Raw genomic sequence first — 72089 nt, forward strand, 5'->3', positions numbered from 1 at the left:
TTGGGAGAATGTGATCTTTAACAGCATCAATTATGATTTTCTTAGCCTTGTTGTGTCTTTTCCAGGTTGTTTTCTCTGACAAGTCTTTGGGCATCTTAGTATCTTCTTCTATGTATGCATCTAGTTCGAGTTCTTGAATAATTATTGTTATTTGAATTCTCCATGAGACGAAGTTGAATGCGTCTTCGAGTCTATCCTCCACTCTAACAATGTTCACCATGATTGATTTTCCTTTGATTCTGAATGCAAGTCTGAATTTTTTTTTAGAAAAGAGGTGTCACTATTTTATTATGTCTCTACCAACGTGGCTCTGATACCATGTTAAGAAATTTAGATCAGAGATAGAGAATACAATAGTCTAGTAATATGTAGTGAGGATAGACTTTAATAAGATCATTGCAATGAATATGTTTTACCTCCGATGTGTATATATATATATATAACTCTTAACTATTATTTTTTTATGACAATATCGACAGCTTGTTGGTTCGTGAAACTGCCACAGTTATTGGTTTCGGTTCACAGCAAGTGTCGATGCCTATAAATAAAAGGATGGAGAGTCGTGTCCACGTAGGGGCATGACTTCTACGTGGCTTATGTCACGTAGAGTCATGACCCTTCATTCAATGTCGTTATATATTACTTGCTTCAATCTGAATTGAGCTATATCCTTAACATTTTTGCTACAAATTATTTCTAAGAGCTATGGGGCTAGTTGTCAACTCCAATATGGTATCAAAGCACCAAATTTGTGGCTTCTTGTTTGTATTCTAATGATTTTGGCCTTGAGGAGAAACATTGGCTCACCCTAGAGAAATAGATATCATTGTTTAATTCTAAGCAACCAAAAACATAAAGTTTACCAACCAGTTTGTCAAATTTTGGGAAAAAGAAAAAAAGAAAAAAAAAGAGAGATAAAAATTGGCCATAACATTTGTTCAGTGTATTTTGGAGAAACAAATTATGTTTTTTGATCAACCATGAAAAACCATTCGGGAATCTATTGGATTTTGCAAATAACGAGCATATCTACAAAAAATGGTGTCAAAATAGCATAGTATGGCTATTTTTCCTTTAGGTTGAAGCTTATTTTTTTATCAAATTGCATGGTATGCTTTTTGGATTGAAAAATCTTTATAGGTTTCGTTAGGAGCATAATTTTTTTGGGGTATTCGTTAATTTGCACATGCAATGAGTAGATTTTGCAAAAACCAAATCAAAAAGGTCGTGTCTATTGGCTATTAGCTACCTAAATTTACCCTATTTTTCAAAAACTCGTAACTTGAGCATACAATATTGAAATCAAGCAAATGAGATATTGTTAGAAATCCACTTTTGATAACTTTCCAATGGTGCAAGTCTCATCATCAATGTTGGTTCCTGCTATTCTCAATCAAAGTTAGATCTTCATTTTTTGTTTCTAAGCTCATATATTTTCACCAGTATCTCATTTTTTTTGTGATTCTTGTAGTATTGGAAAGACGATTTAGAACTCTTAAGATCCATTCATGCACTTTTTAGAATATGATCTAAATAAATTTTATTCAATTTTTTTTTGTTTTCACATACTAGTCAATTACTAGGACATGTTGGCACCTGGATTGGATTTATTTGCATAAGAAGTCATCATTAGATCTACTTTACATGCACCAAGATTATTTGAGTCTAATTATTTCATTTTAAGGAATTATCATGGGTTTTTTGTTCATCCTGGCAAAGGGTATTTATTAGCTTGGCAAAATGGTATCCTAACACATCTCAAGTAGCTAAATATTATGCCTTATTTGTATGGTTTCACACTTGAACTAGCCGCACTAGGTGGTGGATCAGTTTGGTGTATTAGTATTGACCTTGTTGTAGAATCAATTTGTTCTAATGTGGATCCTCGTAGTGTGCTATATTAGACATTGGTTGTCCCCACACACTTTGGACTCAACTTTGGGAGACCATGGAGACCCTCATATCCCTCCATTCCTAGAAGATTTTGCAACATATTGTCTTATTCCCCTTGCATGTACAAATCATACCATTTGATGACTATACTTTAGAGGAGCTTAAGCATAGCAAAGGTCTTGCATGTTTTGATGGATCATAGACTTATCTTCATGTTCCCACTCCTCACATTGAGACCCAATATTAATATTTTCTTGTTCTCGATTAGTTTGGTTCCGGTGCATGCATGAACCTCATTGATTCAATGCAACAAGACATTCATCTTCTTCCAAACATAGCTACTTTGGATTCATTATCTTATCGATATATCATCCTTGTTTGTGGAGTCTCAGATTGGAGATTCGGAGGATTATCTTGAGGACATTCATCTCCTCCTTGTTGACAGCCACATCATTGTTGTTAGCCCACCATCTTCATCACCTTCAGACATAGGTACTTGGGATTCATATCTTGGAGACATATCATCCTTGTTTGTGGAGTATCAAATTACATATTTGGAGGTTTACAATGAGGGTATTCATCTCCTCTTTGTTGATAGCCACATCAGTGTATTGCTCTACATTAGTCTTCACGGATTTCAGTATTGAGATCACATCATTCCAACATGAGGACATTTGAGCATTTTTCAAAGGCACACATAATTTAGATTTAGATTTAGATTTCTGATTTTTGTAGTTTATAGGAATGGACTATCATATCACCAATGGATCTATTTCTTCGTAAGAGAAGAAATATTGTTTCCAACTCGTGGGTCATGTTCTATCTTCAAGCATTCATCCTTGGCATATGAGTTACTTCTTTATCGAGAGGATTCATATCCTCATTTTATCTCTCCTATAGGGGACATCTAGTGTTTGTGACAAAAGCAATCCTTGGTGGGTCACATAAAATTGTTCTATCCTTCTCTCACTAATGCAATTATTTCATTTTGTCTTTTGGAGAGGAGATTTTTTCCATGTGATTTTCTTCCTTTTATTCAATTATGAGAGTGCGATTTTGTTATAAATGGGTACCTAATCAAGTTTTGCAAATAGGACATGTCCATGTATCCATCATTGCATTCATCACTAGGGTTTTAGCTTTTCCCTAAGTTAATATTAAGGGGAGGTGTTGGAGTAATTAGAATATCTCCTTATTAATTAATTAATCAATCACTAATTACTTAGATCCCTTATAAATTTATTGTACTTAAGCTAAACTTAGGAGTGTTTTTCTATTATTAGATTTAGCTAATTATAGGTCGTCTCATATGAATTATAACAATTGTCATGCTCTAATTTAATCCTCTCCTAGGGTTTTATCCTTATGTTTTGATAAGTATTCATTATATTAATTGTAATCTATCAAATTTCATAATAGGTTCTCTTCAAATGTGATGGGCATTTTGGTTGCAAGTGATTTTTTGGAGTTGTGGGATTAGCTATCAACTCATTCAAAGTATATACAAATAGCAAATAGGTCTAGATGGGTGTAAACATTGTCCTTGGGTGTTAAATTTACTCCATATAATCATCATAGCCATATAATAAATAACAATTCAAACCTCTACACTAGTCAGACACACCATCCAAAAGATCACAAATAGCATGAGTTGATCACAAGTAGTAAGAGCATTTAACGAGAAGATACAAAATCTCACATCAGCCCAAAGTCAAAACAAAACATTAATGGAAAAAGAGGCACGACAAGAAAAGAAGAGTCAAAACACTCCAAACATGGAATTCTAACCCATTAATGCAATGCACCAACCACAAAATGTATACACCTCAATGATATCATTTAAGAATGGAGTTGTATAACCCATGACCTTGATGGGATATGCCATCCTTGCTAGCATGCTCAACTACCTACAACAATAAACCACTATCATGAGAGATCAAAAATCCATCAAGAGGATGATATCGAGCACTTATTGCCAACATAAAGGGCCAAAGGCTAATGTGCAAGCATGAAGAAGAAATCCTAAATCATCAAGGCACAACCTATACATAAATATATAGGCATGAGGAGAAGCCTATACACCACACCAATCAAGGGGGTCATCCATACAACACAAGGAGCTACTTGCAAATTGATATAGCCTATCAATAGACTCTTCCAACCTATTACTGCACTCTACAACCACGACGTATTTGCATTTTAGAATACATAGGCATGGTCATATGGTTAAATAGATTTAACTTGAACCAAAATCCATGGCTTGCTAAATATTAAATTTTCTATCAATAACCAGGGCTAAGAAGCGCAGGCCTCAGGAGCACAATAAGAGCTCAACACAAAGGAAATCAAGCCCCAAGTGACATTAGCAAATGGACATGTGGCATAGAACGATTTTAGCGCATGTTTAACACTCTGCTATGTTACATCACTCCTAGCCCAATTTCCATCAGTTTGCCTATCCTAGACTGAATCGCAGGCGTAATCTCATCCCCTATTGCACTTCTCAGATTCTCACTTTCTAAAACCAACAATACCTAGATTTAACTATTACCTATCAAGATGGGTGCCAAATTTTTTAATTATGTGACTAGAGTTTGTATCTATAAAAACATCGTCCTAGAACATTATCATAAGAAACAATGGTGAAATAGAGCTAGCAAAAATATCAAACATTTATCCCTTTGCAATAATGAGTCAAAAAGTATCAACTGTTTTTACCACTCAGAAGATATGATAAAGCTAATCCCTCCACCCACGTATGTAAAAGATGTAATGCCAGCAAAAATATTGTCCTCGTCTTGCATTTAACTAGTACATAACAGATTGCAATTAAGCATCAAAACTGTGAACTAGAATTTTTTCAATCATACGAGATTGCCCCACAACCATTCACCATACACCTCAAGTCATATTCGGGATACGTCCATTGAAACAGGTCATTTCCTAGGACTTGCTATTTTTCTTCCCAGAGGTTGATCTGTAGGGCAACTACTACCATTGTGGCTCGAATGGGAACAAACAATCCGCATATTTGAAGCCCTAACTTTGGTTATGCATCGATGTAAAGCGCCCCCCCCCCCCAATTCACAAGATATTCCATGTCTAATAATAGTCGTTATAAAGGTATTTATTAAGTATATTCTCTTATATACTTGCAAATAGATCGAAGTCATAGACGCCTGTCGAACTTTCAGTGCCAAAATTTAGTCTCACTTGCCATACAAAAGGAAGGATAGAAAATATGATAAACATCTCAACACAATTAAGAGGTCAATGATTCAATAAGCGCTATTATGCAATGCATCCCCCGCCTGTTTTCTGTTGAAAAACGTATAAAGAAACAATAATCCGCTCCTGAAGCATATCAAATATTTTTTCCCTATACCCCATAATATGCATTACAGCAATTTTATATTAACTTTTAATTAATAAAATAATTACATTAGGAATCTCTTCATTATGCCAAGGTTTATATTCTTATCTTCATAATGATCAAGGAATATCTTCTTGAAGAAGCTCTGTTATGTTTGATGATCATCTTTGAGAAGTTTCAGTTCTGTGGCCATAGAATTATTAGTTATGTCTAATAAAGTTAGAACAAACATGATCGGCTCTATCAATATAAATAAACCTGCATGATAAAATGGATAAAGCACAAAACTCTCCACCATATATGGTTTTCAAGAAAAGAAATTGTTTAAGTAGGCCATTAAATTGTTAAATTCTACATTGTGATTGTGGTTAAGCAAAAGGGTGCAAGATAAAAAGATCAATGGAAGTTACATGGTAAAGGCAATTCAGGAATCATATCTTCATTGTGGCAGTTCCAACCATTTGATTTCTATAATACATCAAGGTCTTGTACCGTTGATTGAAGTGTTCAAACGTAAATACACTCGGAGGTTTAGAAATATTTCAACATGGTAATAGTTGATGACTGTAAGCTATGAAGATACAACACAGGAAAAACGAATTTAGAATTATAAAGACAGCACAGAGATTAAATTGAATTGCAACTAAAATATTTAAAAGTTTAAAAAGTAAATGCCACAACAACACATAAAGCATAACGAGAGCTGTATGCTTTGTCTGATAGCATTCATGTACTCTTTCTTTGCTGCTGTAAGTTATGATTATAACCAGTGGAACATACATAAACACAGTGACAATTCGAAACTTGAATACAATCATTGAGCGTAATCTCTGCATGAATATTCCTGAGTATATATTTAAATCTTTCAATTTCGGAAGCATTGTTACAGGGAAATATAGTTAGTTGGAAAACACTTTAGCATGGCAATTTGTATCACAGATGGTTTCAGCCGACAGAAAACAATAGCACATAGTTTTTATTTAATGAATACCTGTTTTAGTATTTTATTTTACAGTAAACATGAGGAAAAGATCAATATTAATATGTATATATTGTTAAATTTGAACCAGAATAAATAGATAGCAGAAAACTAAACTTATGAACAACACAAACACAAGAACTTATCCTGGCAAAACCCTCCAACTGAGGGTGAAAAACCCAGCCCACTCAAAAATGAACTTTATTATATCTCTGAAAATGAATACAACTGTTGATAGTTTCAGATTACTATCAATCACAATAAGATAAATTTGATTCTTCACAAATCAATCATGACAATGAAGTCAAATGCTACATCTCATATACATTCTATAAACCTTCATAAGTCTGAAAATTCTGAACACGGAAAACATATAATATTAATGAACGAACAGACTACATACACAATGTTCTCAACTTGCTACAAGACAAACGAGAGAAGCCAGCAACATATAACTATCCATCTGCCAAAGAAGAAGAAGCACGAAAATGGAAGAGCGATGAATATAAAGAATCGGAATCGCAAGTGAAGAGACTCCATGAAGGAAGAGGAAAAGACACCAACAGCCACATCTTCACCGACAGCCACATAGACATGAAAAGTCACCGACAGCCACATGAAAAGAAAACGGAAGCTAATCAACCGATGCAAGGTAGATAAAGGTAACTGAATCCACTAGATAAATAGGGAACGTTGCATCTTTGATCTCTAACGCAGATATACCTTCAACATATATCCCAAAGATCTCCAAATGAGCCAATAACATGATGTCAATTTTATATGAAAACATGGCACATATTGTTTATAAACCAACAATTTGGAGAATTCTTTTTTCAATTGTACAAAATAGCCAACATATATACCCTAGTAGGTCAAACTTTGATATAGGAAGCCAAAATTTGAACTTCTTCAACAGTATCAAAAGCTCCAATAACACTCTGTTTTCTTACATTCAATAAGTGCAAAGTGAATAGAAAGCATAAACTCAACAAGTTAGTCAAGTGTGTGAACCCAGGTGTAAGTGGACTGGTCACTGACCTATGCCCAAAAGAAAATCGTAAAGTGGCATAAGGTATAATATAGCAATGTTGGTGCAACCGTGAACAGAACTAATAAAATTATTAGATTTTTATAGTCTAGGAAGACTGACAAAGGATTAAGTTAAAAAATTTACTCTTTAAGTACATGGACTGTCTCAAAGACAATTATAGTAAGCAATCCACCAGATAGTAGTCAGTGTAGGTCTTGCCTAAGAAGAATGTTTAATTCCCAAAGTAATGGCCCACACCCCACCTTCATAATGACGACTCTGGATTGTAGCTTTGTTTCATGCTAACAAAACCTAAACAGATGAAGACCTTGTCATTTTCAAAATATTGTTATGAAGGTTTAACATGCTCAGTATGTGAAGCGGACTCATCCTTCTCTGCAATAATAACATTTTGTGTTCCATCATCATCTTTTGACAAAACCACTTGCTCTTCAAACCTAGCTTTACAATCATCCACAATGGCATCAACCTTGTTGCCAACCTCTGCATTAGTCTGTGCTGAAATGCATTGTTCCAAATCTGAAACCTCTACCTGTTTGTGGGGATCTTCAACCTTGTTGCCAAAACCTTGTTCCATATTATCCGAAACCTCTACCTGTGTATTAAGATCTTCAAGTGACAAATCCACAACTAACTTTGAAAGAGGATTCTGCAACTTCACGGGTCCAATAACATCTTTGCTGATATCATTTGGAGGAGGTATTGATGATTCCACCATTTCTTTCTCTTTTTCAATTCGTTCAACATCTTCATCCTTTATAAGTGCATTCTGACTGTCTGAATGAGCTACCAGGTCAGTATTATGTTGATTTGTTTCAACATTCTCATCCAACAAAACATCATTCTGAACTTCTGGCTGAGCTACCAGGCCAGTAATGTGTCGGTTTGCTTGTTCAACATTCTCATCCATTGGAACATCATGCTGACCATCTGACTGAATTACCATGTTTGTATTCTGTTGGCTTGATTGTTAAACATTGTCATATGTGAAAACAGTATTCGAACTCTCTGTCTGAGCTACCATATCAGTACTATGTTGATTTTCATGTTGAGCATCCACATCATCTGCAACAGAAATCTGACCATCCAATGTGACCATCAGGTCACTCTGATGCTGAACAACTTGTTCAATATGTTCACTACATAAAACAGGAGTCTGCTCATCTGAATCAACCACCTACTTGGCCTTATCATGTGGGACTTGATCAATGTTTTCATCCTCTAAAATAGAGTAAAGCCCATCCAACTTTAGTGCATAATCAGTCCTCATATTGGTAGCCTTTTCAGAAAATTCTGCATTATCTTTGTTTTGACCAGAAGTGCTAACCTTCTCAATACCATCCTGGACAAGTGACAAAGAATGATGATCATCAAGAGCCTCACTACTCTCTGACATAGCAATATCATTGCCTTCAGATGAAACTACCCAGGCTTCTGTGACAACCTTCTCAGTTTCTAATCCCCCCATATCAACCTGGCATGAAGCCAACTGTGCTGACTCAGGATTGCTGCCACCCACAACCTTCTCAGTTTCTAATCCACCCATATCAACCTGGTGAGGGACCCACTGTGCCAGATCGGAGTTACTGTCATTCACAACGTTCTCAGTTTCTAATCTACCTATATCAACCTGGCGAGAAGCCAATTGTGCCAGCTCAGGGTTGCTGCCATCCCCTTTGCTAGTATCATTTTGTTCAGCTGTCCTTTTATTGTGTTCCTGTATAGATTTCTGCATGTTATCCTGTTCCACAAGCAGATTTTCATATCGAATCTGTAGTTTTCTTTCAAGGTCTTTTTGCTGACTGACTGCTTCTCGTAAACTTTCATTTCTGTTAGAAGCTGCCAATTCCTCTTGCTTGTGTAATGCCCGGAAACATTCCAGTTCAGTCCCAGAAGTATCTGCCTGTTTGAAGGCTGCCTCTATTTGTGTCCACAATTTACCAGCCCTCACCTGCCCACACAAACAACAAAAGGTAAAAACAATAGTATTGCCAAATAATGTATCACTAAAATTAGGTTGAAAGTAATGTTAATTTCATGTACAAAAAGGCTAAGCTGAAAAAGTTCTAGCCTCCAACACTATTGCATCCTTTACAAGGAATGCATACTAAACTGCCCAAGATGAGCCTAATATTATAAACCACGATGGAGCAGAAAAATATCCTACTCTCAAGTCTCATATGCTAAAACGATTTTTAAGTGTCTCAGTTCTTTTGAGATATGAAAGAAAGTATAAATGGCATTTGTATGTTACGGTTTTCTCTTCCACTTACTATGTCATCCATCTATAATTATAATAATTCCATCCCAAGGAAACATGTTTTTCTTGAAAACTCGAGCTAAGTACACAACTAAACCTTATGCTTCTCAAATGCATGGTGCTAAAGACATAACCTTTCTACAGAAATTCTACAGAAAGCCTCAAGGTCACAATCTATGATAGGTATTCAGCAAGGTTTTGAAAGAAAGAAAGAAAGAAATAATATTGATGTCCACAGATGACCAAAATTAGGCCAATGGGACTAGAGGTGACAACAATTAACAATAGAAAATTCTAGGAAGAAACACAAACAGATACACAAATATTTGTCTCGGCAAAAGATCATGTATACTTGATAGCCTTGAGTCAACATTTTCAACTTCGTCTCAAGACGAACAGCTTTTCTTGTCCCACTTTCCATATGATTCCGCACATTTTCAAATTCATGTTGTAGTGCTGTAAGTTTATCTGTAACACTGGCCACACTTGCAAGACCATAGCTGTTACGACCAGGGAAGAACATCATATCTTCCAGACAAGCATCATGGGCTTCAGCAAAATCATCCACTGAAGCTTCTCCATGCCCCATTCCCACTCTTAAGATTGAGACTTCATCTTCAATTAACTGGGCTACCTGGATGTAAAACAATAAAACCAAGCAGTTATGTCAGCATAAATTAAAAAAATCAATTACATGACAAAGCTGATAAACTTAAAAAAAATCAAGATTCACAATTCACACAAAATATTTGGATCGAAATTTACTAAGGTTTACAGGTGACTGACGAAATTCACAACAGCTGTAACATTGTTCTCATTATGCATTAATTTCTGCATTAAAACAAGCTAGAAAAAACAAATACTGCCAAAGCAAATTAACAGAAGGATTAGAATATAGCTTTCTATGACAATCCACAAAAGAATCATTTACTGGCAGATATTAGTAGATCACATGCATTAACAAAGTTAAAACTGTTGAAGGCAACCAAATCTGGAAGGTATACCTCTATTAGTTCTCCCTCATCAAAATCATCTATTTGAGGAATAGGAACTTGTGGCCTTCCAATTGAAGTATTCTTGCTGCCTTTCTTTTTCTCCTTTGTAAGGTCATCTTCAAATGGATACTTCGCAATGTCATGCTCCAGTAAAGACATTAGTTCTTTTCTGATCAATTCATCAGCTTGCTCCATTAAGTTTGCTGGTGCAAGAGAACCATTATCATCATCTATTCTTTTCAAAGAATTCCTAATTAAATCCACAGCAGCAACAGGAGGTCTTGGAAGGCCTCTCTGCAAAACCTTTGATCTTTTTCTAAGCAATGCTACCTGTCTTGCAGCTGCTTCTGCTTTCTCTCTAGCTAATTTATCAGACATGTCTTCTTCCATTTGTTCTGCCACTTCAACATCATCTGTTGGAGGGTCAGGGGCAACTATCTGATATTCATTCTGCGGTGCAGGAAGTTCACTTAAACCAGCTCGCAAGTTCCTTCTTATCTCTGCTTGCCTTCGACTTTCAGCCTTGGAGCTGTCAGGAGTTTCCATACCTTCATTTATATGAAGCTCATCTCTAATAGGAGTCCCTTTAGGAGTCATGCCAAATGTAGATATCTCTCTTGATGGAGTCATTCCAATTCGAGGAGTTAAACCAATTGCTCCAGGAGTGTGCAAAGGTGTTGCAATAGGATTCGGAGTCTGAACCTCCTTTTTCTTGGGAGTGACTCCCGAGAAATCTGAAGGATGCAACTCTGGATTTTCTCCCCCAAAAAGTGGAGTTTGTGCCTCTCTTAAACGTGCTTGATTTTCAGCCTCCATCATAATGGCATCTCCTTTCCCACCTGGAGTTCTTTGTGGCGTTCTTAAAGGTGTCATGCCCAGCCGTGGAGTCTGACTATAGTTTGCAAGGAGGTCACGGGCAGCACCACTACCGCCTGCAAGTTCATCTTCCCCCAAAACAAGGTCACTTGCATAACCCATTTTTGCTATTTCTTCAAGCTCTCGATCTGAAATTTGTGGAGCTGGAAGCATGAGTTTTGATCTCTTCCTAACTGCTTCTGGATCATTGAGCTTGTTAACCTGCATTACAGCTGAGGGTGTATCATGCCTCTGTACAATTTTATTGCGTGCAATATCTTGTTTCCTTAACTGAGCTTCTATATCAACCCGTCTCTTTCCTTCTAGCTCTTCTATTGTAGTTGGAAACTGAGGCTGCTCGACCTGTCTTTCCTCATCAACAACATCAAAAAATCCCGGAGGAGGCTTCTTCTCAAATGGAATCTCTGCATTATAATCAATTCCTTTTCTCTTTCTTTTCCTCTGCTTGCCTTCAATGCCTGCTGCCTTCAATTCCCTCCGTTTCTGAAGAGAGGCAAGCCTTCTTGCCTCCTCAAGTTGCTTTTCTCGTGCTTTTCTCTTTGCTTTTTTACCTCGAGTGTTGGCTAAGCGAGCTCGTGCTTCAGATAACATCTCTTTTTCATCTTCATCCATATCAACTGGATCAGGCCTTGCAGGTTTGGATTCTGGATTAGGATCTATTTCACCAGGCCTTAGCTTCCGAGGATCATCAGCAGGTTCATAGTTTTCATCCTTCACACAGGCCGCATCCAAAAGTTTCTCATAACGTTCCAGGCACTGAGATGGAGTTCGCCCAACAATTGGTGCAATTGTCCTCCACTGTGTTGGCATAAGTTTTGCAAGGTGAAGTAGCTTCTCATCCTCTTCTCTTGTCCATTCTGTCTGCAATCAAACAGACAAAAATCTTCAAAATGAATAATTGATATTTCTAGCTTACCTTCTATAAGATCTTTGATACTTACTTTAAAAATAAAGATCACATAGTTCATCTTTATTTTACAGTAGCATGTTTACAAAACATAAATATGATGGCAGAATACAAATAGCTTAATTCGGGGAGGAAAATCTGCACCAAATTTGATTTTTTGCAAAATCCTCTTTAGATGTTTTAAGCCTATAAATAAAGGTTCCCTACAAAAACTTCAAGAAACAAGCATGTGCCATAGATTGAAATCTTCAAGTAAACTAACTCTGTATCTTAAACACACATACACATTAAATGCCAAGAGACATAAACCTTGAAGGAACAAAAAGATTCATATTCAATTTCATTATGTTACTAAAATATCCCTGTCCTTGCAAAGAGTTTTCAGCCCAAGGCCCATGCTCCCATATAAGGTAACAAGATGATTCTATGGGTTTGATATAAAAACCTTCCAACAAAAAGAACAACATTTAAACAACCAAATAGGCTACACATTAAAATTACCAGATTGTGCAATTTCTTTTGTATATCCTCAATTGAATATCCCATTTGTAACTGGCTATGGGAACATTATACTTCAGATTATTTTATCAAGAAGCATTATCTATTAATCTACATTAAAAATACAATTGCAAATTATAAAAAGAAAAGGCAGATGGCATCACAACCACAAACAAGACTACTTTTGCACAAGGTATTGAGATTCAAATATTGTCAGAAGAATTTATCATTGATGTCAAACAAAGAAAAAGATAGATGTAGAAATACAAAAGATTTACATAGTCCTCCCATTCACTGATTAAGACATACATAATAGTTTAACTATTTACAATCTGTATAGTAAGTATGGCATCTTCGTTTTCTGAGTTGGTATGTTCTGGAGATAGAAAAAAAAACCTGTTGGAAATGCATGGTATGCAGACACAACCTTGGCACTTGACGGATGTAATTCTTTAGACTTATGTTAATGGTGTTTTGTATAATATGTTTGGTCGGCATGATATGCAAGTTCTGAAGACGAAAAGTTCTACAATATGTGCACACAGAGTAACATTCAATATTGTCTTCCTCTAGTTTTGTCTACATGTAGCAAACAATTCTTTGTTTACATTGATTGGATATTTCAAACAAGAGACGAGCATAATTAAGAATATTTCAAAGGTTATTTGTAAAACATATAACTTAACCTTTGTTCTTTTTTAGTGTTTACATATACTTTGGCATTTGTATCTTGGTGATTACAAACTGATGATTATCATAGCCTTTGAAGATCGGTGGTGATTAGTAAGGACAGTTTGTAACTTCTTCAAACTAATTTGTAAACTGTATGGATGTTATACAAGTCAGTCAAAGATAGGTGTTGGAATTGCTTATCTATAGTTGTCATTGATGTCAAATCCGATGGTCCGGATTGCTCCGGATATGGTAAAGAACAGTATGCATGATGTATTGAAGTGGAAGTTAGGTATGTATGTTGTGTTGCAGACAGTGGAAGATAGGTATGTCATAGATGACAGACTCCTATTGCTATTGATGTTGCTATTGATGTATTGTTCTGGAATTATGTATTGACAGTATGAGAATATGTGTATCAGGATGTGTGAGTTGTGGTGTTGGTCATAGCATTTGACTCTTTGCGCCTGAAGTCGTTCTCCAGATGTTTGTTCGAGTATTCAATGATGAGCAGATTCCTGTGCTCCGATTCCCTCGGGTTCTTTTGATTTCTGGTGATACTCATTTGATGATCCGTCAGTCACATCTTGAATCTTACAATGTTGACTTGGGTCGTGATTATTGCCTCCAGTTCTTAACTATGGTCTATCTTGGTTCATTTCTCTCCGGATGTTCTACTTTGTGCTCCGGTGATTGCCGCATTTAGTTAGCGTGTTGTTTTTGGCTTTTCGAGGATATGTTTTTGAAGTCGGCCTAATGTATATTTCTAATTAACACACATATATATGTAGGTTCTCTTGATTGTAATCATCATCGAAGTAGCAAGTGAATGAGAGAGTATAAAAAGGATATATTGCGAAGGAGAAGGATAGCATGAGAGAAGGATAAAGTTGTAAGCATCCGAGTTGATTCAATGTGGGCAGATTGGTGCGGTCAAATAGTGAAGCGGTTTGCAGAGGTTCTTAACCGAATTTGTTGAAAGTAGTCAGTGTATTGTCAGAACTTTAACTGGAACTGATTCCACACATGTAGATGCAATTTTCTCAGTTCACTTCTTTTTGGCAGTGAGCCTTTCCGATAATAAGTCGTTGTATCTAAGTTGTAAGCTCTTCGAGTAGTGAGCCCTCCGGCAGTGAGCCAATCTTGTGATTCCATATAACTAGTTATATTTTCTTGAGAGTTAACCCTCTCCGTGGTTTTTCTCATTTGGGTTTTCCATGTATAAAAATCTGGTGTATCTTGTGTGGCTATGTTATGTTCTACCTTTCATTTCAAGATTAACATGAGATTAAGTTAAGTTTCAAAACATCGGGATATTATGAGTTTCAGTTTTATAAATTAGAGGAATACTGAATCGCCACCCCCCCCCACCTCTCAGTATTTCGGTTTGTTCAATAGTTGGTATCAGAACCTAGTCCCTTGCTGCTTATCTTAATCGCTTGAGGGAGATCTTGATTTGAACACATGGCTCCTATGGAAATAGATGGAGAATATAAGTTGGATGAAGAATTGTAGATAGCCCTTGAAGATCTTAAAAGCATGGAATCTGAAAATGAAGAATGTATGAAGAAACTGGGAGAACAAATACAGAAGTTCAAAGCAAGACATCGAGAGGTTAACAAGGAATTGAAGCAAGCGAATGAGACTATTGTGAACTTAAAATTGCAGATAGAAGAGAGCAGGAAAGTGGAAGAAAGCTTGAAGAGCGCAATTAATCTAAAGGTTGAAGAAACTGGAAAGTTAGAACAAGAATTACAGAAGGTGAAATAAGAAGCAAGAGTTAGTGAAAGCAATGTGTTATTAGATCAACGGTTGCCAATGCAAAAATCTCACAAGGACAAGGAAGGATTAGGATTTACCGGTGATTGTTTGAAAAACAAAGGTAAATGGAAAGAAAAGATGGAGACTGAAAAGAAGATTGAAGCTAGAAAAAAAAAGTCCAGAATTCCGGACCTGCTGCAAACAGACCTCCAGTTCAGCAACCTAATGCTCAAAGGTATTCATCATTTTAATGGCTATTGTTTTCAATGCAATTATTTTGGACACAAAGCTATAGAATGCAGAAGAAATGTAAATCAAAATATTCAATGTTTTGGATGTGGAAATTTTGAACATAAGGCTAATAACTGCAATAATCAAGTTATGAGCAGAAGCTATAGACCGTTTGTGAATGGAACGAATGGATTTCATGTGAATATGCCCTTTCAAGTTTATTGTCGCATATGCTATAAATTTGGTCATAAAGCTAATCAGTGCAGATCTAGAATGAATTCAGAAAATTCGGGACAGAGGAATGTAAAGTGCTACAGTTGCAACAAGTATGGACACTTTGCGAACAAATGCAAGAATGTGAATGCTCCGGTGAAATCAAATGAAGTTAAGAAGAAGAATGCCATGGTCTGGAAAAGGAAAGAATCAACTGAATCTGCTGCACCTGAATCCAGTATTGGTGCTTCTTCCTCCGGAAATTGATCCAGTAGTTTCAGCTTAGGGGGAGTTTTCATAGACAAATCTATCAATACCCCCTTGAGTGAAAAAGATGCATTATGATTATAGTGTTGGTGTTGTTGTGTGCTCCAGTGGATTGCGTATGTTGTATTGCAAAAATCAAATGACGTCACTTTGATAAGATAGCTTTTGGTGGCGAAATCCTAGGCACACCGAACAAGTTAAATATCTAATTTTTGGGTCAATTTGTGCATTATGCGTTGAAGAGTTTAAGAAGCAGAGCATCTGAAAAGCAGGAGATTAAGAGCTCAATTCGCACATAAGGTATTTTTCATATCTTTTCCTATGGATTCTAAGAAGTCGACTGTTCGAAAAAATGAGGATATTCGTCTCGATGAATATAATCATGAGAAAATTAGGAAATTGGGAAATTATTTGTCGAGTGAAGGTATGCAAGAAATCAGAAATTTAGAACATAAAGGTTTAAACTTATGAAACGAATTCCCATAGTTTGAAAATGAAGACATAATAAAGTTTCTCTTGAATTGCATTGAGGATGATCATATGATTTTAGACAAACCCTATCAGATTTCAAAATAAGCTATTTTTGTTATTTCCGGTTTATGTGATAATGGACCCCTTTTGGTGAAGAAATCAATCAAGAACAAAGAAGTTGAAACCCTAACTGGCGTCACGGGTGATCAACGGGCACTAATAATTGACACCATCATTGATACTATCATAAGGTATGTGGCATATGGAATCTCTTATAAAATCTATTTCAAAACAGAGAAGGTTCTTGTGATAACCCCTACGGTATCAAGTGATGTAAATTCATTAAATAATATTAATATACTAAAGAGGAAATAAATCATTAAATATTGATTAACTAAATAAGGTTAATATAAATAAATGATTAAAATGTTAATGTATTTAATATATAAAATAATAAAGAAAAATATTATTAAAAAAATGATTAAAATGTTAATGTATTTAGTATATAAAATAATAAAGAAAAAGTATTATTAAGTAAATGATTAAAATGTCAATGTATTTAATATATAAAATAATAAGGAAAGTATTATTAAATTAAAATATTAATACAAAGTGATATAAACTAAAACTACGAACTAAGCATAAACGACTTCCCTCCCCCCCGCACGAAGTGGTGCGACAGTAGTCGCAGCCTAGGCTGCGACCACCGTCACATCCCTTCGCGCGGAAGGGACCTGTAAAGGGATGCAACCCTTCCCCTCCACGGGGTATAAGGGAAGAACCTCAGCGCAAGGAATGGGGGAAAAAAGAAGAAAGGGAGACGGGAGGATAGCAAGCGGACTACGGTCTAGGAGCTTCAACAAAAGACTGCAGACTACGACAGGTAAGTGATGTCTGCGGTTCACAGAGGATATATATGTGTGTGGACGTGTGTGCCACACACACACATATATAGTAATGAATATTTTAATACATGTTAATGAATAGTTCTAGATATATGTTAATGAATATTTGTGAATATATGTTAATGAATAGTCATAAAAATATGTTAATGAATATTTGTGAATATATGGTAATGAATAGTTCTGAATATATGTTAATGAATATTTTTTATATGTTAATGAATTTTCCTAAGAACATGTTAATGAATATTTTCTGAATATATGTTACCGAATACATGTTAATATAGGAATATGTAAATGTAGATTATGGAATGAAAATGATAATGAATTGTAGAATGTAATATGAATGATGTGGCTATATGATGGAGGCTATTGGGAAGAAATTCCCTTAGTCTAATGCAAGGGTTGTGATAATCCCTAGTAGGCAGTATATACTGAGTATCTATATGCATATATGTTATGGCTTGGTTGACAAAGTTCATCCAAGAAGAGACGGATCTGGCCAGTCCTCTTTGGTAGACTTGGATGATGAGATGCATCATCCAAGGCAAGGAATTGATCATATATGATGGTCTTCCTTGATATGGCTTGGGTGTAAGAAATTAAATCCAAGACAGGAATCGAATTAACCTTCGATTTCCTAGTATGGCTTGAGTGTAAGAAACTACATCCAAGACAGGAATCGAATTAACCTTCGATTCCCTGATATGGCTTGGAACCAAGATGGGTTCCAAGAAGGCGAGTTTCACAGCCGCCTAAGGACATGTCTCAATACTGCACTCGTATCCTTTTTATTAAATAAGAATTGAGATTAGTGTTAATTAAGTAATTGAAGTTTAATTGCAAATTAGATTAGTTATATACATATAGTTATATATATATATATATATATATATATATATATATATATATATTTGTTGTATTCTAACAATCTGTTTTGCAGGGCAATGATCTCTAACTAGTAGGCACATTATAGTTCTACTTCGGCTATTGTTGTATACATTGCACATCATATGGTAAAAGAAGACAAGAACTTTGATTTATGCGAATTGTTGAGAATACAGTTGGCAAAAAATATCAAAAATGCCAAAAGATCAAGGTTATCCTTTCCGGTTTGGTTCCTTGATTATATGTTTGATGTTTTACTTCACAAAGTCATTACCCTTGAAAGAAAATATTGCATGGAAATCGAATATTTTTGTTAGGAAACAAATTTTCAGATATTTAGCCTATTTGGAAAACAAAGATCTGGTATATGAAGAATACTTCATAGATTTTCAGAAGAAGTTGCTCTCTCGTCCGATTCCCAGTTCTATCTGTACTCCTGAGGGAAGCTCCTCCGGAAGTAAGAGTTGTGTTCCTTGGGTAAGACATTTGACATCTTCAATGATCTTGATGGTACACGAAGAAGAAAGATAAACTCCTTGCAAACAACTCTTATATTTTATCAAAGACAGAAAGAAGATGTGGTAAGTATTTTCTTAAAGATGAGAAATTGTTGAAGCTCGGTTACAACATCTCTCTGGTATTCTCATTGAAGTTGAGAAGTGTGAACAGAACATCTCTGTTCCCGGTTCGTTATCAGATGCAGTCAATATAATTGTGCAGAATGATAGTTTGAGTCTGAGTATCCATTTGGCGATGAATTTGTGGAAGACCTTTCTTCCTGAGTTGGAAGGAAAAATATAAGAGAATATTTCAAAAGCGCAAGGTACTTTTTGCAGAACAGTTTCTTTTTGTTTATCCACATTTCTCCTTGATGTCAAAGGGGGAGAAATTTAGAGAATTTTGGAGAACTTTGAGAAGTTTAAGAAGATTGTGCTTGAAAAGACAGGAAGTATATAGTTTTTCTTTCTAAGGGGGAGAAGTGTACTCCGGTTCCCTCCAGTTCTTTTGATTTCTGGTGATACTTGTTTGATGATCCGTCAGTCACATCTTGAATCTTGCAATGTTGACTTGGATCGTGATTATTGCCTCCAGTTCTTAACTATGGTCTATCTTGGTTCATTTCTCTCTAGATGTTCTACTTTGTGCTTCAGTGATTGTGGCATTCAGTTAGCATGTTGTTTTTTACTTTTTGAGGATATGTTTATTTCATGCTTGGCCGACATTAAAAGTTGATGTTTTAATCAGATGATTGCAATGTGTATCTTGGCCATTGAAATGTTCCTTTGGAAAAATGTTTTTGAAGCCAACCTGATGTATATTTCTAATTAACACATACATATGTAGGTTCTCTTGTTTGTAATCATCATTGAAGTAGCAAGTGAATGAGAGAGTATGAGAAGGATATAATGCGAAGGAGAAGGAAAGCATGAGCGAAGGATAAAGTTGTAAGCATTAGAGTTGATTCAATGTTAGCAGATTGGTGCAATCAAATAGTGAAGTGGTTTGCGGAGGTTCTTAACTGGATCTGCTGCAAGTAGTCAATGTATTGTTAGAACTTCAACTAGAACTAATTCCATGCATGTGTAGATGCAATTTTCTTAGTTCAGTTCTTTTGGCAGTGAACCTTTCTTACAATAAGCTGTTGTATTTGAGCAGTGAGCCAGTTTTGTAATTCCATATAACTAGTTATATTTTCTCTTGAGTTAACCCTCTTCGTGGTTTTTCCCATTTGAGTTTTCCACGTATAAAAATTTGGTGTATCTTGTGTGGTTGTGTTATGTTCTATATTTTTCATTTCAAGATTAACATGAGATTAAGTTAAGTTTTAGAACATTAGAATATTATGAGTTTCAGTTTTATAAATTAGAGGAATACTGATTCACCCCCCCCCCCTCTCTGTACTCCGGTTTGTTCAACAATAGGATGTTTTGAAGAAGAAAAAAAAAAGAATATATATGAAGTGAGATTGCTGAAAAAGTCTAATAGAGATACAAGCCCAATAAGAGAGAGAATATGATAATTCTGAAAAATACGTGAAAAGCAAAGACATCTTCAATGGTCAAAAACTATTTTTGAACTTTGGCTGTTATATCATATCACTGAGAATAACAAGTGAAGTGTGAAGAATATTTGCAGTGACATGCGATATGAGTGCGGCTGTGTGATTTTGAAATATACAAATGTTGTGAGGGTTATGAAGATACAAGTGCGAGTTTGAAGATAAGAAGATATTCTTCAAATGCCAGTAAGTAGAAGTTTGATCTAAGAAGACAAAAGATATTTTTCAGATGGCAGCAATCGGAACATGGGTAACATCATATTGGGTTGTTTGTTTATTTTGCTATCATGTTTGATTTGTAAATTCATTTTAAGGAACTTCTGAGAAACATTTTAGTATTATTCTGAATTATCCCTAGTTGCAAACACGGGCTGTGAAGTGTATACAAAAGCAATGACATTGGTTTTGAAATTTTTTAACTCTAAGTTAATTTTGATTTGTCTTGGCTCTGCTTCTTAAGTTCAGCAGTTAGATTATGAGTCCCTTCCTTTTCGATGTTGGATCTGCCATGAGTATGGACACCTTCAGTGCCAGTGTCTTAGGGTTAACAAGTCTGTTGGGGTCTCTTCTCCTCCTTCCTCAGTTCCAATGGCAGATAAGGGGGATAAAGGTAAGGATCCTATGTCAGAAGGTGGGCCTGATAAGGATGGTTTTATACCCGTTACGCCAGGGGTTAAAGGGAGAGGTCAGAGGCGGTCCTTTAAGGATAGGCAAACTGAAGAGGGTTTCAACTGTTTTGAGGCCTTGGATAATCTAACTTTGAAGGAGGGGATTCCTGTAGAGGTTTCTTCTGGGGCCACTACTATGGGTATTGATATAGTGTCGGAGCAGGTGACTGTTGTTAATGATACGCCTAAGGTGCATATGCATGGGGATGTTGGAAATTCTGGTGACCATGCAGGTCTGCAAGATGATATTGTTTTGGCGGATTTGGCTAAGGAGGTGTTGACTTTTACTAAAGGTAGGGGGTCTTCTCAAGCTCCGGGTATGCAACAACGCCCCCTTAAGAAAGGTCCTTTTGAAAATTCCTCTAAAGTTGGCCGCAAGAAGGATCTAGAGAAGATTAAATTTACTGGGGATTTGTTGGTGGAATCTGGGTTGGTTAAGCCCATTGATGTTCACTTCTTTCCTCCTCCTCCATGATTATTCTTTCCTGGGATGTAAGGGGGTTGAATAGCACCTCCCATCAAAAGGCTATTCATGATTTGGTTGTTGTTCATTCTCCAGACATCTTTGGTATTCTAAAGACTAAGCTTTCAGTTGACTTTATGCTTCAGTATGCTCCTCGTATCCAGTTTTCAGGTCAATGTCAATGTATTGGTTCTTTGGTGGTTTGGCTCTTTTTTGGGATCCACATAAGGTTGTTCCTCTCTGGTGGATCTCTAGTCATTCTTCTATCTCCATGGTTGCAAAAGCTTTGGAAATTGGTGAGACAATTTTGTTCACTAATGTTTATGCTCTGATTGATATCCGTGGTAAAATTCAGCTTTGGGCTCATTTAAGGTATGTTCAATCATGTGCTTCATATCTTCCTCAGGTCATATCTTCCTCGGGTCGTAGCTGGTGATTTCAATTTTATGTGTAGTTTGGAGAAGAAAAGAGTGGGGTTGCCTAGGCTAGGTCTTGCTTTTGATCTTTTTCAGGTTAATCTGGATTCTCTTGCTTTAGTTGATGTTAAACCTTCTAATGGGATTTTCACTTGGAATAATAGATGGAATGGGCAAGATGCGATCTCTGGAAGGTTGGATAGATTTCTTGTCTCCAATTTTTGGGTGGGGGGTAGCTTAGTTACTTGTTATGAAATTCTCGACTGGAGGGGTTCTGATCATTGGCCTATTAAGTTTTATGCTTTTTCTTTTACAATTCCAAAGAATCCTCCTTTTAAATTTCAACTTATGTGGCTTCAAGATTCCTCCCTACATGATCTTGTAGCCCATTGGTGGAGAGATGGGGGCCCTGCTAATGGTACAGCTATGTACTCTTTTGTTAAGAAGCTTCAATATGTTAAGTATCACCTTAAGCGATGGAATGGGTTGTGTTTTGGCAACCTTCAAGCCAAGAAAAGGGAAGCTTGGGCATGCCTAGATATGATTACTCGCCAAATTCGGGATTTTGGTTTCTCAAAGGCTCTTGGAAAAGCTGAATCCCAGGCTATGAGAAATGTGGAGTGGGAGCTTCGTGAGGAGATTTTTTGGAAACAGAAGGCCCAAATTGATTGGCTTCAGATCTACTTTCTTCCATCATTCTATGCAGCCTCGTCGTAATAAGAGTTATATTTCTTCTCTGGTTAATTCTAAGGGTCTTTCAATTTCTTCTCTGTCGGCTTTGTCTAGAGAAGCTTGTCAGTTTTACTCTACTCTTTTTGTTGAAGATTCACCTCCAGCTAAGGATGATGAGAATATGATCCTTGCTTGCATTCCCTCATTGATTACCAATGTGATGAATGATTCTCTCATTCGTCCGATTACTATGCCTGAATTAGAAGAAGTTGTGTTCGGGATGAACAAGGGTAAAGCTCCAGGTCTTGATGGTTTCCCCGTTGAATTTTTTCACGAATTTTGGGATATTATTAATCTAGATTTGTTGAAGGTTGTTCGGGAATCTCTTCACAGTGGATGCTTCGAGCCTTGAATGCTACTTTTTTGGTTCTCATTCCTAAAAAGGAAGGTGTTGATAAGCTTGAATTCTTTAGACCTATTGCTCTTTGTAACGTGGTGTACAAAATTATTACTAAATTGATTGTAGAGAGGCTCAAAACTTGTCTTCTAGTTCTTATTTTTGAGCAAGGGGGTTTTGTAGCTAGCAGAAAAATTTTGGATGGGGTGGTGGTGGCCTCTGGATTCATTCATTTTATGGCGACTTCTAAGGAAAAATCCATGTTCATCAAGCTAGACATGGCCAAAGCTTATGACAGAGTTAAGTGGCGTTTTCTTGAGAAGATTCTTTTAGCCTTTGGTTTTTGTCCCGATTGGGTGAGTTGGACTATGAGTTGTGTTACTTCTTTTTCGGTTATTGTGAATGGAGAACCTTCAGAGCTTTTTGGCGCCACTAGGGGCCTCCAACAAGGAGACCCTCTATCTCCTTATTTGTTTATTATTATGGCTAAAGGGTTGGGCCGATTCCTTAAGTTTTGGGTTTCTCAGGGCTTGCTTCATGGTTGGCAATGGGGCAATAGTTTGCCAAAGCTTTCTCATCTCCAGTTTGTGGATGACACTTCTCTTATGGGGATGGCTCGTATTTGGGAAGCTGAATCATTTAGGCAGGCTTTGGATACCTACCTTCCTACTTCGGGTCAGAAGGTGAATGAGCAGAAGTCTTCTATTTTCTTTTTTAATACTACTTCGGCTATTCAAAGGCGTACTACTCCATCTATTCAAAGGCGGATTGTGACTATTTTGAGGTTTCAGATTGGGTCTCTTCCCTTTGTCTACCTGGGTATTCCTCTTGCTGTTGGTAGACAACCCAAGTCTTCCTAGCAGATCTTGCTTGATAAGTTGCGTAAGGTCACTCATTGGACTCATCGTTGGTTATCTATTGCTGCTAGAGTGACTCTTCTTAAGTTTGTTATCCAAGCTCTTCCTACTTACAGTGTTTTGTTCAAGCTGCCCCTATGTATTTCTTTAAGGAATTTGATGCTCTCTCACTGCAATTTCTTTAGAGTGGTAACTTGTCGGCTGCTAAGTGGAGCCTTGTTAAGTGGGAAACTATATGTAGACCAAAGAAAAAGGGCGGTCTCGAATTACGTTCTACCATTTTGAATGGGCAAGTTCTTGCAGTAAGCTATATTAGCGTCGGTGTACCAAACAACATCAGCTTTGGGCATGTATTCTCACCCATAAGTATCTTCTAGGTGTTACTTCTTTTGATGTTCCTCGCTTTCCTGTGGAAGGAAGGGGTTTTATGATATAGCATACTCTAAAAGTGGGGGCTCAATTGGTTAAGAGACAGCTTTTTTGGATCTACCACTCAGGGTCACAGGCTCTTTATTGGTTTGATTCTTGGGACGGTCACCCTTCTATTCTTTCTTCATATCCTCACCTCCAATCCCTTTGTGATATTTTTAATGTGGATAGCGTCGGTTATATCCTTCTGGGCCAGCTTAGACAACTAAATTGTCTAATTGGCCTATCGGCCTTAGACAATTTAGTATTATTGATTTGCCTATAATCGTTAATATGCTGATCCATTGTTGAATCGAGTTTGTTATCTTGCAACCGATTGGATATTAAGGTTGTCAATAAGCATATACGACTTGCTTATAATTATTAATATGTCATTTGTGTATGACATATATCTCCGCCACCCTTGCATTAGCCGTGTTCATTATGATGTAAACAAACCCCTAACTAAAGGACGTGATGGTTTATAGAAGCCAACTTGTGTAGGAGGCGTATTGATTGGTAACGTCTCTAATTGGATATAAAGATTGGTTTCCCTCACAAACATCGAATCAATCAATTCTTGTATCTAGCAAATCGATGATCTGGTTAGAAGATCCATCACTTATTCTACAACAGTTCTTGTGGTGTCTTCCATACCTTGCATTGGCATCAACAGTTCGTGCATTATCTTGTGCTAGCAAATCGACTTCATCTCCTACCCGTACATTCTCAATTAGTGTGAGATCAATCCGCTTCCATCTGCAGTTCAAATATTGTGTTTATCATCAATCATTCGGGCATCATTATTTTCAGTTTATGGATTGGTATTTAATTCATCTAAAGGGGCATATCGATCACATATCTTTGTGTAGAGATCGATTACGTATTGTGTGCTCGGGGGAGACAATAGCAGTATATCGTCTATGGTTGGGAGGGCAACAATGATCTGAATCATTGCCCATGGTTAATCGAGCACACCCTATGATTACTATGCATGGTCATCTTCTTGTGATCCTAGTATTGTAAGAAAAACAACAGAACATTATAAGGTAGCTCAAAATTGTGGATTGGTTGTTAGTTTTAGATGGAAGCACTCTTCTGAATGGCCGCCAGGAGGGTCAGAGGTGGATAGGCGAGAGCTAGCTCAGATTCTTGCTGCTCGTGACTGCAATGCCTTGGTGGGACATGATATTTTGGCTCGAGCTGGCAGTGATTTGTTTGGGAAGTACTCTATTTCTACAAGATATGGGCAGCTTGGTAGGCAGATGTTTGGAGACACTGAGGTCTAATGGTGGAAACATGTTTGGTACATTTTTTTGTGGCCCAAGTGCAACTTCTTCATGTGGTTGGTGGTTCAAATTCGGTGTCTTACTTGGGATAAATTGTGCATGGTTTTCAAGGCCCCTCAATGTGTGTGTTGTGCTGTAATAGCAAAGAGAGTGTTTCTGATCTCTTTTTCCAACATTCTTTCTCTAGGGAGATTTGGCACTTTTGGTGGGGTGTGTGGAACAAGGCCTATTGGCATGTCTCTTCTTTGGTAGAGTTCTTTGATCGTGGGGCAAGGCCCCTGTTACGACCTCTTTTCTTCGAGTTGCTTGGACTCTTGGCCCCTCCTTTATTACCTGGAATATCTAGTTGAAGAGGAATCGTAGGATTTTTCAAGATGTGATGTTGGTGGCTTCTTGCTTGTGGTGGAAAATTCTTCATTCATTGAGAGAAACTATTTCGACAAAATGTGATTTGACGGAATCAGTGGCTCCTCGAGATGTTGGTCATCTTCCTCCTCCACAAGGACAGGTCATGAGAAATAGATGTTGACATCCTCTTCAGAAGATAAATAGGGAGGGGCGTTGGTCTCCTCCTCCTCAGGGAGTTTTGAAACTCAACACAGATGGTTCTTCTCGAGGAAACCCTGGTCATGTTGGCATTGGTGGAGTTGGTTGAGATAGTTTTGGGACTCTTCAGTTTATCTTTTCTATTAATGAGAGTTTTCATACTAACAATTTAATGGAAGCTATTGCCATTTTATACGTTGTGGAACGTGGCTGTCAGCTTGGGTGGAGAAGGATCATTTGTGACTCTGATTCCCCGATGGTGGTGAATTTGTTGAATAGGCAGACTTTAGAAGATGTTAGTTGGCATTTAGCTTTGGTTGTTAAACAGATTCTTAATTTGTGTGTTTCTTTGGATTCTGTCACTTTCAATCATATTCCTAGAAAATGGAACGGAGTAGTGGATTGTTTGGCCAAATGGGCCTCTGATCACATGCAAAATTGGAACATTGTGGATAGGGGTCAATTACCCCTGTATTTGTCTCTAAAGTTGGACCACTTAGTGGAGCTTGACAGGGCTGTGTGAAGCCCTTGCTTTGTTCTTTTTATGGTTTGAATAAATTTTTACCCCTCTTAGTTAAAAAATAAATTAATTTGTGGAAGGAATATATGGTGCATCACACAAGAGCAGAGAGGAAAGATATGTGCAATCAGATTTGATGAAGGCTTTGTCATCCATTAAGGAAGAAATATTTTAATAAACAAAATGCGTATTCATTTGGAAGTTGGTGCTTCCTAAAGGAGAGGAAGCACTAAGTTAGCGCTTAGCAATGGGGGTTGGTGCCTACAAATTGCACGGATTGGCGTATCTAGTAGATTGGTGGCTAAAAACTTGTAAAGAGAATTTTGTATAAGAAATATTTTGCCATAGTTTTCTCTTGTAAGGGTTTCCATGTAAATCGTGTGTTCTTGTGTTGCATAATTGTTAGATCTTATGTGAATGATGCTTTGCAATTGATATTATTGTGGTTGCTAGTTTGAAAAAGTAAAAATTGCCTTATATAGATTCACCTCACTAGCCACAAAGAAACAGTAATCAATACAAATATAATAAATAAAAGCATTATTTCTTTCCTTCCATAATTGAAAAAGAAATTCTGCACAAAATATTTCACCAAATTGATTGTGGATTTCACAAACAAGAAAGCAGAATCAAAGACCAAAACCATTTTTCCAAATAAAAAAATACATTGTGAATAATTGGAAGAGAGTTTAAATCCATTTCCAAGCACACTACGCATAAAGGGAAAAACAAAAGACACTTCAAGAGCTCAAGTTGACAACAAACAAAGCAAAGAGGATGAGAAATCCCTCATTTGATAGAGATTAGTAGACCACAAAAGTTAACTTTCCTAGGCTCAATTGTGGCTTTCCAGATTTGGGAAAGAGTCAAGTCCAGTTACACTTTATATTATTAAATTAAATGCTTTACATTAAAATATTATTTAGTTAATGTGAAAAAAAGTTAAAATATTTAATTTTTTTCCTAATAATATTAAACCTCTTCAGAGGCCAAAAAAATACATTCGTGTACCACTGCATAAGCGACTTTTAATAAAGCTAGGTTCTTTTTTTACCATATGATTATGGTATGTTCCATTTTCTTATCTAATAATATAATTCCTCTTAAATGGCCAAAAAATCAGTCTTCGGCCATTGTCAAATACCTCTCAACATAAAAAAGAACATGTATGGATGGTAAGCCCACTTATGTCTACAAAAATATATCTGATATAGCTCCTTTTCACCAAAAACAATATGCATTACTTTATCTAGCTTGGCATAGGAAGATTTGCTTCTGAAAGACAAGATCTTGATGGAAATGGATGCAAGTATTGCTATTACTGTACAAGTTTGCTCTTTCTAAAAGGGGTACTGTTGATGTGTTTTTTATGACACTTCGAACACAAAATAAAATACTAAGTATTCTATCTGTCTCGAACAAGGAAACCTTATATGCTAAAAAATGTGATCAAGGCAACCCCAAGGTTTACAATGTGAACAATCAACTTTAATGTTGGATAGACTCAGTGATTTGATGTGACAATGCTGATAATCACAAAGGGGCTTCCACTTCTGAATCATAGCTAGAACTCTTCAAAACTTACTCAAACAAAGAAATATTAAAAGGGAAAGGGATAGAGAATCTAACCTAATTTAGACCTATGAACAATGATGATAATGAATGATGCCAAGATACACAAACTCCTTAAATCAAACTTTGCTTTGCCTTGATAACAACCACACAAAACCTATGCGATCCCCAAAGGTAGTAAATGATTTTCATCTTGCAAACATCCATTCAAATACCCAACGCTAGCACTAGCACAATCCAAACGAACATCCACAATCAAACTATTGCAACAATGAGGTTCAAACTAACCATGCACTGCAAGTTGTAATCAACAAATTAAAAATGGTATAAAAACCAAGGGATTCATCACATATCATCCCATTTCTCCATCAAAACCAATGAACTTCAACTAAATTTGGGAAGTAGAAAGAAACCATGCAAAATGTAGAAACAAGACGCAAAGATCCACCATATCTTCAATGAAACTTATGTATTAATTTCAACATAGCCTTGGCAAGAATTTCTTCTCCTCCTACTTGTCGATGTGTATTTTGTACACGACCAAACACAGAATAAAATACCCAGAGGTATCTTATCCTCTCTTGAGTAAAGTTACCGAATGCTGAAGATATCACAAAGAAGGATCAATCAGTGAAACTTCAAGGTTCTTTTACGTAGGTTCTCTACTCATGGATAAGCACCAGTGGTCGTTGTGTTTACTGTTTTTTCAAGGGGCCTTACGTACTTTCAGAGAAAGCTTGTTCATGTGACTACTTTTCAAATGAGGGAACAGGATTTTCCTAACGCTAACTGGTTTCAAAAAAGATCAAAAGATAAAGGTTTCAAAGAGGCGAGACTAAATTAATCCTAAGAATGACTCAGTGATGATTGGTCTTGACAGGACTCTACCAATTTCAGTATTGCCAAGAGGTTACAACTCCACTGGAATTGGTGCGATCTTCTAAGGGGATTCAATGATTTTTCAAATCACTAAAGGGGATAGATACTATCAGTAAGATACATATCAATACCTCCAACAATGATCGAACTCTTAAACAATCTCGATGTTTCCAGTTGACCACACAAGGCGTTCTTACAATCAATAAGGAGCTAGTGGTTTGGAATGTGAGTCTTATCAAGGATCAAGCACAACATTTGTCCTTCAAACTTAAAACTTAAATGCTATCTCTACTAAGAGTGATTCAAGAAGATAAACAACCATGAAAATAGCCACAAGGATTGCAATAAAACACCATAACTTCAATATTTTATTGATCTCAAAGCCAAATAAAACAACAATTGTTCAAATTTCTCTCTTCACACCTTATTTCTCTGTTGTTGACAATATTAAACTTATTTCTCTCGAACTTTTCTAACTTTCTTCTCACTAACCCCTTTCCCAACTTGCCAATATTGGTTTGATCTTCACAAGGCCTAAAAGGTCAAATTCGCTCAAAAACCCAGCCAGGGACAGGACCTATCCAGAATTTCGCTCTGGACCCTTTGGAAGGGTCAGGAGCGAAATTCTTATTTTAGCTCAAAATTCACACTTTTGATGGTCAAACATCTTTCCAAGGTATTCCAAATAGTTTTTCTCACCCTAGTCCAGGCCTGACTTAGCACAAAATTTGGACAAAAGGATGGTTTTAGTGCTTTTCGCTCTGGACCCTTTGGAAGGGTCAGGAGCGAATTTCTTCCTCTAGCCCAAAATCATCATTTTTGGAGACCAAAATCCATTCAAGGGCAATCTCAAGGGCTTCTATCATCTTTGTCCAGGCATGTCTTGGTCTAAATGGGAAAGGAATAGGTGGATTTTAGAATTTTGCTCTGGACCCTTTGGAAGGGTCAGGAGCGAAATTCTTGATTTGGCTCAATTCCTTCAATTTCAATGTTTCCTAGCAACTTGAAGTTACTCCTAAAGACTTCTTCCATCCCAATTCACTTTAGTTTGCAATTGTCTTGTCACAAATTTGGAAAAAAGGTGGTTTTGGTGAAATTTCGCCCTAGACCCTCTAGAAGGGTCAAGAGCGAATTTCTTAATTTAGGCTTATTCCTCCATCATTTCAAGTTGAATTCACCTCAAAAGGCTAGAAAACACTTCTCCTCTCACATCCAACCCAAGTTTGACTTGACTTTGCAAGGGAAAATAGGTGGTTGAAGAATTTTCGCCCTAGACCCTTTGGAAGGGTCAGGAGCAATTTTCATCATTTGGCTCAATTCCTTCAATCTTGATAATCATTGGCAATTTGGAGTCATTCCTAAGGCCTTCTTTAATCATGATCCACACTAGATTTGGCATGAAACTAAGGGAAAAGATAGGTTTTGCACAATTTCGCCCTGGACCCTCTGGAAGGGTCAGGAGTGAATTTCCTTTTCTAGACCAAAATCATCATTCTTTCAATCCCAATCTTCTTTGCAAGGTAAAATCTCCTCTCTCTTCACCTTAAGAACAAGGTCTAAGCTCAAGCAAGGTTAAAAATATAGGCTTGTAAGGAATTTCGCTCTGGACCCTTTGGAAGGGTCAGGAGCGAAATTTCCTTCCTTGGCTAAAACACTCATTCCTCAACTCTTTCAAACATTCCCAAAGGCCACAACATGTTCATTCTCCCTTTCAACATGCCTTGGACATCAAAATTTGGTCAAACTAGGGAGGAAATGAGCCTTAGGACGATTTTTGCTTTGGACCCTTTGGAAGGGTCAGGAGCGAAAATCTTAGTTTAGGCTTGATCACTCACTTTTCAAACTTCAAACCACCTCAAGAGGCAAACTTAGATCATTTTTCACCTAAGGAACAAAGATTGATGCCAAAATCAAGTAGCAAATGAGGTTTATAGTGAATTTTGCTCTGGACCCTTTGGAAGGGTTAGGAGCGAAATTCTCTTTTAGGCTAAAATCTTGATCTTCAAAATCATCCAACTCCCTCTCAAGGCAGGAACATACTAATTCCTCCTTCATCATGCCAACGTCTAGCCAAAACAAGGAAGAAAACAAGAGATATAAGGATTTTCTCTCTGGACCCTTTGGAAGGGTCAGGAGCGAAAATCATGTTTTGACCTTGATTCTTGATTTTTCAAACTCTAATCTTCCTTGGGAGGCAAACATAGACTACTTTCCTTTCATTTCCACCTTGGTCCTGACTTTGGCTAAAAGAAAAATGAGTGTTTTCAAGAATTTCCCTCTGGATCCTTTGGAAGGGTCAGGAGCGAAATTCCTAATCTTGGCCAAAATCCTTCACATTTTCACATCCCATCACCTCAAAACTAGAACGTTGGTCTAAACAAGGGAGAAAATGAGGTTTTCAAGAATTTCGCTCTGGACCCTTTGGAAGGATCGGGAGCGAAATTCCTACTTTAGGCTAATTTCCATCATTTTGTCACCTCAAATCTCCTCTCAAAGACAAATGCACATCAAAACCTTCCCATCACGCCCTAGAAGTCAACAAACTTGGTCATGTCAAAGAGCAAAGTGGAGAAAAATGAATTTCGCTCTGGACCCTTTGGAAGGGTCAAGAGCGAAAATCATCCTTGGGCTCAAATCCTGACTTCATTTTCACATTTCCTCATTCAAACAAGCGTTTTTACCTTCATTCAAGCCTAGGAATGCGTTAGTTCTAGGTTTTGGTCAAAGTAGAATATCTTATGGAGAATTTCGCTCTGGACTCTTTGGAAGGGTCAGGAGCGAAATTTGACATTTTGGTCTCTCCGTCAGGATCATTTTATGGAATATTATACTTTAAGTTATATTCCATACATACTGTCAGGATGTTTGAGAGTGGTTTCGGACCTCCAGGAGTTATATTGCAAAATCTAGTTTTTGGAGGATTCTTTAGTTTTCCAGACTTAGTCAAATTTCAGGATCAGGACATTCCAGACTTAGCCAAATTTCAGGATCAGGACATTCCAGACTTAGCCAAATTTCAGGATCAGGACATTCCAGACTTCATCACTCACCAACTTGACCTAGCTCAGACCTTCAAGAATGATACTCACTCACCAAGCAAGACACAATTAGCAACAAGAGCAAAACCAAGCCCTAAGGAAGACTTTCAAAGAAACCCTAATTCTGGGGCCCCAAAGACTCACCTCGGCTCAAGCAGAGCCTGCCATCCTAGTGATCCCCCTGGCGACACTTGAAAAGCAAAGGCTAACATATGAAACTCTAGAAACCCAGAAAAACAAACCCTATAAAGCAAAAAGCAGGGGTCCCCATTTGCAATGGGGCGATGTGTGAATACGTCACAACACTACTCTAATCTATTTTGCTATACTACTTCTAATTAACTTATATTATTAACCCTTACAAATGAAAAGGCAAAGCCTTTTATAGACATCCCAATTACAATTCAAGGGCCAAGACTAATTTGAAATCAATGGCCAACATTTAACAATAAAACCCCAATTAGGGTTAGTTACAACTAACTCCTCTTTGACCAATGAGAAAATTACAACATTTTGGACATGTCCTTCCCTTGAATTTAGACCAATGAGAAAATTACAACATTTTGGACGTGTCCTTCCCTTGAATTTAGACCAATGAGAAAATTACAACATTTTGGACGTGTCCTTCCCTTGAATTTAGACCAATGAGAAAATTACAACATTTTGGACGTGTCCTTCCCTTGAATTTAGACCAATGAGAAAATTACAACATTTTGGACGTGTCCTTCCCTTGAATTTAGACCAATGAGAAAATTACAACATTTTGGACGTGTCCTTCCCTTGAATTTAGACCAATGAGAAAATTACAACATTTTGGACGTGTCCTTCCCTTGAATTTAGACCAATGAGAAAATTACAACATTTTGGACGTGTCCTTCCCTTGAATTTAGACCAATGAGAAAATTACAACATTTTGGACATGTCCTTCCCTTGAATTTAGACCAATGAGAAAATTACAACATTTTGGACATGTCCTTCCCTTGAATTTAGACCAATGAGAAAATTACAACATTTTGGACATTGAACAATATTTGATGTAGTGCCACATGTCACTTGCTCCTCCTTTGATGGGTTAGGTTCAATGCACCTAGTCATATTGACTTGGCATCACTGAATTGGTCAATGGTGATTGGGCGCCACCTCAACTTGCACGCATCCCTAGCAATATCTCTTGATGCTCAGCATCATCCAATTGCTTGATGTGATGGTTCATATTCCCAAATTGCATCATCTTGATGATCAAGTTTCTAACTTTGATTAACTCTTCTTAAACTATCTTTCCTACTTGATCATTTTTGCATTTCACTTTTCCATCTTCACATTCGGGAATTTTTCACTCTTTGATCTTGAAATTCCATTGCTTTCTCGAGAGTTGAGTTTTTAAAGTAGATAGCATAACTACTTTTGTTTATGTTTTGCGTATTCATAACTCACAACCAGAAAATGCATTTCACAACCCCTCCAATTCGTAATTCACAACTTTTTGCAATCTCCATTCACAACTCAAAACTTACATGAGTTTACTTTTTACCGTCCACAACCATCATATGCAGTTGATTTTTTAAACACACAAGTAGTTGTGAGTTATGAGTTGTTCTTGACTTTTGGACGAGTTGTGGGTTTTGATTTTAAAATTCATTTTTCACAAACCTTTTTGTTTTGACTCTTCAAAATCACAATTCATGACCGTTCACACTTGGTTTTCAAAACTCACAACTGAGTTGTGGATTACAAATTTAGTTCGTGAGCTCTTTATATTCAATTTTGAAACAAATAACATCTAGAGTTCAATTTCCACAACTTATAACCCATAATCCTTCTATCTCGTGTTGTGCAATTAATTTCAAGAAGTGAATTTATTATTTATTTAATTTTAATTTTAATTTTATTAAATATCACTTCTTCTCGCCCACCCCTTCATTAAAGATTTCAACATAACTTTTGACCAAGATGGAGTTAAGACCTGACATTTTAACCAAGCATCTAAATGAGGAAGGAGATCATAACCTATGAATCTTTAGTCATGACAAGGCACTAAAAATGAGATTTTAAAACTTTCTAAAAATGAGCTCACAAAAATGTAAGCATTAAAATCTCTTAAACGGTAAGTCGGGTTGGTGTGAAAAAATGGCAATATGGTCTGAAATGATATTGAAAGTATCCCTATAATGCGGTTTGCTTTGGCGTTACATATTTTTAAAGATTTTAAGATTTTTGCTTTGACCAACATATGACGAGATGGTGTCAAAGATGATGGTTTGGACTAAAAACCACGTAGTCAGAAATTTTGTCTAATACACATTTTGGGTAAGCCTGAGATTGAACTTTGATGTGAGAATTCAAAATATTGAAAAAAAAATGAAATGTAAATTTGGGTAACACATTGTTAAGGAGAGTAGCATGAATCAATTTATAACAGTGCATGAATCATGTTTATCATTGTTAAGAAGAGTGTATTGTGTCTTCAAGAGTATCGAATGGCTGCCTTCAGCACTCTTCAAGTGTGTAGGGACAATGATTTTAGATAATAGCGAGCAAGGGTTAGAACCATGTTAAAACCTTAGGACCAATTCATTACTTTTAAGGATATATTAAACCTTATCCAAATTCTTGACACCTCAAGGTCCTATAAACTTAGAAAGTAGTCTTAATCTACGTAAGGACCTTGTGATATAGCACCAAACAAAGACAGTGTAAAGGGAAGCCATCATGAGAGCGATAGTGTTGTGTTGTAAACACATGCCCCATTACAAATGGGAACCCCTCTTTTTGCTTGCTAGGCTAATCGTTTTGCCTTGGTTTTGCTGAGCTTGGCAGTAGTTTTAGTCTCCTAGCAGTTGAGCGAAGGTAGTAGCGCTTGTCAATCCAGGAGAGAAATTTGATCAATCCTTGAAATGAATTAGAGTGAAAAAATTTATCCTTAGAAGGGTATGATCACCTCAAGAATTCAAGTTCAAAATCCATCAGTGAGCTTCAAGATTGGGAATTGAGGGCGAAATTGTGAGAGACTTCAAAAATGTTGTCAAGAAATGTTGTCAAGGAAAACTTGAGATGATAAAATCCAAGGATGTAATATCAAGACAAGTAAAATTCCTTGTCAAGGTCGGATTTCTGACCTCGACAGTCAAGGAAAATAAGGAAAATTCTAAGAACTATTTTAAAACCCTTAAATAAAGTTGCAATTTTCATGGAAAATTCATGGTTGAAATTTGGATTCCACACAAAATCTATGTATGAGTTGAGTTTCCCCTTCAAAATCTTGAGATGTGGAAATCTAAAATTTAAATGTGAAATCCAAAGTTCAAAGATGGATTATCCCTCTCAAGATCGAATTTCCCTTGGAATTTTATGGAGTCCTTGATCATCATGGAAACGCCCTCTTGTCCTTGCACAAGTGGGATATGTACTCAATAGTCCCCTATCAAACTTGTATTTGCGATCGCTTGTCCTTGCACAACCCTCATTTGCACATACTTGTCCTTGCACAACCTTGATTCGGGCCCAAGTGTCCTTGAACAGCTCTAATACGTGCCCACTAGTCCTTGTCTTAGTGAGAATCCCGCCAAGGAAGAGTATAAGTGCTTACCTTGCATTTATACCCTTTAATACAAGATAAAATCCATGATTTTAGAAGGCTGACTTGGATTGCAAAACATGAAATTCCCTCCAAAATATTAAGGATGAAGGTCAACTTGACAAGAATAGAGGGTTTGTAATTTCAAAAGCATGAATTAAACCTGGCCGACCTGACTTGAAGAAGAAGCAATTCGCAATGTGAAAAATAACAAAAGAATGGTGTAAATTTAGCCAACCTCCTTTGCAAATACCCTTTGAGAACCTATATAAGCATGATTCAAGGAGGTCATTTCATATCAATCTCAATGCAAATCAAAATGAATCATAGCAAAAGCAGAAGCCAGCGAATTCCAGCACAGTTAAGGATTGAATTCCATCAAATGAAGGCGAATTTTGCAAGGATATCAAATTCAAGCTAGGTGTTGGAGAACCAGGAGGGAAATGTTGCTGTTGTGAGAAGAAAGGAAGTGGTTTTTGAAGAGAAATACATACAATTTATAAGCAGATCTGAGTGGATTCCCTCACTAACTCAAACATTGTCCAGATCTAAACCCCATTTCCAGAATTTCCAAGTCTGAAAATGACATTTCCAAATCATTGAAGGTGAAATCAGAACTCAATAAGGTCTGATTTTCTTGATATTTGATGCAAAAAGTGGAAACAAAGAGTTTGAAGAATGATTGACATGAAAGTTCTTTTAGAGTTCTTCAACATGAATTGAGAATGTGAGATACAAATCATTTTCCTATCAACTTCTTGCATTTCATTTACTTAGGGTTTTATTCACAATCATAATCCAAGGTGTTTTCTCTCTAATTTTTCAGGATTGATGATGGAAACGAGTGGGATGATCGAGAAGGATGAAGAAGACTCAACAAGAATGTGAGATAAGACCAACACTTCAAGAAAATGACAAGGAAGAACATTACAAATTGGAGGATACAACTACAACTAGAAGATCAAGGTCAAAGACATCAAGGAGGATGGCGAAGATGAAGATGAGATGCGAAAAAAATAATGAAGGCAGATGTGAAAAAAATAATCAAGGCAGTTTGAAGTTATAGAAGAGTTAATCAAAGTTAGAATGATAAAGATGATGATGTTGAGTATCAACAATTATTGCTATGAAGGATGAAAGTTTACAACAAATGCAAGTTGAGGTGGCACCTACTCATCTCAACCAATCAAACAATGACAAGTCAGCATGTCTGGATTCATTGAACATGACTCATCAACAAGTTGGCATGTGGAATTATATTTAATGAGATATTGCAACTCATTTTTCTCATTGGCCCTTTCCCTAAAAGGACGTACATTCAAATCTTGTAATTTTCTCATTGGAGGATATTAAATGTATGAGGTGGTAGTTATAACAAACTCCACTTTAGGGTTTCTTTAAATTATCTTGGCTGTTGATTTAGAATCAATCTGGGCCCTTCAGTTTGTAATTCAAAATCAATATAAGGCTTGGCCTTTTCATTTGTAAAGGTTAATAGTCATGATAGCAATAGTTAGAAGCGGTAGAAGTAGTAGGAGGAGATCAAAAATTGTTGCAAAGACTATGCTAGAATAAATACATAATTTTCATTGAAGATATGGTGGATCTGAGTGTTGTTTCAACATTTTGCATGGCTTCTACTACTCGATATTTAGTTAAAGTTCATTGATTATGATGGAGAAATGCAATGATATTTGATGAATTCCTTGGTTCATACTATTTGTAATTTGTCGATGGCAAGTTGTGGTGTATGATTAGTCTGAACCTTATTTTGGCAATAGTTCAATTGTGGATATTCATTTGAATTGCACCAGCATTGGGTATTTGGATGGGTGTTTGCAATATGAAAACCTTTCACCACCTTAGAAGATTGCACTCCTTCTATGGCATCGTGAGCTATCTTGGTTAAGTAGAAAGTAGTTCCATAAGGAATTTGTCTATCTAAACACCATCCATTATCATCATTGTCCTTAGGCTTCGATAAGATTTCTCTAGCCTTATCCCTTTTGTTTTTTATTTAAAGTTCAAATCAGTTTAGTATTCCAATTCCAGTGAAAAGCGTAAGTCTCTTTGTGTAAACAGCAAAATCACATCATTCGTTGAATCTATCCATTGCAAAGTCGCACTATAAACCTTGAGGCTGCCTTAATTGATCACAATGTTTAGCATTCGAGGTTTCCTTCAAGAGAGGACAGAGTACTTAGTATTTTATTCTATGTTGGCAAGAGTCACAAAACACACATCAACAGATAGTAAACTTCAAATGACAATGGTATCAAAAGAGAGATCATAGTGTTCTATGAAGAGTATGTCTTTGTAGGAGTTGATAGGTGACTCCTCAACACCCCCAAGAACCCTTGTGAGACCAAAATAGCTTCCACAAGAGAGAAAATGGCAAGAATAGATTGTTGAGTATTGATGAAAGAATGGATATGAAAATGTACATTAGAGGTTTTGCTTGTCAAGGCAAAGGGAGAGATAGGATTAAATAAGATTATGACGTGTCTTAATCTTATGATATGAGACAACTAACTAAACAAATATTAAATGATCTAGATAGCTAGAATTAAATAAAGATAAGATATAATAAGATCTTATCTAGACAACTAATACTTCTAGAATGACACCTAGGACCTAAGTAGACTAAAGTCATGTGAATATGTCCCCACTAGAAACTAGCTAGGTACAAGACTTTACTAGTTACAAAACCTTATTCACACCAACAATATTACAGTGTTCTATAAAGACCCATGGAAATGATAGTCATCAAGTTCTTATCTATAAAATGCCATTCCTAGTCTATTGAGATTACAATTTAAAGAGCTCATGATCACAAATGATTGTCATGTCAAGTAAAACCCAAGTCAATGACCTACAAGAAGATAGTCATCTAATATATAGTCATCTAATATGGACAGTGATGATGATATTTTTTATGACCCATATTTGATCAATGATGGCCGATTGTTGACACTAGACATTATTATTTTTTAACTTTAAAGTTTAATATACATCATGACATTCAAGTTTGACTAATATTTGACTTATAATATGGTGGTGTATTTTGAACTTTATTTCTGCTGCAAATATGTATATATTTCTGATTTTATATGTTTTTGTATTGACGAACCCAAAACGAACCCAGCCCCCAAAAATATTTTGCTACAACCTACAAACCAAACCATGGAACCCGGACTGGTAACTTTGGAAATTTGTTATATACTCTTAAAGAATTTTAGAAAAAGCCTCATACTTGTTGTTGTGTAGCTAGGTCGGATCCCTTCTAGGGCCGACCTAGTGCACAAAATGCCAAGTGGCCTGTCAGCCTTGGCATTTGGATATCTCAGTTGTATGAGTCTAATTTGGGGCAGGCCCTATTTGGACGAACCACTCGTCTGTAACTTGTGATTAAATTAAATGTAACTTGCAACTAAGGGAGACTCATATGTAACTTGTAATATATATAGGTCTGACCCTATCCTTGGCACCAAAAGTATATGGCCGACTTGAGGTCTATTAGGAGGTATTGATTCATATATATGCAAGGTCATGATTGCATCAATAGATGTGAATTCAATAACATGAAGGACATGTTGTGTGCTTGGGGGTGACGATAAGAGCTTATCGTCTATGGTTGGGAAGGCAATAGATCTTGATGTTTGCCTCTGGTTAACGAGCACTACCATAGAATCAACATGGTATCAGAGCGGGTTCCTTCTATAGATCCTAACCGCTTGAAGGTAGATCCTGTGCTTTTGAGGGAGTTCAATAAAAGTAATTTGCAGACTGAGAAATCTAAGTGCAGGCAAAAGTCGATTACCGAGCCTCTCAACTCAGACGTCAGCATCGCATATGCTCTATGGCGAGTAATGATCGTTGAGGTGTTGATGATCGCCTTAGATCTTTCGTTAGTGCTCAATGACAGATTCGGTTTGATGCCCTGGCGTTGAAAGTCGCCAAGCCTAGTATCGAAATGCTGAGGGGAAGTGGAGCCTCGCGTGCCGGTGGACAACACAATTCATGTCTTCGATCTGGAGGACTATTCATGGAGCGTGGTGGTGAATCATGTATGCTTCATTTGCATTAGATAGTCTCTTTGAAATGCTTTCAAGGCGGACCAAGAAGCATAAGAGATTGCATTCAAGGAAGGAAGATTGCTTGCATTTCTTCGCAGAGGAAGAATCAGCATTCAGAGGGAGTCTGACATATCCTCAGAAGTAACTGTGGACAAAGGGGTCAAAAAGTTGAGAGGGAGCTTGACGCTTCAACTTCAGAGGAAGCATGATGCTTCAGCTTCAGAGGAAGCATGACATTTCAGCTTCAGAGGGAGCTTGACATTTCAGCTTCAGAGGAAGCATGACATTTCAGCTTCAGAGGGAGCTTGACATTTCAGCTTCAAAGGAAGCTTGGCATTCCAACTTCAGAGGGAGCCACGTCTTCATGAAGATTTTGTTAATGAGTTCTTCTCTGTGAGGGAGAAGTTCGAGGTGCAATCCCTTGTTAATGAGTTCTTCTCTATGAGGGAGAAGTTCGAGGTGCGATCCCTTGTTAATGCATTCTTCTCTGGGAGAAGTTTGAGGTGAAAGCCCTCGTTCCACCCTCTGCGAGTAGGTATGGTGGATCCACCCTCTGCGAGTAGGCATGGTGGAGATGCATTCTTCTCTGGGAGAAGTCTAAGGTTAGAGCCCTCATTCCACCCTCTACGAGTAGGCATGGTGGAGATGCATTCTTCTCTGGGAGAAGTCTAAGGTTAGAGCCCTCGTTCCACCATCTACGAGTAGGCATGGTGGAGCCACCCTCTACGAGTAGGCATGGTGGCAATGCACCCTTCTCTGGGAGAAGGTTGAGGTGAAAGCCCTCTTCCACCCTCTGCGAGTAGGCATGGTGAGCCCACCCTCTGCGAGTAGGTATCGTGGGTATCATGGAAGAAATTCCATGATGTGCTTGTTCACCCTCTGGGAGTAGCTATGGTGAACATATTATTCATGGGAGTAGCCATGGTGGTAGTCACTATGTGACTTGGTTATTCAGTAGGAATCCTCCCTAACTAAGAGGGAGTGTCGTTGTGTAGCTAGGTCAGATCCCTTCTAGGGCCGACCTAGTGCACAAAATGCCAAGTGGCCTGTCAGCCTTGGCATTTGGATATCTCAATTGTATGAGTCTAATTTGGGGCAGGCCCTATTTGGGCGAACCACTTGTGTGTAACTTGTGATTAAGTTAAATGTAACTTGCAACTAAGGGAGACTCATATGTAACTTGTAATATATATAGATTTGACCCTATCCTTGGCGCCAAAAGTATATGGCCGACTTGAGGTCTATTAGGAGGTATTGATTCATATATATGCAAGGTCATGACTACATCAATAGATATGAATTCAATAACATGAAGGACATGTAGTGTGCTCAGGGGTGACGATAAGAGCTTATCGTCTATGATTGGGAAGGCAACAGATCTGATGTTTGCCTGTGGTTAACGAGCACTACCGTAAAATCAACAATACTAAGAGGAAGACACAAGGATTTCGAAAAAGAAACTATCTTTAATATGGCTTTCAAATAAGACCTAAATCATTTGTAAAATAAAATATAGTCACTCTTGATAAATCAAGGCCTAATCTAGAGTTCTTCCTATAGTGTGCTAGTTAAGTGGTGGTGGTGTTGTTGGGACCACCAAGGTTCAAACCCCCACTGGGCCATTGTGATTTGGTTTGTGCCTTTGCTGATCCAATGTGCTTGCGGGTTTGAGCCTTAGCATTGTTATATGGGGATGAGGTCCCATGTTTGTGACCTCACCTATTCAAAGCTCCGAGTCTTAAGCGTTTTACGTGGAGCCAGCGGGCATGTTGTGCCAACATCACCGGTCACATTAAAAAGCTTATCATGCACTTATTTTAAAAAATAAAAAATAGAGGCCTAATCTAAAAAATAGTACCTTTTTAGAAGGCATGTATACATGACTTCTAAAAAACACCCTTTTTGATTTTATAACTTGTAGTTTTCATTCATAAATTATTGTAGTGAGTTCTCAATTCTATATTATTATTTAACTTTGTACATTTAGCGTAAATTAGGAAATACAACATACATATATATATATATATATATATATATATATATATATATATATACATGCATACATATGCATATACACATATATACACATGTACATACACAGACACATACACACATGGAGTAATCCGACCTATTAGTATTATTCTTATTCTAAATACATAAAATATTAGAAGGTTTGAAATTGTACTCTCTTTTTCAACCTCTCAAAATTTTAGAGGTTTTTTTAACTTAAAAACTGAAATTGGGAAAACCCAATGTATTACAGAAAAAGATGCCCCTTTGAAAGTACATTAGTATCATCATTAAAAAAGGATATACAATTAATTTGTGTCTTCTTAAAGCCAAAAGATGCTTTATTAACAATAAAACTTGGTCACTTAAAGCATATTTGTTACATCCCACTTGTGCCCTAGATATTTAGATGTTATATTATGCATCGATACTTGTTCAGTATTGTGGAATGATGTTTTGCAAAACATATGTTGATGATTTAGTTTTGATCAATATGAAATATGAGATGTTTTCTTTTTCTATCAATAAATGTAATGACAAAGATATGTTAGGATTTTAGACTAACTACTTGAATTTGACCTAGTGTGTGCAGGAGATCGTCGTCCTCCGAGAAGGGAGGGGAAGTATCATGAGGACGAGAGGTAACAAAAGAAGGATGTAATGCCATTTGTAATCCTATCTATAAGTTGAGACACGTTGAGTTGAGTTAACCTTGTTATCGTCAACCAGTGTGAGCCAGGTAACCCTATTTGGTCATTATAGATGATTAGGGTTTTGTCAAATTTGTCATGGATTAATTGTAACAATTTCTACCAATGCCTTTATTTTAACGTTTATTGCTCACAATGATGTTGGAACTTTTAATTGTTTATTATTATTAAAATAAAAACTCATCAACGCAATCTAGGCATATGTATGTATGTATACATATACAAGTAAATATATGTATGTACTCAAGATATTGAGAGATACATACATATGCATACTTATATAGTATACATAGTTTATTTTAAATCCTTATTACTAACCTTGGTATGGCATAAGAACGAAAGCCATATTTTCAGGTGCCTTGTTCTTGTATAAGATTAATACGTTTACCAAGCATCGCTTATCATATATATTTACCAATGGGTTGGTAAGGAATTCAACACACTTAAACTAAGCAATGTTCTAACCTTTGTTTGAAATGAGTACCACCATAGTGGCTGGGCGGAATTCGTGGCATACTTGTCAAATTCATATAAAATAAATTCTAATTGAAATTGGAATTGGCCGAAATTGGCCAAACCGTTTGTTTACAGAGATAAAGATGTCATTTAGAATCCGTAAGGCATGATTATCATCTTTTTCTTTTACGGGAAGAGTATTGTTCAGAAAGAAAAATATAAGTTCAAGCTCATTTAGGGAAAATAGATAGCATTAGCTAGTAATTTTACTTGCAACGTAAGCTGGAGATTATTTGTAGAACGGCGCATTGCTTAGTCAAATTCGTGGTAGCTGTGAAGGAAATTGAGGGTGTTGTTTTTGCTGGAAAGAAAGCTACAGCAAGTCAAACCTTTCTCTACTTAACCAGGTCATGTAGCATGTAAACTGAAATGGCTTTGTAGCATTCTTTACCTTGCTTTTTAATTATAAAGAGAGAACTTTTCAATTTCTGGAATCAAGCTAGAATTAAAGTCTTTGTTTGAGATGAAGCTTTCTTTAAAAAAAAAATAGAAGAGAAACTCTAATTAGAGAAGGATGGTAATGTGTGTTAATTTCTTATAACCCAGCTACAGATTAATTGCACAATAAATTCATAGAATTGAAACTCTATCTGATTTATAACAATCAATACTCTGGGTTAATTAACAACAAATAATAGGGGAAGCAAAAAAATAAATAAATAACAGAAGCCAATCACAAAAAGACAATAATACAGATATACCCAGGAAACCCCAGTGTGGGGAAAATCCTGCAAGCTTTGGATCTTCTATTCAGCCTAACAGCAAACTTTCTCTTCAAAAATACAATATAAGTTTGCTACAACAATCTTACATATATAGAGCCCAGCTGCTTTACTTAGCTTGCAAGAAAAGAATCTTTCTTTGCTTTCTTTGGCTTTAAATCATATATAAAATCACTCTTGGTTTTACTCAACCTCACAAACTTAGAAATATTCTTTTAAAGAAAAAAAAAATGTTTCTAAATATCCAACTCAAGTTGCTTTAAAGCAACTCCACTCCACCTTCTAAGCTAAACAAAAATCAACACTCCCTCTTAGCGAGGGAGGTGTTCTGCACAACACCCAGCTTATCCCTGAATAATACAAACTTATTCTTTATCAAAAACTTCGTCAGGATGTCTGCTATTTGTTTGTCTGTAGGAATGTACTGGAGTTTCACTATCCCCTTCTCCACACAATCTCTGATGAAGTGGTACTTTATCTCAACGTGCTTTGACTTGTCATGAAACACTGGATTCTCAGAGAGTTTAATACAACTCTGATTATCACAATAAATGACTGTAGGATCTAGCTCCTAATCAAAGAGCCCAGCTAGAAGTTTTCGAAGCCAAATAGCCTCACATGTAGCCATACTGGCTGCCATATACTCGGCCTCTGCAGAACTCAGTGCAACTGACTTTTGTTTCTTGTTGTACCAAGAGACTACTCCTGATCCCAAACTAAAACTGCACCCTGAAGTGCTCTTCCTGTCAGTTGTATTGCCTGCCCAATCTGCATCAGTAAACCCCTCGAGCTTCACTCCATCCTGTTGAACATACTTCAACCCATAATCAACTGTACCTCGAAGATACCTCAAAACATGCTTTGTAGCTATCCAGTGCACACGTTTAGGTTCCACCATAAACTGACTAAGTGAGTCCACTGCAAAACAAATGTCTGGCCTAGTGTTGACCAAATACATGAGAGAGCCTATCAACTGTCTGTATAAAGGTGGGTCCACTGCCTCTGATTTTGAAGCATCAAACTTCTTCCAATTGGTCACAAGTGGCGTGGACATTGGCTTATAGTCCTCCATCCTGAATCGCTTCAGGATATCAATTGTATACTTCCCCTATCCAAGGAAGATCTCTCCCTCTTTTTGCCACAACTCCAATCCCAGAAAGTAGTGCATCAACCCAAGTCTTTCATCTCAAACTCCCTTGCAAGAGAGATCCCTCTTGCAATGTGCTATGAGTTCTTCTGACCCTGTAAGAAACAAGTCATCAACATATAATACCAATATGAGAAGCTTGCCCTTCACCTGAACATAGTACAGGTTTGAATCAACCTCACTCTTGGTGAAGCCCACACTCTACAAGTAACCATCAATACAAGCATACCACGCTCTGAGAGCCTGCTTGAGCCCATACAGTGCTCTCTTCAACCTGCACACATGAGAATCCTTCCCGTGCCTTCAAAAACCTCTGGTTGTTCACGCAGGCCGAGTGCACCCTGGTGCATGTTCGGGGCGCCTTGGGTGCACGCTCGATGTTGCCCCGGTGCACTAGGGCGCTCGGTTTGCCCCAAGTGCGCACCTCGCGCATGCCTTGGCCAGGGTGGGCACCCAAAGTAGGAATCAAGCACCAAAAACGAGTTTTGGGATGCAAAATGGGACCCAAGGACCACAAATGCATTCCAAGACCCATGATGGGTCCACGAGAAAAAAAATGGGTTCCGAGACGCAATAAGCAAATATTGTTTTTTAGGAGAAGAAACATGCTTTGATGCCCAGAACGAGAATCGACCCTGAAAGGGCCACAAGCCAAAAAGTGGGATGCGAGATGAAAAAATGGGACCCAGGGACCAAAATTGGGTTCCCAAGTCGAAGATAGGGCAACCGGACAAGAAACGGCCTCTGAGGCTCGAAATGAGTCCCGACGACTAAAACTAGACAAAGAGCACCCACCGAGCACCCAAATCGACACCCATAGGATGTCGACCCACCCGGGCTTCCACCTAGCACACCTTGGCAGCCACCCACCCTGGCACCCAACCTCACACCCAACTTAGCACCTTTGAACCCACATTGGCACTCGCCCTGACCCTGGCACCTTGGAACCCACATTGGCACTCACCTTTGCACTCACCCAGGGACCCACCCTGGCTCCCACCCAAACACCCACCTTGGCTCCTTGGCACCCACCCTGACACCCACCTTGGATCCTTGGCACCCACCCCGACACCCACCTTGGATCCTTGGCACGCAACTTGGCTCCTTGCCACCCACCTTGGCTCCTTGGCTTCCACCTTGACACCCAACTTGGCTCCTTGCCACCCACCGTGGCACCCACCTTGGCTCCTTAACACCCACCTTGATGCCCAACCCAATGTAAATCTCTTCCTCAATACCTCCATTGAGGAAAGTCGTTTTCACATCCATTTGGTGAATCCTCCAACCCATCTACGCTGCTACAAAAATGATAGCCCTTATGGATGAGTACCTAGCTACTAGAGCAAAGGTCTCATCATAGTCGATCCCCTCCTTCTGAGAAAACCATTAGCCACAAATCAAGCTTTGAACTTTTCCACACTACCATCTACAGCATGCTTAATCTTGTACAACCATCTCGACCCTACCACTGACTTGTTTTCAAGTCGTGGCACTACCTCCCACACGCTATTCTTCACGATAGAAGATTACTCTTCCACCATGGCATCCCTCCAAACCTGATGCTTGGATGCCTCCTGAAAGCTGGAAGGCTCCACCTCAATCAGTTTACTCATAAGTGCCATATAATCAGAAAAATGTTAGAGAACCTTTCTCTGTCTGACTAGATCTTTAGGATCGCCAACATACTCCTGAGCCTCTCTCAGTGTTTGCTCAGCCGCCCTATTTCTCCTCCTCCCTATGATAGGAATCTGAGGCTGAGGAATCATCTGTTCCTCCCCTTGATTAACTTGCTTGACCTGCATGCTCTGCTCTCTAGCTTGTGTTATTGAAGTCTGAGGAATATGTGTAGCCTCAACCTTAGGTGCTTGCTCCTCCTCCTGAACTTCTACCAAACTACCAGACTTTTGAAGAGCCCTTCCCTCCTCGAACTTCACATCTCTGCGAACAACTGTTTTCCTGAGGGCAGGAATGTAAATCCGATAGGCCTTAGAAGTTTCACTGTATCCCACAAGGATACCCTTCTCTGCAGTTGGTTCCAACTTGGTTCTCTTCTCCACGGAAATATGAGAATACACAAGGCATCCAAAGATGCGAATGTGCCCCAAATCTGGTTTCTTCCCGGTGAACACCTCTTCTAGAGTCAATTTGCCCAACACTTTGTGTGGACTCCTATTCTGCAAATACACAGTTGTATTGCAAGCTTCTGCCCATAAAAACCAAGGCAGATCCTGATCATGAAGCATGGCCTTCGTTGCCCCAACTATAGCCCTATTTTTCCATTCAGCAACCCCATTTTGCTGAGGGTTGTACAAAACTGTCAACTCTTTCTTGATACCTTCCTAAGCACAAAAATCTTTTAAGGCATTCGAGGTATACTTGCCTCCATTATCAGACCTCACTATCTTGATCTTTGTCCCTGTTTGGTTCTCCATGAGAGCCTTAAACTCTTTGAATCTATTGAAGACTTCATCTTTATTCTTCATGAAATATATCCACGTCTTCCTAGAGAAATCATCAATGAAGGTAACATAATACTCATACCCACTCAAGGATCCTATTGACATGGGGCCACATACATCTGAGTGTATGAGATCCAAAATCCCTTTAGATCTAGTATCACTGCTTGGAAAATTGGTCTTGGCATATTTCCCAAGAGCACAACCCTTGCACACCTCATGCTTTTCGCCCTTCATCTCAGGCAGCCCAGTCACCATTTCTTTGAGCACATTAAGTACTTCATGGTGAAGATGCACCATCCTCCTATGCCACAATTCTCCAAGCCCTCTGTTGTTACTCACCAACGCATGTGCTGGCTCAAAGTGTAATCGAAAAAAGCTACCATGCCTGACTCCAATCACTTTTGCTACCTAGGAATACTTAGGACGAATATAGACTTTGCCCTCTTCAAAGGTCACGATGTAACCCTTGTCCTCTAAAATAGAAACAGAGATTAAATTCTTTGTCATGCCAAGAACATACAACACGTCCTCCACAAAAAAAGGTTTGCCAAACTCCCTCTAAAACTTGATTGTGCCAACACCAGTTGCATGGTACTTGGCATTGTCTCCAAGCTCAATACAAAAATCAAACTTCTCCTCCAACTTGGTGAAATATTCTTTGACTCCCGTCATGTGGCAGGAAGCCCCACTATCAATATACCAAACATTGTTGGCAATTGAACTTGAGAGACAAGCAATGAGTGAAAACTCATTGTCAAACCGTGTTGCGAACTCTTCCACCTCTGCAGTAGCTGCAACTTACTTCTTTTGCTTGTCCTTGTTTTTCTTATTCGGGCATTGACTAGCATAGTGACCCATCTGATGCCAACAAAAACACTTTATCTTGCTTAGATCTTTCTTCTTCCCATCCTTGGAAGAAGATCCTTCAGTTTGCCCTTTACTGAATTTTTGTTTACAATTGCTTGCAAGAGCAAGACTTTCTTCATCCTCAATCTTCTTTGTCTGGCCTCCTCGATGACCACTTTCACAGATCTCCTCCTAGACAAAATCATCCCAAAGCCTTGCCCAGTCGAGTAGGCGATCTCGACCAACAATGCATTTGACAAACACATCCTAGTGCTTTGAAAATCCATTCAACGCTATCTGCACGAGCTCATCTTCAACAATAGTTTCTCCAACAGCCGCCAACTCATCCCTAACCTGTGTCAATCTGGACAAGCAAGAGGTCACACTCTCGCCCTTGGACATCTTGGAGTTATGCAATTTGTCTTTGAGCATCATCTTACGACTCTGATAGTCGCTCTGATAGAATTTTGTGAGCGTATCCCACATTTCCTTGGCAGTGTCTTTCCCAGATAGATGAGGAATCAAATGATCTTTCACCCCATCAAGGATAATCCTCTGAGCTTTGGCCTCCTTGATTTCATGTGAATCTAGGGCAATAGGATCATTTGTTGGTGGAGTCACTTCTGTACTAGTATAGATCCATAACATGTTCTCCTTGAGAACAGATGTAATTTGAACCTTCCATTGTAAGAAGTTAGAAGCACCCTCACGCTTGTCTTCATATCGAACACTAGTTGTCATCGCAACAAAAGAAACTGGAGACGAAAATCTGAAATTTTTTTTTTGAAATCTGTGTCAAATCTTGGCTTTGTATTCAGAGTTTAGAGCTCTAATACCATGTTAATTTCTTATAACCCAGCTACAGATTAATTGCACAATAAATTCACAGAATAGAAACTCTATCTGATTTATAACAATCAATACTCTGGGTTAATTAACAACAAAGATTAGCGGAAGCAAAAAAATCACTCTTGGTTTTACTCAACCTCACAAACTTAGAAATATTCTTTTAAAGAAAAAAAAAACTCTACTCCACCTTCTAAGCTAAACAAAAATCAACAATGTGTTGTGATTACTCATTACACAGTCACTGTAGCTTCATGTAGTAGAACAACGAAAATAATCTGAACATTACCCTATTAGTTTCAGGTTCTTATGAATTGCAGAGACATTACAAAAGAGACAATTGAATTAGTTTGATGAAGTCAATTACGTTTTTCAGAATTAAGTTGAGTTTTCAGTATTAGAACTTGGAAATTAGTTCTACAAATTAAATATCTCAGGCCTTGAGGAATGCCTCAAAATGTATTGCTCTTCCATCTAATTATTTAGTGAAAGATTTGAGAAGCTCACAGTAAACACTAAGAGGAGGGGGAGGGGGGGGTGAATCAATGTTTAGGATTTTTAATATTTCAGCAAACTCAAAAATCATTGAACACAAAGAATGAAAAAGAAAGCATGACACAGTGCAAGAACACATGATTTTTTCTCATGGAAAACCCTTTCGGGTAAAAAACTATGGTATGAATTATTCTTTCAACTTTCAACAAAGAGCACCAACTCAGAGATACAAGATGTGAGCACCAACTCACAATGGGCACCAACCCAACTCTAAACAAAAAGCACCAACTCAGCTCAAAACAGTGAGCACCAACTCACAGACCACCTGCTCTCAGCAAACACTGAAACCACTGCAAGAAGAAGTATGTCACTGCTTCAATATTGCACCTTACAAAAACCAACTACCATCACCTTCAAAATTGAACCCCAACCTTTATATTTACAGAACCGTCCCAAAATATTCTACACAAAGTATTATGTCCTCTTCATGAAATATTTTTCTTTTGCAACACCAAGAATTTCAGTTAAGTATCTGTACAGTAGAACAATCGAACATCTTGGTCTACACCCGAAACAACAGCATAAGGCATGAAAATCCAAAGTTTAAAGAAAAACGCACAAAGGTTCCTGCTTCACTCTATGCATAGCCCACATCCATCTGGAAATATAAAGTCGACAAAGGAGAGACTCAAACAGGTTTCTAATAAATACTCCAGCAACCAGAAACACATATTTTTCATCACCCGATATCCAACTCCCATAAGAATATATTGTATGAAAATCTTACAGCTGGCAACAAGTTAATACACCCAAAAGATAAAGCCACAGATATATTTTCAAGTTCATATTTTAATCTCAATCTCATCCAACAAGCAGCAAATTCCAGAAGTATAAAAAAATTACGCAGGAGCTAATACCCTTCTTCAATCAATCATTCCTATAACATATGACTTCAAAAATAAATCCGTCCAGCCCCCTGAAACTCTTGCCGTTTCTGATTTAATAAAGACAGGCACCACATGACCACAAATAAGAAAAAGATTCCACAAGGGGCGTGTTGTGACGTATTCACACATCGCCCCATTGCAAATGGGGACCCCTACTTTTTGCTTTCTGGGGTTTGTTTTTCTAGGTCTTTTGGGGTTTTGTCTATTAGCCTTTGCATGCTGAGTGTTGCCAGAGAGATCACTAAGATAGCAGGCTCTGTTTTAGCTAAAGGTGAGTCAATGGATGCTTCGGGTTAGGGTCATCTTTGAAAGTCTTCCTTAGGACAAAGTTTTGCTCTTGTTGCTAATTGTGTCTTGTTTGAGTTTGAGGAGGTCAATGAAGCTTGGTGAGTGAATATCCTCTTTGAAGGTCTAAGTTAGGTCAAATTGGTGAGTGATGAAGTCTGGAATGTCATCCTGATCTTCAAATGTCCTGAAATTTGGCTAAGTCTGGAATGTCATCCTGATCCTGAAATTTGACTATCTGGAAAATTGAAGAATCCTCCAAAAACTAGATTTTGCATTATAACTCCTGGAGGTCCAAAACCACTCTCAAACATCCTAACAATATATATGGAATATAACTTAAAGTATAAGACTTTCTTATGCTTAAATGTTATATTCCATATGTGAATCCTGACGGAGAGGCAAAAATGTCAAATTTCGCTCCCGACCCTTCCAAAGGGTCCAGAGCGAATTCCTCTATAGGACACTCTACATCGACCAAAACTATGAACTAATCCATGTCCCAGGTATTATTAAAGGCAGTTCACTTGTTTGGATGAAGAAATGTGAAAATGAAGTCAGGATTTGAGCCCAAGGAGGAATTTCGCTCCTGACCCTTCCAAAGGGTCCAGAGCGAAATTCATATAAAACCCTATTTTTCACAAAATCTTGAGCTATGTGTCAACTTAAAGAGCAAATTTGCATGGTCATGATGGAAGGAAGCCTAACAAAGTGTGTCCAAGGCATGAAAAGGAGAAAGGAAGTAAGAAATTAGCTCAAAATGAGAATTTCGCTCCTGACCCTTCAAAAGGGTCCCGAGCGAAATCCTCATTTGACCCTCAATTTTGTCCTAAGGCATTGAAAATGAAGATTTTTTAGCCAAGTGGATGGCAAGTGGACTTGAATGTGGCGAGAGGAGGGTGAGTTTGATCAATTTTGAAGATGGATTGGATGAAAGAGGTGAGAAATCAATCAAGAATGTGAATTTTGCTCCTGACCCTTCCAAAGGGTCCAGAGCGAAATTCTTAGAAGAGACCTTTTTCTTCCTTGTTTGCACTGAAAGTCTTGTTCTTTGGGCATGGTGGGGGTAGGTAGATATGTTCTTGCCTTAGGAAGTGATTGAAAGTGTTGAAAAGTGAGGATCTTGTCCAAGATTGTGAATTTCGCTCCAGACCCTTCCAAAGGCTCCAGAGCGAAATTCTTCATAAGCCTCATTTGCTTCCTTGTTTAGACTACCAGCCTTGTTCCTTGGGCATATTTGGAAGGGAAATGACATGTCTTTGCCTTTTGAAGTGATAGAATGTGAAGAAGTGAAGGATTTTGGCCTAAAACTAGAATTTCGCTCCTGACCCTTCCAAAGGGTCCAGAGCAAAATTCCTAAAATCTATCTTTTCCTCTCAATTTTGTGTCTAGCCAAGTGTGAATCAAGATTGAAGAGGTCCTTAGGCATGGTTTTGAGTTGCTTATGATCACCAAACGTGAAGGAATTGAGCTAAAACTAGAATTTCGCTCCTGACCCTTCCAAAGGGTCCAGAGCGAAATTCTTGAAGGACACCTATTTTCCCTTGGAGATGGTCAAATCCTTGGTTTTTATGGCATAGATAGGTGTAGAGTAACGTGTCCTTGCCTTTTGAGGTGGTTTGGAGTTGAAAGAATGAAGAAATGTGCTCAAAACTAGAATTTCGCTCCTGACCCTTACAAAGGGTCCAGAACGAAATTCCCAAAATCCCTCTTTTCCTTCCATTTTTGTGTCAAGCTAAGTGTGGATCAAGGTAGATTGAGCTTGGAAGGACCCCTAGGCATGCCTTTGAAATGATTGTGGCCACCAATGATCAAGATTTTGAGCTTAAACCAAGATTTTGCTCTTGACCCTTCTAAAGGGTCCAGAGCGAAATCCTAAATAGGTCCTGTCCCTGGCCATGATTTTTAGCGAAATTCTCCTTTCTGGCCATTTTGAGGATCAAGCAAGTGTTGCATGCATGGGAGAAGGATCCAAATAGAGAGTCAAGGTAGATCAAAGTGAGAAGAATGGAGCTAAGTAAGAGAAATCAACCTAAAAGGAGAATTTCGCTCCTGACCCTTCCAAAGGATCCAGAGTGAAATTCTTCAAACCACCTATTTTCTCCTTGTGTGAAGCCAAAACATTGATTCCTATGGCATGGTTGAAGGTGGAGTGAGGTATTCTTGCCTTGTAAGGTGAATTAAAGTGAAGGAAGTAAAGAAACAAGTCTAAAACTTGAATTTCGCTCCTGACCCTTCCAAGGGGTCCAGAGCGAAATTCTTAAATCCTCTATTTTGCTCCAATTTTACATCAAACCTAGTGTTGATTTAGATTATAGGTATCCTTAGACATGCATTTGAGCAAGTTGTGGTCACCAAATGAGAAGAATTTGAGCCAAGAATGCAAATTTCGCTCCTGACCCTTCCAATTTACATCAAACCTAGTGTTGATTGAGATTATAGGTCTCCTTAGACATGCATTTGAGCAAGTTGTGGTCACCAAATGAGAAGAATTTGAGCCAAGAATGCAAATTTCGCTCCTGACCCTTCGAAAGGGTCCAGAGCGAAATTCCTTATAGGTCCTGTCCTTGGCCAGGGTCCAAAGCGAAATCCTCTTTTTTGGTCTTTTTGGAGATGATGAAATTTGAGCTAAAATGCAAATTTCGCTCTTGACCCTTCCAAAGGATCCTGAGCGAATTTTATTATAGGGCCTGTCCCTGGAGAGGATCTTGAGCGAATTTCATTCTAATACCTTCTTGTTGATGATTTAAGATAGGAAATGCTATGTTAGAATGAATTCATTATGTGTACTTAATCACCTTTTGGTTTGTTTTGCAGGTGGAAGAAAATCAGGCCAGGACAAGGATGACCTATTCTAAGCCCATCATCATCAAGGACGTTCCAAATGCATAAAGGTGGACTCAAGGTGTTTTGAAGCCTTGGAAAACTACGTGTTTAAGGAGTTGCCAGCTATCTCTAAAACCTTCACTTCGCCACACAAAGGAACCACAAGATGACAAAGAAAGGCTTTGCAAGCACTTCAAGGCAGTATGAATTATTAGAGAAGAAGGAAAGACTTGACAGTAAGGAGGCCTCATCAAGCATGTGGGAGTCAAGGGGGTACGCTTTTCATCAAAGTACATCAAGGACAAAGGAAGATCAACCAAGGCACAGACGTCAGACAAGGTGGCATCCCAGTCACTGCTCCTCCAGTCGGATTGGTCCACCTCAGCATGTCCAGATTCAATGTACCTGACTCATCGGGGATGGCACAAACTTCGAGGCACCTACCCCTGTTTCCTATTGGTTCTCAAATATTGAATGTAATTTTCACATTGGCTAGGGAAGTTTGTTATAACAAACCCTAATTAGGGTTTTTGTCTTGTAATCCTAGCCATTGATTCTAAGTCAATCAGAGCCATCAATCTGTAAAGGGCTCTCTATATAAAGCCCTGGCTCCTCATTTGTAAAGGTTAATAGTTAATCGTCAGAGAATAGTTAATAGTTAAGAGTTAGAAAAAAGAGAAATAAGATTAAGATTGTTAGCAGCAGAGAAAGAAGTAGTGAAGAGAGAAAGTTGAACAATTGTTGTTTTATTTTGCTATGAGATCAATGAAATATTGAAGTTATGGTGTTTTATTGCAATCCTTGTGGCTATCTTCATGGTTGTTTATCTTCTTGAATCACTCTTAGTAGAGATAGTACTTAAGTTTTAGAATTAGATTGAAGGACGAATGTTGTGTTTGATCTTTGGTAAAATTCATAGTCCAAATCACTAGCTCCTTACTGATTGTAAGCACACCTTGTGTTGTCAACTGGAGATATTAAGATTGTTTAAGAGGTCAATCATTATTGGAGATATTGATATGTATCTTAGTGATAGTATCTATCCCATTGATGATTCGAAAATCATTGAATCCCCTTAGAAGATCGCACCAATTTCAGTAGAGTTGTAATCTTTTGGCAATACTGAAATTGGTAGAGTTTTATCAAGACCAGTCCTCATTTAGTCATTCCTAGGATTAGTTTAGTATCACCTCCTTAAAACCCTTATCTTTTGCCTTTTTTGAAACATCAGTTAGTATTAGGAGAATTCAGTTTCCTCATTGAAAAGTAGTTGCAAGAGCAAGCTTTCTCATAAAGTACGTAAGGCCCCTTGTAAAACAGCAAACACAACGACCACTAGTGCTTATCCACGAGTAGAGAACCTACATAACATAACCTTGGAGTTTCTCTGATTGATCCTTCTACAAAATCTTCAGCATTTGGGGAGCTTTATTCAAGAGAGGATAAGATACCTCTGGGTATTTTATTCTGTGTTTGGTCGTGTACAAAAGACACATCAACAGGGCGTTACTATACAGAATAGACCCACAAATTTCTTCCACTCAAAATAGGCAGTTCGGAAATTTTATCGGGTATACCATTATATCATAGTATAGTCACTAAACCAAAGTATATCCGCTCAGAAAATAAGAGACTTTTGACGCCAAAATAAATCGAACATAATTCCACTAGCATTTACAGGAACCACAGAAGAATTTGACATGGAATTAAATTCCAATGTCACCACAACTTGCATATTGACTCCATGATTTATAAAAAACGTCTTCACTTAAAAAAAAAAGTCGTGTAATACTCTCCACGAACTCAAATAGAGACCAGCGCATGCTATAGAAACATATGAAAGAATAAAATCCAGCCGCCTCTTTAATTCACAATACGAAAATAACCAAAAGGCATTAAAGATGCTCCGTAAAAATAAAGAAACCCAAGTTCTTTCAAGTCCTTTAAAAATTCATAGGCTGACATGGCATTAGATGTGAAGTGGCAAAGAAAAATCTGAAGTGGAGGCTGGCAAAAAGACAAGCAAGCTAACACACTGCTCTAGCGAACACACAACCAGCTGATGCAGATACTTAGACAGCTCAAGCTGGTCAAGCTGGTCAAGCTACTTAAGCTCCTCAAGCAGGTTAAACTGGTTAAGCTCCTTAAAGACATCAATGACAAAATGCCCAACAAGATTCAAGAATTTTCCTGAGCATAAAATAAGTTACCATTAAATGGAAAACCTGGAAAATATAAAGTCTGATTTTTGAAATGGTCTGTGCTCTTTAACTAAGTCTATGTGATTGAATTCAACCTTAGAATGAAGAAGTCTTCTTAGGCAACAATAACTTTTTTCCGTGCTCTGCAATAGGCAGATTTGTATGTAAATACATACATTCAAGGAAGAGTAGTACGATTATACTTAGTGCATAGCCCAGCAAAGCTCGGACTTGAAACTTAAAGGAAGGATTGCCTATCTAGATTCCTTCATGCATAGGAATTCTTAGAAAACTAGAAGAATGAAGTAGTGAACCAGAAGGATTTCATCTTTTCCTTTTTAAACAGCAAGCTGTATACTTTAAACTAATTTAAGAAATAAGGCTTTCAAACCTCAGGAAGAGGCAGATAATTCTACCAATATGAACAAGTTATAATACTCCATAGAGAACTATTGTTGTACTTGATTATTGCATATGTTCTAACTAGATACCAAGTTGTAAGACAAGTGGTCATCCCTGAGTTAAACCTTCCTTGCAAAAGTTTAAGACCCAAAAGTTCAAGTGGTTGTCGAGTAGGGTGATGAACGCTGACTTCATGCCTTAGCGTGATTGCAACTACATTAAAACCTTTGGCCAAAGTGATGCTATTACTTATGAGTGTCAATCAGTTTGTTAATCCAGTTATACAACCCAATCAGAGGTCATACTAGTTAGGAGTAGCCTATAGTGTGTGACCGACTAGGGATTGTGTGGGGTTAAACACCAATCTCAGATGACATGAGTCCAACTTCACATTACCTCTCTGTGAAGGGTCGGAATCTTTCCAATTCGAAACGGCACAGGGGACTAGTAAGTCCATGGTTGGGCGGGAAAGCTCCCTCTTCCAATCAATGAAAAAGCTAATTGAAGTTCAGAATGTGTTTCAAGAAAAACTATAATCTCTAAACCTCTCTTCTTCCTTTATTGTTTTAGTAAATTGTAGATGTTACAAATATGTACTGGTTACATCTATCAAGTTTATTTCTCTGTTTTAAAAAAAAAAATTATGCTTTTCACACACTGTCTCATTCTTTAAAGATATTGTAGTTGATGTAAATTTTATTTTCATTTCCTATTAAAAAGTTGTTATTTAAGTTGCATACGGATTGCATGTTACAATATTTCTTTTAAAATTAGATCTACTTTGCAATGATTCGTAATAGACCATGTAGGATGCTTCAAAATCTCTAATCTGTATTTTAGTTCTATATTTGTCCCGGTAGTAAATAGATTGCTCGGATTTAACAACAATGGGGAGTTATTAGTTCAAATATTTATCAGTTAATAAAATTTGAAACGAAGCTAATCATCTGTGTGTCTGAAGACCAAAGTTCAGTTGTAATAAATCTTTCAATCGGCAATAATTGTAGTTTGCTTTTGAAAATGTATTGAAGACTAATTAATCGGCATATTCGTTTGCTGACTGCCACTTAGACAATCAGCATTAAATTTACTCAATTCTTAGGAGCGCATCAAGGTCTATCACTTAGATGATTTACTTGCTGGCCCTTTAAAAGAAAAAATGATTTCTTTGGCCAAAGACATCGAACGGGAGATTGGGAAACTAGATATTTACGGCACAACCAACTTAGCGTAACAATTGTCACTTGATAATTTGTGTGATTATTTTTTTCTACTAAGTCTCTTCAAGGTAATTTCCTCAAAAAGATTCCTAATTTTTGTGGGAGCAGCTAATTGAGAAAATTCACGAAATGAACTGGATCTTTTTTCTGACAAAAAATACTTGAATTCTCTCCGAAGTATGTGCTAAGAAAAATTTGGTAATTCCCTACACAAGATCAGTTGCTTACTCTAATTTGTGGAACTTTTGTGTCATAAACTTATCAGTACTTACCTATTAACACGATACAGAAAGTGTGAGTTAGAACCATTTTAACGAAGTAACTACGGTCCAAATATCACATAGGGACATTCTGGCTCAACAAATACAGGGGGCAGTTTTCTTGAAGGATACAATGTACTATGGTAATCACAGCTCTCCGGATGGATTTCTTACAATTACGTCCCAACGCATACAAAATTGAACAGTTTTCAGTATAAAATACAAAACTGAACCCTAGTTCCAAAGAAAACCCTATATCTTGCAGATTTGAAGAAGAAAAGTGCTTCAAGTGCATGACAACTCCCTGTTTTCAAAAAATTCAAAATAAATCCGCAGTGAATGTATCAGAAAATCTAGAGTCGCATGCAAAACCCTGAACAAATTTCGATACAACAAAGAAATTTAATTAAACAATATATACCTTTTTGATAGAAGGATCGAGCCACTCATACCACCGGGCTTTGCACTGCTTTGCTGATTTCCGAACAAGCAGAGAAGAAATACGCGCCCATTGATTCTTCCCATATTTCATAACAGCCGCCTTCAGAATCTCATCTTCGGTGTTTTTCCAAACACCTCCCTTTATCATAATCCTCATCTTCCTCCAATTTTAGTTAAACCCTACAACAAAAGCTCTGTAGATATCCGGATCAAAAACGACATATAAATTATTTATCCAATTTACGTATCCATTCAAGTGGTAAGTTTTGACCGTTTGTAAATATGATAATAAAAAAAAGCAAAGCCCTCATTTAACTGCAGAATGTTCTGCGGAACTTTGTTTTTCACAAATCCACTGTCAATCTGACAGCGGAAGCGCGGAGTTTATGAAAATAAAATCGCCACCGGCCAATTTGCTGAAATTAATGAGAGTGACGGTGCCCTTGTAGGGGCCAACCATTCGGGCTGCTTGTTCCCTGTGATAAATTTTGCTTCAAGTATATGGCTGCTTCTCAGCTTCCCAAAGGATTGTTCCGTTTTTTTTTTCTTCATAAAATTGTGGTATATATAGGTATCCTTTACATAAAGTTTTATATTTTTTCCTTAGGGTGGAGAAAAGGCAGAAAGGTTGGTTGAATGGGAAAGCAGGTGGTAATAATATTTATAAGCCCAAGTAGAGAACGACGTTGATTGCAAGGCTGGTGTTGCTCGTCCAAAATTTCCACGGATAAAGATTCCCCGCTCGAAGGAGCGAAAGGCAGGGCGTCTCACAGGGTTTGACTGGCACCAAAAAGATTTTACCCGACAAATCAAGGAGAATGCAGAAAGGCAGGGCGTCTCACAGGGACCGAGGGTTTTGTGTAGACAACGCAGAGCTCACGGTGATCGAGGGTTTTTGCCATTTGAACGGAAAGCACAGGGCCCCTTTTCTTGTTTCTCTTTGTTTTTTGAAAAAAAAAATGTTTATTTTGTCTCCTTTCTGCAAAAGAAGACAAAACTGGCAACCCATAAAACGGGAAAACCACAACATAAAAGACAGCATTTCCTATTATTGGCATGAATCACCCACAACATAAAACATTAAAATCAGACAATATGGTGGAAAATATCACACAACGGGAGGTAGATTTATTTAAAGACTTTTCAGAATACAAAGGGGACGAACAAAATATCTCATTGGAAGAGTTAAAGAAAAGCTATGAGAAGAGGACTAGGGATGATCATGAAAGTGTGCTTCAAATAGGCAATATGGTGTCGTACACCACAGATATTTCAACAGGGAACATGGAATCTCATGTTTGTGGGCAAGGCAGGGACCCAAATGTAAAAGTACTTACATTTGTTAATGTCAAACAATATAAGAGGATTTTACAACGAAGGCAAGCTAAGATAGCTAGGAGGTTAAGGTGGCTGGGGCACACTAAGGTCATCACTATTTTGCCAAGGATAGTAAACTTCAACCAAACATCAGTTATTCATAAGGTGCATCAAGAGCAAGTAAGCACAAGGATGGAAATACGAATGGATCAAGAAGATCAGGCTAAAAGAGCACGCCAACAAGAGCATCAACCCAAGTGTATTAATGGTACAGAACAACAAAAGGCAAAAATTGCAGAGGAGTTGGAAGATGACAGCAAGATGGACCAGTACAGCCCCAATTCAACACCTTTAACTTGGTCCTCAAACCTATACATTGAGGAGTTGATGGGATTAAAGAGGAGACTGGAAGGCTTGGAAACATTGGAACGCCTAAAGTATAATAAATGGCAAGAGACTATGGACACCAATCATAAAATAATGCAAGAAAACGGGTCTCTCAAAGAGGAGATCGTCAAACTACAAACTAGTTTGAAAACAAGGCAACAAGAAATCATGGCTGTGAAGGAGGAACTAAAGCAGGTTAAAAGTGGAAAATTCCTTGCAACATCAAATGAAAATAACACCTCACACCTACAAGGGCTCCAATTAGCAATTGCAAACATAGAGATGGAAGAGGCTAAGCTAAAGGAGCATCTAGAAGAGGCGAAATCTTGGGCACAAGTAAGGAAGGGGTCAACAAAGAATCAAAAGGAACTCATAGAGAAGCAGATCATAATGCAATTAGGGGAAGAAAGGCAGCAAAAAGAAAGGGAAACAAATATAATAATAAAAAGTTTGAAGGACTATGGGGAAGGTGAGCATACTGATAGGTTAGTAAAAGACTTTCTAGCAGACAAGTTGGAGTGGACAGAGCAGATTCATCAAGCAAGAAGAATTGGTAGAATATCACAAGATAGCAGAAATAGAAATGTGAGAGTAACTTTGAAAAGTATTAAGGACAAGCAAAATTTTGAGGAACAAAAGGTTTCTCAAAGGACACGATTCTTCATAGATGAAGATTTAACTCCTTTACAATTAGAAGAGAGGAGGAAAGAATGGAAGAAAGTTGTAGCAGCAAGAAGTGCAGGTAATGAAGCATGGATGTATAGAGGGAAGGCCCAATTCAGTAACAAAACAACACATTGTAAATAGGAAGGTGAGGCCCCCTGAGCACACCTCTCAATGGTAAGATAGAATTGTAGAGGTTACCCTTGGAGGAGAGGGCCTGGTTTAGGGCCCATAGCGGAGAGGATGGATGTGATTGTCCTTCTTGAAACACATGAGCATGAAGGATGTAAGGTCCCAAACTTTGAGGGATATACGAAGATATTAGTATGGAACGAGTTAACTGAAAATGGAAAGGGCCACGGAGGAGTAACCATCTTAGTAAGAAACTCTTGGAAAAGGATTATTCACATGGAAAAGGAAGACCCGAATAAGCAGTATATATGGATAAAAGTGGAAGATAGAAAGTCCACAATTTACCTTGAAGCATGCTACTTTACTCCTTATGGTTCAAAACTCTATAAGAAGAGGAAATTAGACAAAGAAGATCCCTATGCAGCATTGAAAAAAGATATATCAGCATATAACCACAAAGGTGAAATCATCTTAATTGGAGACTTTAATGCTAGAACAACCAATAATCAGTCTCTTTGCCTTAATATAGAGGGGGAAATAGGATACAATCCTCTATGGTTAGAAGAAGAGGGGAGCCAAAAATGGGAAAGAATGTCACAACATGGAAAAGTTGCTATCACACATTATGGGGCAGAATTGCTAGGAGTTTACAGTTTGTAAGATCTGATTATATGCAATGGATTAGAGGCTTGGCCAAGCTCTGGGAACATTACATGTCACACTTACGTTGGTCAGAATGCGGTAGATTATGTTATAAGCTCAAAGAAATTTGTGACAAGTGTTATAGATATAGAGGTGAAGGATTGTTCCATATAAATGAAATCATATCACAATCCAATATATGTAAGGATCAACATGCAAAAGGATAATCAACACCAAAAGGAGATGCAACAAATAGTAAAGAAAGAGGTTGCCCAAGGGACTATCCTCTTGACACATGAAAATCAAGAAATCTTTCGAACAACGCTCAAAAAACAGTTGCATGTTGAGGGAGCCAATGGGTTGGTCAATTCAAACAAGGAAATGATAGGCAGCGTCAAATTAACTTCTATAATCCTCAAGGCCCTCAACTCATGTAGACGGTTTAGACCCAAAAGGGACAACAAGAATTGCTTCCCTACAAACCCATGGTATGATGAAGAGTGTAAGGCAGCAAAGAAAATGGTCAAAATACGGGGTAATAATAAGGAATATACAAAACTACTAAGAATGAAAAAAGAGGATTATATGCAAACAAGGAGAAAAGAGCTGATTGAGCTTGGAAGGCACAACTCAAGAGGTTTTTGGAAAGAGTTGTAGCCGACAGACACGGGAGAAGAAAATAATATCACAGATCTTCAATGGTTAGTGTAGACACCCAAATCTGTCCACTTAATTGAATGAATATTTAGTAAGTTGCACAATTTTAGTTGAAATAAATGAATTTTATTTTAATTAAAATCCCATTTTATCCTTACCCACTTGCTCACTAACTCCCTTCTAATTAGCCTAATCCCCCTCTCTAATCATTTAAACATTCCCAAACAAAGGTCACTTCTCAAAAATGTCTCAAAGTCTTTGAAATGCATTAAAGGCTTTTATTTTTCAACAAGTTAACCCCCAAAGTCTTTCAAAGTCTTTATGGCTCTTACATAACCATTAATGGTTAACTCAACTTCCCCACATGGTTAGAGACTTTCCCTCTAACCCAACCCTCATTTAACTCTGGAGTCTCTTCAAGCATTTATTACTTTGACCATGGTTATCTCCATTAACTTTTGCACAAGAGTTTATCCATTGGATAAAAACTTTATCCACTAACTCAAGCCTAACCAAACCCTCCTGGGGTAACCCTCATATCATCTCAAGCATTTAATGCTTCTTCCCTCTCCTCTCGAGCCATCTCATGTTGACACTCGCCATCATGGGATTGGGTTGAAAACCATCACATGGATCCCAAACCCATCAATCTTAACCCTTCACAAGCCCACTCAATCTTGGCCATTCAATCAACATTTTTCCCTATAAAAGGACCTCATTCCCCAAGCAAAAAAAAAAGAGGAAAGCATTTTGAGCATTGTTATTATAGTAAAATTCACATAGACATTAATTAGGAGCTTTCTCATAGCAACTATTTTACACTTGCATAAGCATTTGTTTTCATTTGCAACCATCTTGAATCTTCATATGGCATCCATGGATAGTGCTAAAAGTTGAGAGCTACACTCATTTGGGACTTGGAGAGGAGAGGAACAAGGAAGAGCTAACATCATCAAGCATAAGGACAGAGTATTAGAGTTGTTTAGTTCTTTATTTTTCTTCTTTGCTTTGTTATTAATCTTTCTTGATATTCTTTGAAATGGATTCATTTTCATGTTATGCTTATGGTTGAAAGTTTACTAACATGATTTCTTTGTTTTCTACTAATCCCGTTTTCATAGCAACATTTGGTGAACCCGACATGAATCGAACACGCAACCTTCTAATCATTTGTTTCTAAACTTTTTTTTGAAATTGCAGGATTTTCACGCACAGGATAGCGTTTTAGCGCTTTCGTCGCGCGCAATAGTACTTTTGTCCCGAATTAACGCCTCTGGTTTCTCTGAGTTGTAGCACTTTTGTTTTATATTAGTGCTTTCAGTGTTTAGTATAAGCACTTTTGAGTATATTAGCGCTTATGTTCGTTGTTATAGCGCTTTTAGTTTGTTCTAGCACTTCTGTGGTTAGTGATGGCGCTTTTAAATTCTATTAGCACTTATGTCTGCAAGCAAATTAACGCTTTTATATCAGGCAGAGAGCTGATAATTGTAAGAAAAATGAAAATTTTAGGCTTGTCAAGCCCACCATCTTGTCTAACCTTTTGAGTGTTTTTTTTTGCAGGTCTAACAATTTGTTGCAGGTTTTGGAGGAGTTAAATTAGAAACACTTTTTAGTGTTCGAGTTTAAAATTAATCTTTCATGTTTTTTTTAAACAAAAGGATTAAAATGAACCTCATAGTCTTTTTGGTGCAACTAAAATAAATTTCACTTTTACTTTGGTGCTTAAAACAAACTTAATCTTTCATGTTTTTTAAAACAAAGGGATTAAAATAAACCGCATGGTCTTTTTGGTGCAATTAAAATAAATCTCACTTTCACTTTTGGTGCTTAAAACAAACTTCATCTTTCTTGTTTTCAAGCAAAGGGATTAAAAATAAACTTCATTCTTTTGGTGCACTTAAATCCACTTCATTTTCAGTTTGGTGCATAAAAAGAACCTCACATCTACATTTTTGCTACAAAGGCTACACGATTTTATTTTGTTGACCAGGTTTATTTTTTGCTTTTCAAAAAGTTTGGCAAGTGTCCAAAACAATTTTTATCTTGGTTCAAAAGAACACCACATCTGTTGGAGCAACATCTCCAAATGGCAAATAAATCACATTGCAATAAAAATGTTAAAAAGAACAAGTGTCTTTTGTGTTTGGCACTCTTGTACAAATTTGTAGAGTTGTCCCAATTCTAACACACACTCCTCTCCCTTGGCTCTCGTGGTCCTAGAAGTGAGAGAAAAGTGTTAGAAACGCTCTAAATTTTCTATTTTTAAGAGAGGCCTGCCAAGAGACACATCACTCTTGGGACGACCTTGCGCGGTAAAACCTTCAAGCCGCTATAGAAATCAGGTGAGAGCAAAAGTTGTAGCATTGGGTGTAGTTGTTCCTACAATGTAACTTGTCGAAAGGACATATGGGCCCCACGGTGAGTTACAAGGCTCTTAAGTGAGTCACTACAGAATGAACTTACGTCCAATGACATTGAACATTACTAGACACCTCTTATTTTAGAAGCCCACTCGTTCTATTGATTGAGGATATTTGTGAAAAGTTCACTGCAAGAGAATAGATGGTTTTGCTCCTAGGATACTCACCATACATATTTCCTCGAGTAGAAACAGGGCTTTTTGAAAGGCTACTTGTAGCTTGAAAAAAGTGGTGACTCCCCCATCATAGGGATCACCTATATGTTATGCTCGCACAAGACTTAGTATATCACATCCTTACCTGCCATGGTGGGATACATAAGGTATGTAGTACCAAAGTCGAAGAAATATCAATTTGTGGGTTGAAAATATCGCAACTGGCCATTACCTTAGGGATAAAAAGTGTTTGATTTGTCTTCGTCTTGTTTCATACCAGTGAAATTTTGGGCCGACTTTAGGCCTAGGAACATACATACATTTATAAGGGTCAAAAATTTCATGATTGGGTTGATTTAGACCCACACCTGTTGTGCCTTTATTGAAAAAAGGCAAGAATATGTGCTTGTGTGCTTGGCGTATTTTCTTGTCAAAAGATTCAAATAATTGAAACAAGTTCCACCCCAACAACAATCTCAACAAAACAAACTTCACACATTTTTTCAAAAAGATACCCATGCTTTGTGTTTGGAAATCTCTCAAATACGTCAAAAAGTCAATTTATAAAAAAAACCAAAAAGAAGCAAAGTGAAAAGAAAACCCAAAAAAGGATAAGTTTCTTATACAAAAATTGTAAGTCGTTGTTGAAACATCGCACTTTCATCCATCGATATCACGATTTTAGTCACGGTTTTACCAACGACTTTGAATTAGAACCACTTGCATCACAAGCTTTCTTTCAAAGAAGGCATCTATCATATCATCACAATCACGGTCAATGCATTCCTCCATCATACGTTCCACAACCTGCAATCACTTATTAGAGATTCCTAGATTCACATAATACTCATATATTTTCTTCCATCTTACTCACTTCAAAATCATTTCCAAACAAATTCATAGTCCCTTAGCAGAAAATTCCAAAGTTCACACTCATTCCAAAACACATCACAAATTCACTCAATTCTCAACACAAAGAGGTCTTGTCCTTAGTCCTTTCAGATATTGCTTATCATACCAACAAAACTACTTTCTAGTGTGTCTCTACATCTAGGATCAAACATCCTAAAAGAGGCATTACTAAACATCTAGATAGGTTAAAACTAGTCCATGAGTGCATCCTCTCATTACTAGGTAGCTTACGGTTGTCACAGCACAAACCTTTTTACACCTCATCTCACAAATATTTAGACATCACAACAAGCAATTCTAAAGAGGACTTTGTTGATACCCAACCTTAAGTGTAGGAGATCAAACATCCACAAAAACTTCAACTCATCATCATCATCATAAAAATCTTGGAACTATAAGGGGATCACACATCCACTTTTTCGTTCGTCTCATTCTCAACCACACACTTTTCACCCACAAAAACATACTTCAAACATGGCTCGGACTAGGTCTCAGAGTCGTCAACAAAATAAAAATGAAATATGGGAAGAAGAAGAAGTGACTGTTAACCCCTTTGCCAGAAGAGGAGACCTAGAGACCCCTACACAAGCACAAACAGAAGACGCACTTAGCAATCCCAGATTTAACAGACTTTTTGAAGAAATTCTCAAAGGAAGTGTTGATGCCCATTTTTTGAAACTTGCTCAAGAAGGAGCCAAACTTCCCGCTGACTTTTACGTATCACAACTTAAAGATATACCAGAACAAGCTCAACATAGCCATCGACAAGAACCAAATCATGGTGAAAGAGAGGCAAGGAATACGTGTAATTATGATGATAACTACCAACACGACAACATTCCTCCTCCTCTTACCGAAATGGATATGTTAAGACAACAGATACAAGATCTCACCCAACAAGTGCATTCAAGAAAGACACACAAGCAATATGCTCTCGAAGATATCTGCCCATATCCGTTTGATAGAAACATATACATGCCTCCTTTCCCACGCACCTTTGAAACTCCAAAATTTGATAAATACAAAGGAAAGGGAGACCCTAGAGATCATGTGTGAGAAATTTTCTTCGCCTTCTTAGAGGTTGCATACGAAGACACATATTTAATGCGCCTCTTTCCCCAAATTTTGGGAGGCTCAGCTCTGCAATGGTTCTCACACCTACCTGGTGGGATCAGGACCTCTAAGGACCTTGTACAAAAATTTATCACTTATCATGCACATAACATAGAACGAGATGTCTCCATGGCTGATCTATGTATTACCAAACAAAAGAATGGTGAGTTATTCTCAACATTCTTACAACGATGGAGACACCTTTCTAGTAGATGTTCCTTTCCCATTCCTGAAGAGCAATTAGTTGAAATTTTTATTTCAAACTTAAATGAGGAAATGGAATTTTACTTAGACATAAAATATGCTGACACTTTCAAAGACATCATAGCTCAAGGACTTAAAATAGAGAAATCCCTTATCAAAAAGGGACTTGTCAAAATATACAATGACAACAAGGAGGGTCCACGACCAGCCTATAACAGTGACAAACCAAAGTTTTGGGCTAAAACCAAAAGCATTGTTAACGATGGTGTTGTAGACACACGAACTATAAAAACTGCTCAACCTATAGTCAAAATCACAAGGGTTGTAGATAATCGCAACAACCCCACTGCCAATCAAGTTAATCCTCAAACCAATCCAGGAAATCAACCTTCAAACACACAACAAGAGGAACCTAAAAATAGATATCTGCCTTACAAATCCAATCGCACCTACATACCCTTGGGGGAATCTTTGGAAAAGATTTTATGCCAGCTCATCTCTTCTGATCTCATCACGTTACCTAAAACATCAAACTATGAACCACAAGTCAAACCTTTGTGGTGGAGGGATAATGATTATTGTGAATTTCATAAAGGGAGGGGACACAAAACAAACAACTGTCACCGATTAAAGGATATCGTTCAAGACCTCATTGATCGAGGTGACATAGAAGTGGATGGTCACGATGCAAAAACTTCTAATACTGATCATACTATGTTCAAAAATCCACTCCCATCATACGAGAAAGGAGGTCCCTCCCATAAAGGTAAGAATCAAGATAACACGACATATTATACACATGCAACCTATACCTATACTATCAATAACCTTTATGATGCCAATGAACAAGTTGCTACCCTTACCATCCAAGGCAAGGATCCCGCATGCAATGTTGTTACCCATCTTAGCAAGCTTGTCTTACCAGGTGCACCATCAAAAGCAGCATATATGCCCAGACGTTATAACCTTATGGATCAATTAGATAAGACACCAACACTTATCTCCATACTAGAGCTTTTGCATATATCCCCCTCATATAAAACCATCTTAGATCAAGCTCTCCAAGAAGCGTCAGTTCCACCCGACCTCAATACAAATCAATTTCAAGCCATGGTTGGGAGTCTCAAATCATCACCATGTCTCACTTTGTTGAGAATGATGATGCATCATTTCAACAACCGCATAACGTCCCTCTCCACATTGAGGGATTCATACATAAACACAAAATCAAGCGAGTCTTGAATGGTAATGGAGTTGGCCTTAACATTTTCACATTACAGTTGATCACCACCTTGGGGTATGCAGAAGATGCAGTAGATGCCAGAAAGCGGATTACCGTCAAGGCCTATGATGATGTAGAGCACTCCTCTAAAGGGTGTGTCACTCTACGAGTCAGGGTAGGACCCATGGTGAAGAATGTGGTTTGTCAAGTCCTAGATCTCCCTCTTCCATACAATCTCCTATTAGGTAGACCATGGATTCATGCCATGCAAGCAGTACCCTCTACTTACCATCAGTGCATCAAATTTCCATATAATGGAGTAGAGATGACTATCCTTGGTGATGCCAGCCCATTCGCTTTTTGCAACCATATAAGACATCAGTCTGATATCACAGTACCTAGCAATAGAGAATCCACCACCTCATCATCTTACATTCACCCAACAAACCTCACCAATCCACCGATCCCTACACCCAAACAAGAAAAGTTGAAAATGAAAATACAAGATGAAGGCCCAAGAGAGAATAATATTAGTCAGCTTTTCTATGTTGGCCAACTACCCCTCTCACCTAGGACTTATGGCAAACCACAACAGTCACTCAAACCACTTATTGCATCCCATACTACTACACTTGATGGCTTCATCCCTGACAGATCACAGGAACAAGAAACTCTTGATGAATATTTGGCGAAGTGGATCTACAAAGACCCTTCTGACACAGCTAGACAACAAGTCAGGATCCCGACAGAAAGGTATGGTAAAGGTTTTACCCTATTGCAAAAGATGGGCTACGATGGCCATAGCGCATTAGGATTCCACAAGAAAGGTGTACAAGAGCCATTACAACCATTGTTACAACCCCAAGATACATCTGGACTTGGATTCAACCCTGGTTCAGGAAGCTCTTCTAAACTCGGGATTCTAGGCAAACATAAGAAAACTACTTCAAAGATCACCCCTTCGAGAAGCAAGACAATATCTATTGCCAATCGACCTCCCAGGTCTAAATTTTCCAGTTATGAAGATACTCCTCAATTTGTTGCAAGTAAGCAAAGGAGTTACATTGCCCACCAAACTTTCAGTCTTGGGATAGGACTCTTGTCTACCTTAGACACCCAAGCAACATCAACAACACTGTTTGATAAAACTACTGCAGCAAATATCAACAAACCGGTCACGTCAGCAAACATCCCTATAACACATAGCGATAGAGTTCTATAAAGTGATTATGAGACGGATTCACATGAATATGAGTGGGATTTTTCATTTTCACAATCATCTGATGGGGACACTTTTGAGGTTAAGAAAGCTGAAGGAGATGCATTTATTAAGGCCTTTTGGGACCTAGTTGATGAGGACACTTCAAATAGGTCACCTCCCAAGCCTCGTTACGAAGAGGATAGTACTGATGATGACCTTGGTTCCTCTGTATTTACCATAACTGACGCATCCTATGAACTTAGCCTGATCTATGAAGTAATGCCAATTATTTACCCTGAACTCATTGAATGGAACCCGCAAGACCCTCTACACCTTGACACCTTCCAAAATGATGATGCAATCATAGACTTTCTGGAATTACGGGATGACATACTAAGCAGGGATCATAAAGTTGGGTATGCTATTGAACTTAACATCGCGACTTACTTTGGAGAGAATGCCACACCTTTCAGTCGCAAAAATATTACAATCAAAATAGGACCCTCAAGTGAAAACCACACTATGGCACTTGTGGAAACAAAAAGAGTAAAAACAAAGGACGTATCCAATGGTGAAAACCTCTATGGGGCGCCTGAGGATGGAAGGTGTGACATTCTCTCCTTTAGCACTAGTCATGAGAGATCGTCTATTCTCATCGAAGAAACAAAGGAGGTTAATCTGGGGACACCTGAAAATTCACACATACTACATCTAGCAAAATCACCGACTCGAGTAGAAGATTGTGATTTAATAGAGTTCTTTCGCAAGAAACAAATCAATTTTGCATGGTCCTATGCAGACATGCCAGGACTCGATCCAGAACTAGTAATGCATCACTTAACAGTAGCAGAAGGAGCCCGACAAGTAAAACAAAATCTTAGAAAGATGCATCCTCAGATTGCACTATTAGTAAAAGATTAACTCAAAAAGCTATTAGATGTGGGTTTCATAAGACCCATTGACTATGCAAAATGGATCTCCAACCTGGTACCCATGGCGAAACCGACTGGGGGCATTCGTATCTGTACAAATTGTAGAGATCTAAACAAAGCATGTCCTAAGAACGACTTCCCTCTTCTGAACATTGATATGATCGTGGACCTCACATCAGGACATGCAATGCTCTCACTCATGGATGTATTTTTAGGATACAACCAGATAAAGATTGCTCGAGAGGATCAACATAGAACAACTTTTACATGCCCATGGGGTACATACTGTTGGAATGTAATGTCATTCGGTCTAAAGAATGTTGGCACCACATATCAAAGGGTAATGGCTACTATATTACATGATATGATGCATACACTAATGGAAGACTATGTGGATGATTTACTAGCTAAATCATTAACCAGAGAGGGTCACCTCGTTGTACTGGACAAAATCTTCAACAGATTGGAGCAATATAATGTACGCTTAAATCCAAAGAAGTGTGTCTTTGGGGTAACCTTCGGGAAGCTCCTCAGATATATTATTTCAAACAAAGGAATTGAGGTTGATCCCACAAAGGTCAAAGCAATTATGGAGATTCCACCTCCTAGGAACATCAGTCAACTAAGAACATTACAAGGAAGGCTGCAATCAATTCAGCAGTTCATTGCACAATTGGCCGACAAATGTCATCCCTTCACACATTTGCTTCACAAGAATGTTCATTTCAAATGGGAAGAGAATTGCCAGCAAGCATTCCAATAGTTAAAAGAATACCTAATGATGCCACCATTATTGACACCACCATCTCCAGAGAGGCCCTTATTGTTCTACATATTAGCTACAGCTAGGGCCTTAGGCGTCTTACTTGCACAACATAATGCAGAAGGAAAAGAATATGCAGTATACTACATTTCCAGAACATTGGTAGGGTATGAACTCAATTATACCCCTATTGAACGAGCTTGTCTAGCTTTAATTTTGGCAGCCACCAAATTAAGTCACTACATGTTGACACACAAGATACAACTTGTCGTGCCTATGAAGTGTGGTACCTGCAGCTGCAACACAAACACTCAATAGATCATTACAAGCATGGTTAGCAAATTAAAAGCAAATGAAAGGTGAACCATGACAAAGTGACCTATCGCCTCCTAAGAGATGCGAGTATGGATTTGCTCTCAGATCTGGATAAGCAATCCCAGTGACTTGACTACACCTAGACAGAGGATTTGAAATGATAATGATATGCAAGCTAGATGAGATTGATTATGCTAGATTGATCCAAAAGGCTAATTAAATTAATGATATGCATGATTAAGCTATGATGATGATGCAATCAAGCTAGAAAAGAGATTGATTAAGCTAAATGATTCAACAATTATTCTAAAAAATGATCAAATTAAATTAGATCTAAGATGCAATTGCCTATAGTAACAATGCTCAAATAATATGCTAAAATGGATATGCCTATAGTAACAATGCATAAATTGATATGAGATGGGATCCTTTGTGCTCCAAAATGGGGGATATTTATAGGATTTCCAAGGCCAGGGGTGAGGTGGCAGGAATCAACGGTCAAGATTGAGTTTGAAGATATCAAGGGTGAAACTGGACAAGGTTGGAGAAGATGATGGAGGAAGGGACACTTGTCATCTATGTGGTGACAAGTGTTAAGGAGCCTTGCTCATAAGAGGGCAAGTGTCCAAGAGAGGAGACATGTGGCCAAAGTGCCATGTGTCTCAAGGGGATAATATCCACACCATAGAAGGTTAGGATAAGGAGGTTAGGATGTGCAAGATAGGATAGGGTTAGTTAAACCCAAGGTTAGGTGAAATGTGTTAGGTTAGAGGGATGGTTAGGTTAGGTGGTTAGAAGTTAGGAGGCATGTGGGTAATTTGAATTTGAAAATTCAAATAATAGGAAAAGACTAATTAATTTTCAACAACTCCTAAGTTGATTTGTTTTAATTAATTAGGGGATTAGAAGAATTGATTTAAATGGGGGGAGGATTAATTAATTTGAATTAATTAATCAAAGGGGACTATTGAAATGAACCTATTAAATAAATCCTTAGATTTATTAATAACTAGATGAAAGGGAGAATTTAATCAAATTGCTAGTGAATTT

At 37.8% G+C, this 72089-nt stretch overlaps 1 protein-coding gene across 1 annotated transcript; it reads right to left on the reverse strand.

The window, feature by feature from the left end:
- Positions 1 to 7043: 7043 nt before the first annotated feature.
- Positions 7044 to 58983, reverse strand: LOC131035745 (cell division cycle 5-like protein). The gene is made up of 4 exons (XM_057967484.2): positions 57985 to 58983; positions 10561 to 12288; positions 9909 to 10190; positions 7044 to 9247 (listed from the first exon to the last, which is right to left on the reverse strand). The coding sequence occupies exons 1-4, from the start codon at positions 58159 to 58161 to the stop codon at positions 8474 to 8476; spliced, it is 2961 nt and encodes a 986-aa protein (XP_057823467.2). The 5' UTR covers positions 58162 to 58983; the 3' UTR covers positions 7044 to 8473.
- Between the last annotated feature and the right edge of the window lie 13106 nt (positions 58984 to 72089).

The sequence above is a fragment of the Cryptomeria japonica genome, chromosome 5 (assembly GCF_030272615.1).
Source record: "Cryptomeria japonica chromosome 5, Sugi_1.0, whole genome shotgun sequence".
NCBI lineage: Eukaryota > Viridiplantae > Streptophyta > Pinopsida > Cupressales > Cupressaceae > Cryptomeria > Cryptomeria japonica.

Excerpts from the sequence above, each read along its gene's own strand:
- LOC131035745 (XM_057967484.2), bottom strand. The coding sequence starts at position 58,161 with ATGAGGATTATGATAAAGGGAGGTGTTTGGAAAAACACCGAAGATGAG. Across the intron at positions 10,191-10,560 it reads ATGAGGGAGAACTAATAGAG|GTAGCCCAGTTAATTGAAGA; the intron begins GTATACCTTCCA and ends TTTTACATCCAG. Across the intron at positions 9,248-9,908 it reads TGTTGACTCAAGGCTATCAA|GTGAGGGCTGGTAAATTGTG; the intron begins GTATACATGATC and ends TTGTGTGGGCAG.